Here is a 72,089-nt window from a genome sequence, read left to right on the forward strand (position 1 = left end):
AGATGTATCCTCAGGTAGTGTATATTCAAATTTGTTCAAATTTAGGGTGGGTAGGATGGGGCCACAGTGAGCGATCAGACTTTTACTTCGGAATACATGGGGACAAAATTCTCTAAAATTTTCCTGCTCAAGAACAGCAAAGTCATGATTAGTTTTTCAAGGCAGCATGTAAATAATGTACGCAAGTTGTTAATCTGTACTTTTTGAGAGAGAAAATAAAATAGTAAAAACCAGGAATTACCCAGGTCTGTAACAAAATTCCTTACATGTTGAAATTAATATTATGAAGAACGAACAGTAATCATACTGAAAACAATCCGAGCACATCAGAGGTGGAATCAGGTGCCATGTAGGAGACAGCATCTCCTGTCGACAACTCACACCCACTGTGTGCCCTTTGTTATGATCCGATAAATGGAGATGTCATGATCGGGTGAATGGAGAAATCCGCAGTCAATTCAGTTTGAAAATTTGTATTTAAGACGTCAATTAACAGTCGATCAAACGACAATATTTGCAAGTGAGGTCATTGTATCGACCGTAGAATTTGCAAAATGTTCACTTTAAACGAGATTATATATACCCTTGCATTATAAGTTAATTATAAGAAGTCTGCCTGCCTCGTTATAAAAATTGTTCGTACAAAGAACATGCTCTCGCGTATCGAATCAACCGGGAGAAATAAACCTCATATGCAGGTGATGATAGTATATTACTACATAAATAAGGGAAATTAAGGATTGAAAAGTTGAAGTCATCATAAAGTTAAAATTTAGGTCGCCTTTATAGTCAAATATGAAGCAGATGTATCAGACTCCTTGGTGTCTTTTTTTCGAGTTCAGTGAGATGCATTGAATCGACGTATGTATATGAGTAAAAATAAATATTGTTAATTGATTAAATCCCATCAATATACATATATCTAAATGTAGAATTGAAGGTCACAGCCTTAGAAGAAGTTTTTGAATAAATTCTGCTTCATAAGAACAAAAAATCAGATCAGCGAATGATAACTCATTGACAAGCGTTTATCAACTTCAGAGTACTTCTGTGGAGAATCAAAATTGTTTTAATACAGTAAGTTTGTAGATGGCCAATGACAAGGTATGGAAAAATTAAGAGTTCCATTCTTATCAAAGGTCTATGATGTAAAAAAGCTTGGTTGTAAGTTTACCATAGGTATCACTGTAGTTATCATCCTGGCTTCCTTACAATCAACTCCTACAATCTTTATCTGATATTTATGTCATAAGAAAAACATGTAAATGAAGTATATACCGTACCTCGTCTTTAGCATGACATCTACAATATATAGCGTTTCCCATGGACATTGAAAAATACCGATCATTCAAGTGCATGTAATCCAATAGGAATTGTAACGGCGGGTGTGAAATATGATATGCTCGAAAAGATTAGTGTTCCTCTTGGGAGGAAAGGAAAGCTGAAAAATGTTGTTGACAATCAAATCTGACATGAATTGTTCATTCTATCCTCCCATTTTTCAAAAATGAACGTGGCTTTGAGAGGAAAAACATTTAATATTTTAAGATATTATTAAAGGAATTAGATTTATCAAATTATCAGACATCGATGACTCTCAAGTTAAGTATGAAATATTCATGCTGTTAATAGGGTTTTTTTTTTTTTTTTAAATTTTTATGGACATTTAAATATCGTGCAATTATTAAAACATGGACAAATCCTACTGACAGTATAAATCTGTCAATTGCTACTTCATGCATATGTAATGATGAATTGCAATAATTTTAATGAAATCCCGTACAAGGTTTTCCAACAATTATGACAAACAAGGAGCATGACAACACGATGCTTGGAATAAACATAGCCTTAACAATCAAAGAAATGTTTCCAGCGACTATGAGCGCACAATATTTGTCCAATACTTCCAATTGTTTGACCTGTGCTGTTTGAACATGGGAGACTTTACTAAGGTATGGTTCGGACTACAGTTTGATAGATGAAAAATTTTCAATTACAAAGCAGATACGCACTAGTAATCCATTGTCAAGTTGGAGAACTTTTTTCAGGAAATTCAACGTAACATGTAGACTTTCGTTGGAGGTAGCGAGTTGGTTGGGAAGTCTCGCAATAATGGAATAAAAATCAGTTATCTTTAATTGAAACCTTATAAGAATTTACTTCCGTGACGAAGTGTAATTCTACAAGACAATGTTATTCGTTCATTAGAAACCTTTCTACAACATAACAATGCTCTACCGCATGTTTCTGCGCGTGTCGTTCGTGACTATATCCTGTTCAACAAAACTTTTATTTGTTATCATTGCTAACAGCTTCTCCTGACCTTCGCCCACAGAACGTCATATAGATCGTTGATTACATGACTGCCAAATCCCTCCATAACGTAAGCAGATCTTGGACTTAATATACCTTGTCCGTATCAGAACAACAATCATTAGCTCTTTTGAAATGCCTGGAACATCTTTGAGATAACGATATCAAGCTTGTATCAACTTCCAGGTAGTCATATCAGTTATTACTGTGCCTTAATATTTGACCCCAATAGTCCTAAGTCCCATTTCATTTTTAAAATATTACATAATCTGTGCACACTTTAATGAATAATGAATAAAATTATATAAATCAGAGGATTACTCACAAATTATGAAACTATAAATAATTACGTAATTATAAGATCTACAAAGTTTCCAGAATAACAAACATTATTAATATGCAATTCAGAAGAAAAGAAAAGAATTTATTTAACTTGCATGCTTTCATTATTGTCTTTGTAGTAACATTTATCTAGTATAATTTATTTTAAAATCTAAATAATTTTTTTTTTTCTTTAAAAATTGTGAATAAATTAGAAAGTGCTTTATTGTGAAAGTAGAAAAATTTATAAGTAAGGAGAAAGAGTACATCTCACACGTAAATTATTTTTGAGGATAAAAATTTCTTAAACATGTTTATGGTAAATTGATCAAGTAGGTATTCCTACGGTTGAATGTGTTTTATACCCATTGCTTTTTCTTAATATTCAACTATAGAAAATTTAAGCAGTAGATTTTTTTTTTTCAATATTTGTGTTTTCTATTGTTGTAATAGCCTTCATTATATCATTTAGTAAACAATAGCCATAGATATGAGTCGCTTTTTGCAAATTAGATCATACTGGTAGCAGTTAAATTTCGATATCAAGAAAAATTATTGCAATAATAAAGCACCTTCTAAATTTATTCAGAATTTTTTTTAAAAATACTAGAACTACCAGATAAAGAATATGTTAAAAAGTTAAATAAATTAATTTTCAATTTTGGATATAAATATGAACAAATAAAAAGGAATACTGTGATAGGGGAAATAACTGAGGGTGGCATAGGAATCAAAACTAAAGGCGTTAAAAGCAGCCTGGGTTCCTAGACTGCTGTTAACCAAGTATGTGATAAAGGATTTTGTAAACAGCTTTTGTAAAACTCTAGGTATTGATTTGCAGTATCTTTTAATTACATCAGAAACAGTTATAAAAAGATTCGATATTGTTCAACACATGCCACTTTTTTATAAAGAAGTTTTTTCATGCTTTAACCTTTGCAAAGAAAACACAAAACTAGATACAGCACTCACATTTTTGACACAACCTATTTGGTCCAATAAGATCTTTACCTACAAGGGAAAATCATTTTGCTTTCAAAACTTGGTGAAAAGTGGAATCTAATATACAAAGCACTTATTTAATGAAAATGGAAAATTAAAATCTTTAGACGATCTTTCACTTGTTATTAAATACAAAAGTAACTGGCTTTGTGAATATATGATAATTAAGACAGTTTTTATAAAATACGAACAAATATTTGATTATTCGAAGATAAACTTCATCAAAATAGAGAATCCTATCTTACCCTTAAAAAACAAAACACCAAATTTTTCTACTCTAAATTAAAAAAGGAAAAACTACAAACTCCATGCTCTCAAAATAAAAACTTAATATCGAATTCCAAATAACAAATAATTCGGACTGGGAAAATATTTATTTTCATAAAATAAAATTAATGGAGGACAAAAAGTTAGCCGAATTTAATTACAAGCTACTAAATAATACACTATGAAACAATTTGTTTTTAAGTAAATGGAATAAACAAATGAACAAATATTATAAAATTTGTCAAAATCTATTGGAGAATACTAGGCACTTAATTTTTGATTGTAAAAATGTTTCTCAAATATGGAGTACAGTCAGTGAATATGTTGGTTTTCCTGTTCATTTGAAACACATTGTTATCGGATTCTGTTTTGTTCAAAACAGCACAATAAGACTATACAATAAACTTTTCTCTTTTATTGCATATAAAATATATAAACACAAAATGTTTTGTCGAATTGATAATATTGAAGAAAGTGAAAATTCTCTGATACATGCTTTAAAAGATTCTGTTAGGTCCTATGCAAATGTTATGAAAATTATGAAAAATACTAATGATGGAATTTACTTTCAAAATTTGTCTTTGAGATTATAAATTGTTAAATTTGTTTAATTTTTATTTTAAATGAACACTCACTGCAGGGTGGGTCAGTCATCCTGTTATAAAATCAACCTGGAGGTAATGTGGATGTGATTTTACCTCCGTTTGAATGTGAGTGTTTCTCCAACTCTATGTATTTATAAAATCATTATTATAGCTATTTTTACTACATGTATTTACATTTGACGAATATTTTTTTTTTGTTTTGTTTTCTTCGCTTTCTGCGGAAGTATTGCCTCATAACATACGTTGTATGTTATTGAAAAATAAAATATTATATATTTTAAAAAAAACAGCAATAAATAGGATAATGATCCTTGGTTTAATCTGTTTTTGTGGCAAGATTTATTGTAATCAGAATAAAACTGTATAGGAGAAGTATCCTTTTAAAATAATTTTACAGAAATTTCGATTTAAGTAACCATGGCAACATCATTCAACAAAACCAAAAAGCAAAAATGACAATTATGTATCTCAGTGAATGCCAAGTTATACTGAAATCAGACAAAACATGTAGGAGGAGTAACATTTTGAAAGTATTTCAAAAAATTTCTATTTTTATTAACCATGGCAACACTGTTCATCAAAATCCAAAACTGCCACAGAGAATTATGTATCTTAGTGTAGTCTACTTGTGTGTCAAGTTATATTGAAAAGAGATCAAAACTGTAGGAAGAGTAGCGTTTTGAATGTATTTCACAGAAATTTCTATTTTAGTAACCATGGCAACACCGTTCATTGAAATCAAAATCCGATTCACAGAATTATGTATCTTAGTATAGTCTACTTGTGTGCCAAGTTATAATGAATTCAGATCAAATCTGTACGATGAGTAGCATTTTGAATGTATTTCCCAGAAATATCTATTTTTAGTAACCCTGGCAACACCGTTCATTGAAATCAAAAACCGATATACAGAATTATGTATCTTTGTGTAGTCTACTTGTGTGCCAAGTTATATTGAAATCAGACCAAAACTGTAGGAGGCGTAGCATTTTGACAAATTGTTTACAGACGTACGGACAGCTAGACAGACGGTCGGACGACGGACACCTTACTATCGCATAAGCTCTTCTGGTCTCTGACCAGTAGAGCTAAAAATTAGGATGTTTTCTAAATATATACAAATTTACTGTGAAAAAGACCCCCACCCCCTCTTCAGCACATACGTACTTATAAATAAATGTTTATTAGATGATAGAATTTGAAAATAAAAGTACCAGTAACAGCAAATTTTAAGCATGAAACCCTATTTAAAAAAATATAATTTTGTTTACTAAAGATAAATTATACAGTGTCCATAAAAGGACAATGGAACTTCTGGTAGGTCACACAATCACTAACATATATATATATATATATATATATATATATATATATATATATATATATATATATATATATATATATATATATATAGGCGTGTAGAATGCTTATATCTTCAGATACATAAAAATCATGCTAAATTTGTGAATTTAGTTTTAGTAAGGTTCTCATTATTAAAATTTTTGAAATTAACAAAACTTTTCCAAGGAAAAATTTTCTCGGCAAAAAATTTTCTGTTATTAAAAAAATGAAAAAAATAGTGTGGTACTTCCGGGCTTCGAACCCTTGCAATAAAAATCCTGAGTATCATTTTCATTTGTGAACGCTAACTACTACGCTACACAACTCTTGGTGAATATTGACATTTAAATCATGTTTGTGGTATGACCTTTGACTAAATGAACTTCAAATACATTGTAGTTCTCGGAAAGATACGAATATTGTGTCATGAAAGTGAATTTTTATGGTATAGTGGGTCTTTGCTCCATGTTATTGTACATTTTTACGCAAACTTAAAGGATAAACTTTAAAAAAAAAATGGATCAAACACCCACACATATCGAAAAATTGTGGTATAGTATGAGAACATGATCCTTTTGCCCTCTTTAGTGCTTGTATACTATTTCATAGGCAAATAATTCAAATCTTAGTGAGGTTTTTGTAAATTGTGGAGATTTTACATTAAGTATACTTTAATATTACATGAAATACCTAAGAAAATTTTGTTAAAATTAATATTTCATTTTTCACCTTCATCTTTGTCACACTATAAGCAGTTTAGAATCATAAAATAATATTTTGGTGGATCTATCGTTTATTTTTCAACATTACAAAAATACATGATTTCGATACACGTACGAAGTAAGCATGAATTAGGTTATATTAAAAATTTCATTTCAATTATCGTGAAGTGTGGAAAAATGTCTTGTCTCTTTTCATTCAAGTGTCCAGCGAGGTCTAGAAGAAAATTGCTTGTAAAAGGCAAACATTAACCCTGGAACTATATGGGTCAACTGATATATCATTCAGCATTTTTCTTTATGTTTCCTACTTTTTAAAAATTACATTTTGTTACTTTCATGACTGACCTTCTTCATACACAAACTTTCTGGCAAGAAATTCATTACTTATATTTACTTCAATACCAAACAAATTTAATTTTTTTTAAAAAAATTATCTATGCATCAAATCGCTAAAACATTTGGGTGAAAGTCGACATGCAATATGCACTGGTTTACCAGTGTTTACCCATAGGTAATGCAGAAAGATCAAGTTAATCAAGTCTTAAGGACTGAAATGTATTCACAATGATTACACAGTTTCTAGATTGTACAGTATCAACGTAGTTTTTCAAAAACTATTTACAAATTAAGACATTTTAATTTTGAACGATATCCGCCTTCAATAATTATTTTTAGAAATAAATTTTCTATTTGATATACCAAAATCTCATGTGTCGGCTGCCCAAGAATATCTGACAGTCGCCAGGTGAAACATTATTCTCATCTATTATGCATATCTCACCTATCGGCATCCGTAACTTATAGAAGCCTTCAATACATTAAAGATCTATTCTGTCAGTGAACCAAAAGTGGTTTACATCTTATTTCACTTTAAGATGTATTACTTTCAATTAATTTATCAATAAAATCAGGTAAACTTTTCTAATCACAAATTGACCTATATTTCTCCGTCCTCTATTGACAACTTTAAAGTTCCATAATGCTTAATTGTTCTCTTCTCTTGAACCAAGTTAGATTCAAGCATAATTGCCTCAAAATAGGGTCGGTTTAAATTCAATGAAAAGGATAAATTTTGGGAAAAAAAGCTTAAATGATATTGGATTATTGAAATATCTTCCTTTAATGTAATTGACCTTACATATATAAGAAAAATAGACGCATCAATTCATTAGTCAAATTTTGATTCATTCTCTGTATCATATACTAGTAGTGGAATAAGGTTATAATTACAATTTCCTTTATTTAGAAGACCCTTATGAAATAAATTCTTGAATAAAACGACACTTCTTTTTTTCCATTTTCTCTCTAATCTAGCATTTATTTTCCTTATGCCGAATGAGTGCAATTACCGGAACTGCTCAAGAGAGATAAATCTATGTGTAGCATTTCAACATTTGTCATTTGTCCATAGATACGTATTAGGATGATTTGATTCTGGTATATATCATTGCTTTGTCAACAGAGGCTAATAAAAGAGTCACTCTTAATATATATCAGAAACGGGAAATATCAGAAATACGGCTATCACTCCTCTCTACCGTTATTTCTTTATTACTTTAGAATCAATTCGGTTTTTTGTGGAGGTCAATGTTCATGGGTACCTAAAATTTTACTGGTTCGTGGGGACATAATTGGGTAACTCGTTAATATGGAAGCTTGAATCACTTGATATGTTGTCAAGGTTATCATTTGAGGATGTGAATTTGTGAGTAAGGGTGACCCACGAAATTCACGAACATTGGTCTTCCAGGAACAATGATGATTCCACGGTATTTGAGCTGAAAAACACATTTTCAAAAGACATATCAGCCGTATTGGTTAAGAAAAAACCCAAATGAATGAGACTCAAAACTTAACGAAGAACACATTTAATAGATACCAGGTAAAGAAGGGTTATATATATATTGTACATACCCGTACATGTTATACAAGTAATCATGCTTAGATCCTTTGTAACAAATAAAACAGTAAAACCATAATTATATTCAAAATAGATATAAACAAATTCTAAATAAAACAAATTCAAATTCTAAAACAAATAAAAAAGACTTTTGTTTAAGTTAGAGGTAGTCCTTAAAACATTTTACCACATATATCTTATGTATGTATAATTTTTGGCGAGTTAGACTATTGCCATAGTGAAAAATTAGGAAGTATTTGCATGACTTTACCGCTTACTTACCACATCCCAAAGATGACAAGTGTGTATAACTTAAATGCATTCGATAATTAGAGAGTATGAAGTAAGAAGAGCAAGGTTCTAGTAATCACATACAGAAAAAAAATTAATTGCTACAAATATACTTGAATTTGTAACCAATTCAGGGATCATTGGCCTCATATCTGCAGCAGGAATTTCTTTGACTTCCCTCCACCAACTATAATTATGTTGCCGTCACCATCCACAATTTTACAAATTTAATATTTATAATTAAGTATAAGTTATTTTCGTTATCGAACCTTTGGTGTATTAATCAGTTTGTTTTTCTCTCTATATATATCTTATCATCTTCTTGGTGCCTTTCATGGCTCTTGTTGTTGGCGTAATGACTTCTGAGGTTTTCATACATGGAATTTCATAACAAAGCTCCAGCATGAATGGTATAATATTACTTTACCCCCTGAGAACCTTTTGCAGAGAAGCATAGAAGGATGAAAAGAAGCAATTTGCAGTAGTTCAAAATCCAACCATACATAAGTGTTGCTGCATTAGCATTTAGTTGATTGATATTTGAAGCATCACTGGTATTTGTTTATACATACATGTATATCCTTTGATATTAAAGAACACAGGATCACCTTTATGACGGATTGAACCATTGATAAACTTCATGGTAATATTGAAAAACGTAAAGTAAAGACGTCAGTTAAAGTGTTTATCACCACTTAACGAAAACATCATCCTTCTGATGAGAAAAAAATTATTGAAACGAAATGCTTACTGGGATTCCGACATATTTTTCAACTTTGGAGCGTTCTACTCGCAAATACATGTATGTACAACTATTGAAAATAGAGAATGGAGTAACTTATTTTTACAGAAGAATTTTGATTGTTGAAATTAAAGTATTAAAAAGTATTCAAAATGAGTATGCTATCCCTTAGTCCTCAGGTTCGCGAGATTAAATTTTATAAGAGACAGATGGAAAATGCACAATTTCTTCCATTCAAACCTGAAAAAGAAACCATGTTGAACCTACACTAGCGACATAAGAACTAAATTATGTTTTCATCGGCGCTTGTTGTCTGTCTGTCTCCTTTCTGTAAAACATTTTTTTAAAAAGATGAAAACGGAAATAAATGAAATTTTCGGAAAAGATTTTGAGGAAGATCAAATAACTTCAGATGTTGAATCCCCCTTTTTGCTCTCAAACTATAACAATTATTTATTCAGATTTTTATTTAATTGAAATTATCAATTTTTTTTGGTTCAAGTGTATTCCAAGAGATGAATCCTTTTTTAAATTAGAATTAGATGGGATCTAAACCTACTATGTCGAAATACAATATTAAAACGGGATAGGACATATTATTCAAGGAGCTAATTTATAAAGCCAGATTTAATTTATTTGCTTTATCGAATGGTGGAATAAGGTTGTAATTACAATTTTATTAAGCAGTGCCTTCATGCATAAACTCTATAAAGATAGTTCTTTTATCAGTTTCTTGGGAATCTAGCATTGATATATCATGTGTCCGATGGATGCAATTACTAGAACTTCCCAAGAGCGTTTTCACATTTATCATTTTTCAGTAGGCACTTATTAGGGTAATTCAATTCTGGTATAAATGGTTTGTCTACAGAGGCTAATTAAGAAATCACTCAAAATATATTACGAGCAGGATGTTTCACAGTAAGTAAATGCTGCCTGTCACTCTATTTCCTCTCCACGTGTTTTTCATCATCAATTGAACTGGAAAAACACATTATCAGAGGACATTATTTATATCAGTGGTTTAGAAAAGAAACCAATTTGTCAAAAACTTTACGAAAACACACCAAATTTGATTTATAAAGATACATACATTATTCTTATATCACATACACATGTATATTACAAGCACAGTTTAGTTATCAACACTGAATATCATGCTTGAATTAAACTTGTTTCATTTTAAAAACATATGGGACAAGCTTTTGAATTAACTAAAATGAAACCAAGAAAATGAAGTACTATTGTTAAAGTTAAATTAGGTCTCTTATAAACTTTATGCCACACTTAGTTTTACCAGGTAATACTAGACAACTTCTGGTCAAACTGGTTTCTGCAGCAAAATTATTTTTAAAAATATTGTACAATGTAATCGGTTGGACAATTTTTTTCTCTCGCTTTTTTTCGCTTTGAAGAACTACGCGATTCAAATACTCACAAAATGGTTTGTTGAACCTATATATAAATTTTAGAATGTTCTCAAATACACTCTTTGTAAAAAGTACCAATCCATAGATATGGTTCTGTAGAGGGGAAACAAAGTACATCTCTAAAGGTGGCCTGATATATATTTTAAAATTCGTGAACAAACAGGTACCGCTGCACCAAGACAAGGCGTTGTGACATCGAGTCTTAAGTGTGACTTATTTTACTATATTTCTTTTAACTTAGAATTTTGGATTGAGTCTTCAGGATTTCAACTATATATTTTAAAATTTCATACTAAATTTAAACAATTCTTGACTATTTCCATTAAAAAATCAGTTGAGTTTCACAAATACTTTTAGCCAAATATTGTCAATATGATTTCAGCATGAGTAAAATAGGGAAAATCCTACTCATACAAGAGAGATGGGGAAAATATGGCTCTAGTATGGGATTTCCCCTCGAGGGGAAGTTCTACTCTGGAGCACAGATTCCGGGAGTGGGGAGGAAATCCTAATCTAAACCACAGGTAAGTTGATGGTACAAGGATATCGATAATCTCGTTTAAAGTCAACATTTGGCAAATTCTATTGTCGATACACAATGTCGTTGTTTGCAAATACAACCTGTCATTAAATCGAATGTTGATATCGTCTTCCATGAAATTGTTAAACCCTTATTTTCACACTGATTTGCTTCCAGATTTTTCCGTTATCCCTGTCATTTCAAGGAGCACACTTAGGGTGCCATCCGTCCACACGGGATGCTTACTTCTAAATGGCATATGATCTTATTTCTGTTTTCAGAGGTCAGTGTTGGTTTTTCTCATTATTTGTATTGCGTAATGGACTTTTGAGAATTATCAGTCATCATCAGTTATCTTCACATTTCATTTTCATAGTACTAGGGTCATCAGTATTTTTGTTAAAAAATCAGAATTGATAAGCTCAGAAAGGATTTGGCAAAATATAAACCTCACTAAAAATACGCGTAGAGTTTCGTTAAAATACATCATAAACTTAAAACTACCTTTTTGAAATTTGAAGATCACTCTAAAAATCTTAATAGAAAGCTCAAACCCGATGACTAAATCTCTCTTTCAAGCATATTAACTGTATAATTATTTTTTTTTATTTCAGCAATCAGGCAAATATTGTCTGTTACAGTCAGTTAACCTCATCTTACATTATAAAATGTTGTTCATATACAGTGTATGCGATAAGAAAAGTCGCAAAGCTTATAATTACCACGTCGTTCGTTTAAACACATCACAGTGTATTTCAAATATTTTTTTTCAAAGCATGGTTTTGTCCTTGAAGTGATAAAATGAATGTCATCTGATGTTTGTGCCTTAACTTTAAGTTTCCTTTAGGCATGACGATTTTCTCAATCTGTACCTAGAGAGTTCAGGCACTTTTTGTTATTTATCCCGAAAAGAGAGAAAGATTTTTGAGTTAAAATCAAACCATATACTATCATTCTGATTGAATGTTGAATTACTACATGAAGCTCATCATCCTATACTGATGGCATTGACTGCTATACGTGTATAGTGTACGTTTTTAGTGACGATAAAAAATTTTCTTACAAATGAAGACAGAGAATTTTGCTCCTATGATAATTTAAGCCCCAAATATAATCACATTAGCAACCAAGATAATTTCCAAACTTTTTAAACATTGTTATTTATTTCATAGTTCTAAATTCTGTCAGTATATGACACGTTCGTAATTCACATAATGTACTTTGATTCTTACACGTACGTTTGTGAGATGATTATTGAATGCAACTGAGTATAACTCATTTCAAACTCTTTAATAACCTTCTTTTACGAAGTTGGAAGGAGATTGTGCTTTAACCCATGCTTTTCAATTTCTATATCTGACCTCTTTTTCAAAAGAATTGAAAATTCAACTTAAAGCAGAATTCAATTAAAAGAATCCCCCAGTTTTTCCTCTAAAAGAAGGAAGATGTGCTTTTGTTGCGTGGTCAATGTTTTCAATTACTGTATGTGTACTTAAAAAAAGCGGGCTTCTTATTTTAGCGGCTTTGGCGCAGACAACGATGCGCTAATTCATGAATACCGCTAAGAAATCATTTATAAATACAATATACGGCACTGACATGTATAGCGCTAATTCATGATTTCGCCAACAATTCTATACTCAGTGATTGCGCTAAATTTTGCATACGCCAATTTATGTACACGTACAGTATATTATGAAGACCACACTTTAAGAGGAAAAGAGAGAAAACTTGCAGATGTATACTTTGATTATCAAGATTGGCGAAGGATATGTGATCTCTGAAGGTCCTCTTATTGCCTGTGAGTATTTTGCACATTAAATATCTCAATGTCAAAGAGTTTGACTGTGTTTTATGTAAATTAATAACAAGAACTTCCCTGGCATCTTAGCCTTGCAATACTTGTACAACTTCCATAATACTAGTACATTATGCATTAATCTTTATAACATGTATTTATGATCAGACTCTTGTCAAAAAGACAATAATTATATACTCTATTGATATTACATGCAGAATTTAACATTCTTTATTACTGATAATTTAACCGGTTTCGGAAACCTAGACTACTTTCTACATTGCTTATTATTCCAGGGCATACATGTTTGCTAAACTAATTGTGTCTAGTAGCATTAGGAAAGAAGATTATTCTGAAGAAATAATTATCAAAACGTGGAAGAGTTTGATGAAGTTAGTAGTAAGAAGACAAAATGTGTCTGGTTTTTGCCTAAACCTATAACAGTACAACGTGAGTATTTTATTCAGGTCCTACATATACAAGTATTTTTAGAGAGATATGTTTTAGGTAACGACAAAGGGGATATGATATGGCGTTTGATTCCTGGACTGTATACTGCACATGTACATAAATTGACGTATTCAAAATTTGGCGCAATCACCTGGAATTACGTGGTTGGCGTTATCATGAATTAGCGCTACACACTTCCGCACCGCGTATTGTATTTATAAATGATTTATTAACGGTATTCATGAATTAGCGTATTTTTTTCCGCGCCAAAGCCGCTAATATATGAAGCCCGCTTTCTTAAGTACACATACAGTATTTAATTGTGATTGGATAGCCCATAAGGCTCATTATTGTTGCATTTTAAAGGGACTTAGATTTTATTCTAAAAGTGGTAATTCAACTATACTTGTAGTTCCCCTTCTAAGGAAGAGATTCTTCAAAAATCACTTATTGGTTTTAGATATGTTTAATATTACAAAAAGCCATATTAATTTTGAATTACCATAGGTATATTCGATTTCAAAACTTCAACAAAAAAAATCCTTACAAAGATACACAACGGGATCTATCAAATGTTCTAGCAAGCTTCTTTCTTTACTCCTCACGAAAATTTTAAAAGCAAGAAGGAGAAACTTCAGCAATACACGAAACAAAATATTCAAGAGGTGTTGTAATCAAATGTGGATATTTTAAAACTTCAAAAAAAAAACTTTAAGAAAAATTTAAAATCACAAAATGTTATCAAAATCAATAGCATCAAAATGTACGACTTCTCAACATTTTATTCAACCACCCCAGGATAAATTAAAGACCAGGCTTATTGACATCAACGAAGACTAATTCTTTAATAAGAATGGGACTTTCAAATGTTCCTATCTTGTCACTGGTTTCCTTAAAACTTACTTTTTTATAAACTATTCTGGTTCTAAGCACAAGTACTCTGAAGTTGATATTAAAAAGATACTTGAGCTTCTTATTGACAATATCTATGCAATCTTTGGTAACCAGATTTTTTCTGAAAATATTATGGAATTCTCATGGGTATTAAATGTGCCCAATTACTAACAGACTTGTTCCTGTTATGTATTCTTATGAAACAGAATTTATTCAAAAACTTCTACACGAAAGGAAGTCTCTTATTTGAGCAGCAATATTTTATTAAATTATTAAATAATAAATTCTAAAATTTATGTCTCCCAGTTGATTCAATTCGCTAGAGCATGTTTTTCGTACAATTTCTAAAACGAGGCAGACTTCCAACATATAAGTTGATGATACATGTACATGTTATCTCCAATCTCATTTAAAGTCAACATTTTAAGGTCAACAAATTCTATGGTCGATACAATGACCCTGTTTGCAAATACAATCTGTTGGCAGAATGTTGACTGACGTCTTTCATACAAATTGTTTGGCAACTGATATTTTCATAACTGAATTTACTACGATTTAGTAGATGTTTTTATTTGGTATTTTCCTCGTTGATTTTCTCTTATTAATTTATTTATTATCTTTTATTAGCCTAGTGCAGTTTACTGAGGCTGAATGTCTCTCTTGATTTATCAATTAAATATGCACACTATCAAATATGCATCAATGACTGGCCGCCAGAAAAAAATCTATAAAAAAATTTTCATTGCCGACCTGAAATATAATATGCATGTTCATATATACATGTATAGATGGAAATTACGATGTATGATTGGTGTTGCATAGTTAGAATATGATCGCTCTCTGTTATCATTAAAAATTAATAACGACCTTGTATTTGATAGTTTTGATAAGTTTTGATAAAATTTCTGTACATAAAACCAGTTAAAATTCTCACATGAAAATGAGGTTACAACTCATAATGCATGCTACCATGCTTGTAAGAAAGTTATTTAATTCATTAATTATCACTGGGAGAGTCAGAAAAGTTGAAAAGAAACTACTGAACTTCGCATATATCGATTATAACTTGGAATGAAAATAGAGTTAAGCTTATAATCAACAAGCATTTAGTTTAATTTGTATCTATTGAAATTTTAACTTTGATATTTTTTTAAACAAATTTAATCAAATTAGCCATTTTTCACGGTTTTCATGATAGCAGTTTATAAATGTCTCTCGATGTGCCTATAAAATATGAAATGAAATGATATCTGAGCTGAAGAAAAAAAATCCTTTAAAATACGTATACATTTCATCAATCATGCGGAATAGAATATAGTGTTATATAAAATTACTAAAAAAATTATGGTGTTGCACTCTCTTAACATGAAAAATTTACCATTTACTTGTAATTGATAACGTATAATACCATTCCCATACAAAGAAATCTAGTAATTCGTAAATGAGAAATGATGTTTCCAGGAAAAATCCGATTTCGAACGGGTCATTATCAAAGTCTAATAGCTTGATTTTTAAATATATGTTTGGGTCTAGAAATGCCTGAAAATATACAAAGGAATTTTACAATGTTGTATCTTTGAAGTTGCCTGCCAGGCTATAATACATGTATATGCGCATTTATCTCCCTTTTTCCCTTGTTTTGTTTGTTTTAATCAACTTAATTAAACTAAACGTGGGAAAAATGATTTAACTTGTCATATACTAGTAAACGAGCATGAAGGTAATTTCTTGTTTTATTTACATTAAAAAAAATGATTTAACTTGACATATACTTAAACGAGCATGAAGGTAATTTCTTGTTTTATTTATGTATAGATCCGTTTAAGTTTGTATTTTTGGAGATCCTTATTTTAAAGACAATGGGCGTATTATATACTTTTTTCTCAAAACAAACTTAATTTCAAGTACTTTTACATAATATGGATCTTCAAAAGACAAATCAAGGACTAAATGTGTCAAATACTCGATTGTTATTTCCAATGCTGCTGCTGCATATTACCTTACTATATAACTATTGATGCATTCTTTTTGATGAATAAATTATGCATAACTATGATAAACGCCACATGTCCTTTTGAGTGAGTAGATGCAAAGATCTTTTTTTTTTATTAAAAAGATGTAAGTGCATCGCTAATGTTGACTATGTACACAGACAATACTTTATGCTTTGAATCTTTTTATCAGCTGCACATAATATTGTAATAAAATGGAAGTAGTGGCACACTTGGAAAAGGCGAATAAAATGGGGTGTGATTCCGACTGTCTAAATACATATTTCGATACTTTCCACTAACTGAACATTGCAAATTTATCAAGGTACACGACCTTTACACCCATTGGACACAAATGTCTTTCTACCAAACACGATGCTGTCCGTTACCCACTACCATATCAATCTGTATTGACAGTACAATACAATTCCTCCGTTCCATAAACACACACACACACTAAATCAAAACAAACACGGGCTCGAGCAGAAGAAAAATTTATGAATTCTTTACCTTCGTGTGCCTCTCTGAAGAAGACAAACAGGTTTATCAAAATCATTCTGAGATGAAGGCGGAAGGCGCTTTTTACCTTTGCATATTCCTTTTATTATCTAAGGAAACAACAGTGTATGCAAATGAAGGTTTGTATCTAGTTTTATGAGAATCTCATTTGTCATCGTTTTATATGCCGAGTTCTTTTCAAAAAATAATTGGTTGGTACAGTATATATATATATATATATAGTATTTGGATTTTTTTTATACATAATATGGATACCTATTAGCATCATAATTATTTGGTATTGACATTAACGCACAGCACTTAAAAGCCATATTTTCTAAATCAAAAGAGGAGTTAAGAAATGTATCATCATTTAAGAAAGAGAAGCACTTCATTTACTCCGACACGAAAGACAGATACATATATATATGTATATTGTTTTTGTCGTGGTAACAGGTTTAAATTTGGGTAAATAGCATTTCTGAAAATATGGCAAAACATTTAAAAGTAAGAGTTCTATTTATGAATAATAAACGATCACTAAAATATATAAAAAAGAAATGCAAATTTATATCCAGGTTGGTTTTTGCACGTAACCGATTTCCACTGGGATTATACCTACGGCACGCAGGATTGGTCATGCAATGATAACGTCAACAATCATGGTCTGTATGGTGATTACTGGTGCGACTCTCCGTGGACGCTTATAAAATCCGCTGTGGAAGCAATGAAAAATGCAACTAAAGAAGGACAAGCAGATTTTATACTATGGACTGGGTATTATTTCTTACTCGGTGTATAATTGGCAAATGTATCAATTCATTTTATTATCAGACATACTTTTAACATGAGATTAATAACACTATAATCAATATTTGAAGAAAAACTTGACAACGGTCCCTAGTGAGAACACTTGGAATTTTATTTCAAGCATGTTTTATATAAAATATTTTGTACCTTCATTTTCCTTATACATGTACAAAATGTAGTATCCTTTTTAACCAGTCAACTTTTAAATTAAACTTTTTTCAGCGATAATGTCTTGCATGTTGGGAATGACAAAGTAAATTTGGACATTCATGACCAGATCCTTGGAAACCTGACAGATTTACTGCAGAACTCCTTTCCGACAGTTCCGGTGTATGCAACGTATGGTAACCATGACTACTATCCACACAACCAATTTCCGCCACATAATAACGAACTCTATAATCGTACACTAGCACAATGGAAAAGTTGGATCAACGACGTACAACAGGAGGATAATTTCAGGAAAGGTAAACTGTTTCATGACTTTGAATTTAAGAGAGTTAAAGACATACAGGTAGGTATGTATTTTTTTTACCAGTAAAACCTTGTTAATTTTCATAGATAAGTGAGGTATTTTTTCATAACATGTATGATAAGTGAATTTGATCATCATTGCAATGATGACATCGGACGATATTTATCATCAGAAATATAAATTGTTTTTAAAGATGTCTTCATTTTAAGGTTTTGAAAACCATAATTTCTTTATCTTAATAAATACATAGAAGAATGATTTTTAGGTGCCTACTATACAGTTAAGGCTTCCTCGGGAATACGGATCCTGGCTCTAAACACGAATTTATACTACACCTCTGACAAAATCACAGCTGGTATTCCAGACCCTGCTGATCAGTTCGCCTGGATGGAAGAAGTTCTCAATACCTCCCGGGCAAACAATGAAAAGGTATACATGTACTTTGTAAGCTGTAGTTATAGAAAGTGTTTAGCCTTTAATTCAATATCCTTTGGAAATCAGACGGAAGTTAAAGTTCAAAATGATAAAGTATCATCATGGGAATATATTTTGAATGTGTTTAGGTTTTGAAATAATCGTGAAAAAAGACTTTCTTGAAAATATCCTCTTTTTGTAAGATTTTTAAAGTTTTGTGATGAAGATAAAAGGTTACTTGTAATACAGTAACATTTTAATGTATTTTAAATGAAGACTGCTCTAAATCAGCTTTACACATGTAAAATTATCTTTATAATCAGGTGTTAGTGACAGGTCATGTACCCCCAGGAATGGCCCCACCTCTTGGAACACGATGGATGTATGAGGAATTCCATAAAAAGTTTAATAATATCCTGCTCAAATACAGTGATGTTATCACAGGACTGCACTTTGGTCATGAACATAATGACAATTTACGGGTATTTTACGACGAGAAAGGTAAATATCATTGACTGTTGCGTGTGTTGATGGGCACTTGTTACTTACAGCTGTCTTTTTTTCCTTTTATTGTCTTTTATAAAAGTGTCAATATTCACATTTGTCATTACCTTCAGGTAAGTAAAATAAAATAGTTTTAACCCATAATGACGTGCACATATTTAAATGTTTGACAATTTTAAATTTTCAGATAAACCCGTACTTTCCCTTTTTATGGCACCTTCCGTTACACCATGGAGATTCAAGATACCAGGAGTAACTGGAAAAGCTCACAACCCTGGATTCCGCATGATTAAATACGACCAATCAACAGGCAGATATTTAGATCTGATTCAATACTACATGGATCTTCCGGAAAGCAATCGTTTGCAAAACCCCGTATGGAAAACGGAATACACAGCCACAACAGACATGTCTATTCCAGATATTACTCCTGGTTCTATTGATCGTTTTATCAAACGGATGGCAGATCCAGATGGAGAAGAATTTAAGAAGTTTTATAGGTGGCGCTTTTTGAGTGCGGATCATTCTTCTATAGGCGAATGTGATCGATCTTGTCATGCAATCATGCACTGTAATTTCGTACACTCATCCAAGTCAAAGTACGATTTTTGTGTTGCGGGACTGACAAGTGGGGGGAATAGTGTTCTCCAAGTCGTCAGCTTTCTCAATATTTTGTACATAATTCTGTATTTGGTTCCTTAGTGAACAGTTATATTTCAGTTTTAAGAATGTATGTAGCATTTTGCTAGATAAATTGAATAAAACTTTTCAATTTTGGTCTTTCAATTCGATATATCCGTTATTTGACACAAAACAGGATGTATGTACCATTGTGCTAGATAAATTGAATAAAACTTTTTCAATTTTTGTATTTCAATTGGATATATCCGTTAATTAAAACAAAACTGAAAAAAAAAAACGTACGAGTTAGCGAGCATATTTTTTAGGTATACATTAAAAAAATCACTGCTTGAGAATTTTCGTAGACATGAATAAAAATTTTTCACGTTTTAGTCATCAAAACTACAAAGAATTAAAACATGAACAGAAAATAGGCGGTTTAATGGGCAAAAATGGTTTGATTTCAACATACATGTATTTTATTGTTCAGATGTTAAAATAAAAGGATCAATCGCAAGTTCTTAAAACTTAGAAAGTCTTTTCCTTTACAACAATTAATTACTCAAAATGATGTTCAAAACATTAACTGACTGGAACAAACTGTGGTTCCTGACATGGTCACGAATACTCTTTCAAAACAACACAAATGATTACTAGGATGAGGAGATCTTGATTCTTCTTTTTTTCAGAAATGAATTAAAAATGGTTTCGTTGTCATTGCTCCTTTGTAGAAATGTAAGCATCAGGTTTTCACAAAAAATGATTAAATCATGCATGTTTGATATAATGGTCTTCCTTTTTTAATTTTATATACATATATAGAAATGTAACCATGAAGAATGTATTATCAAAGAAACATACCCACAAAGTGTTTGGAAATAGCCTAGAAATGCCCACAAAATGTTTGAAAATAGCCCAGTCAAAGCAAAATTGAATGATTTGCTTGTAATGCAATGAATTGAACAAGTAAATGTCGAGAAAAAAATCGAGTGGACCAAATTTTGGAATTCCGTTCTTCTTCTAAAAGTTAGCATAAGTTATATATCCAGTCTGATGATCGAAAGATACTACGGATTTAGATTGTGTAAAATAAGTTGCTTTCCATAATGTAGTTTATTTTCTTTAATGAATAACGAAATGAATATTTACTTTCTGTTAAAAAAGACTCAGTGTACTGTTATAGAGAAAATTAGGATTATAGACAGAGTTTATTTAATGAAAAGCTAATAAGTATGGTGTTTGTTTGTTTGTTTTGAACATATTTTATTGAATTATGTTAAATATTAATTATGTTATGTTATATTAAAGTATGGTGTATTATCTCAATTTGTCGGCTCAGTATAGACACTTACTTTATCCGTAGGATCTTTGACAAGGAAATTGTGTAATTATGTAAGTCATAAAATACGATTAACAGTCAAAATAATTAGTTTTGCGGTTTCACATTGCAGCTCATGCCTTTAAGACCAAAGTACTGTAAAATATTTATTTCTTTTGAATATTTTCTTTATCGGTTATCAAAAAAAGAAAGATTGTCAAGGATGTAGGTGAGGTTATTTTTTTTGTTTTTGATTTTTTTAAACACAAGCCTACCTACAAAGATTTTAACTTAATTACAAGAGATGCATTGCGTCACAACAAATGAAAATCAATTATATTTGAAAAATTGATGTCTTTTATTTAAGTGGAGAGGGATTGTAGGCCATGGAATGTACTTCAAAGGTTCTTTTAACATCTTAGTTTTTTTCCCTTCGCATTGAAAGAATTTTCCAGTAACGATCCGTTTGTACGTTTGAGACTAGATTTTTGAAATTCATAGCAGCAATGTATGTTTTCTAGAACAAGGTATGCAAAACTCTGAAATTAGAAATAAGAATGAATTCAAAATAAATGTTTCCTGACCGGTATGCATCGAATCATCTATAAATATTGGTTTTAAAAAGCGGTGCTAATAACATAAATTGAATAGTAATCAGCACAAATAAGCATTGCCCCAAGTGTACATGACTTGTACAATTTTGTAGTTCTCATTAACTGTTATACAAAGCGTGCAATAGAACCTTAATGGCACTTAAAAGCAAAAATTGGATTCATGAATTAGTACACATTTTTGGAAAAACGATTGAACAATCCTATATCTTTTTTTTAGTTTTAACGTTAAATCTGAAAGATTTTTTCAAATTATGTTTACTCGATCTTTAAGCACAGTTCTAATTAGAATTTTAAAAATTCTGTCAGTGTATTTTTCCAGAAACGAGTTTGCAGCACTTTGAAAATGATAATTTTATGAGACATATATTTAATTATAATTATATATACTAATGCATAGAAATCAATTCAAAATAAAGAATCCACTTTGTTGAAACATATACATATATGTATGTGTACCACTTTAGATTATTTATTTATTTACTGGAAGTTTATTCAATATAGGCATTCATGTTTACAACATTTTATAGCCTATCTTTGTAAACGTCTCAAAAGGATCTGTGCAAGACAAACACGGGACAGTTCGAACTCCGGGGGCCCAGGGTTTCAAAAGAAGGCGTGTAGCATCATCACCGGAATGGAAATAGGGGCACGCAGGGGACCCTGTTGACACTTGTGAGAACTATCCGCCTGGTGGCAAACTAAAGATCCTATCTTTGAACTGTTGCGGCATCAAACAAAAACTAAAATATCCAGAATTCCAAAACTTTATTGAAAATTATGACATACTATGTTTTCAGGAAACTAAAACTGACGATTTAGACACACTTTATTTAGATGGTTATGAAATTTATTTGAAAAACAGAAGTAAACAAGGCAAAAAGTGTTCTGGGGGAATTGCATTGGCATACAGGAAAGAAATCAGTAAAAATATTGTAATTCACAAAAATGATAACGATTTTGTTCTTTGGTTTGAACTATCAACAAAAATTTCAAAAACAAATAAAAATATTTTAATTGGAAATGTGTATATTCCCCCAGAAAACTCCAAATATAGCAGTAAAGATGCATTTAGTTTATTAGAAATTGAACTACAAAACATGGTAAAAAATGACAAACACTTAATTTTAACAGGTGATTTTAATGCCAGGACCGGAACAGGATCTGAAATCCATCCTGTTGTATACGAAACCACAGACAAATTTAATGATATTTTTGAAGAATCACAAAGTGAATTTAATTTAACATCAGAACATGTAGAGCGTAATAATGTTGATAAAATACAAAACTACTATGGCAAATTGTTATTAGAATTTTGTAAGACAAACAATTTATTAATAGTAAATGGTCGAATTGGAGATAATATAAATGGAAAACCAACATGTAAAAGTACAAGTACTGTAGATTATTTTATATGTAACTACGGCTTTTGGAATTATATAGAAAACATGCAAGTTTTGGAGCATAGTTCACTGTACTCCGACGTACATAACCCCCTTGTTTTAAGTATAAATAAACACGAATTAATAAACGAAATGAAAACAAATGTTTCTACAACTGATCTAGAAATGATAAAGCCATGGGATCCGGAGAAAGAAAATACTTTTATTCAAGCTATCAACAAAAATCGCGTCGAAGAAAAGATATCAGACATAGACCAAGCAATAAATTCCAGTGAAAACCCAGAGAAAATTGTCAACAATATTGTAAATGAACTAAATAAAAATTATATTAATGCAGCTAAACAAGCTTTAGGAGTAATTAAAGTGAACAAAAATAAAACGACTAAAAGCATTCAAAAAAATAATAAGCCATGGTTTTCTACAGCTTGTCACAAAGCGAGAAAAAAATACCGAAATAGCAAAGTTTATTATTTCAGGAAACGTTCGCAAAATGCTAAAGAAAATTATAAAAACAAAGAAAAGGCTTATAAAAAAGTGTTGGACAGAGAAATAAATAAGTATAGTGAAGAAATGAGTAAAAAGTTACAAAATATGCGACTCAAAACTCCCAGACAATATTGGAAGATATTGAATAAAAACAATAAACAAAAAAATACAGATCAAATCGATATTGAAAAATTATTTAACTATTTCAAAGAGTTAAATAAGGTACCTGAAATACCAGAGAATATAGAAAAGATGCTAGATAATGAAATTAAAATACTAGAAATAGAAGAATTGAATCATAATCTAAACAAATACATTTCGCAAGATGAAATACTTAGTGCTGTAAAAAAATTAAAAAACAACAAAGCTTCAGGCGAGGATAAAATAAGAAATGAATATATAAAATCATCAATACAAATTATGCTCCCACTTTACGAAAAATTGTTTAATTTAGCTTTTTCAACAGGTAAATTACCCGAATGTTGGCTTGAAGGAAATATCCTTCCAATATATAAAAACAAGGGAGAGAAAAACAATCCGCAAAATTATAGACCTATAACAAATTTAAGCTGTATTGGAAAACTTTTTACATCCATATTAAATGATAGATTAAACGATTTTTCAAACGAATATGAAATATTGCAGGAAAATCAAACTGGTTTTAGAAAACAATATTCAACTGTTGATCATATATTTTCCATACATATTATATCAGAATTATTGAAACTAAATAAGAAAAAACTTTGCTTTCATAGACTTCGAGAAAGCATTTGATAATGTATGGCGAAAAGCTCTTTGGTTTAAATTGTGTGCAAACAATATTAATGGAAATATGTACAATGTTATTACGAATATGTATAATCAAATCAAATCAAGGATAGTCTATGATAATAACGTTACTGATTTTTTTAATTGGTTTGAACATATTTTATTGTATAAATAATATACAAATGGTTTGAACACAAGTTCTAACAACTTACGAGGTTCTCACCATAAATGGATACAACTGTCAAGGTCTATATATAGAGAAAAAAAAAATATTGATATATACAAACATATTTGTTTTAAACATACATTCATTACATGATAAATATATAACTAACTAGAGTTTTAGTGTAAGGCTGTAATAATTAATTGAATCTTCCAGAATCTCTTATAAATTTTTGTACAGATTGAAAAATATATTTATTGATTTCAACATTTTGTGACTCATCTCCCCACAGAAGTAGGTGACAATCAATAATATTCAATTTAGTGTTTGGTTTAATAAGACACAGTAGGTTTCTAAATAGTTCCTCTCTAGCATGTTGATATTTGTTACATACAAAGAAGAAATGATATGGGTCTTCTGGTGTACCACATGAACAATTAGGACTCTCAATAATGTTTCTTTTATAAAGATCATAATTCAAAATACAGTTGTGTCGTAGTTTAGTATGTATGATACTAAGTCGTCTGTTACCATAATAGAAATAAGGAGGGGGGTCTGCTGGTTTTTTATGTATTTTGTTTTTGAAACTACTAAAAGTTGAGCTGTTTCCTGTGGTAATACTTAAACTATTCCATTGGTTTACTGTATCAGGAACAAAGGATTTCTTAAATATTTCGAGTCTGCATCTAGGAATAGTGTAGTCATCTCGATTACGTGTGTTGTAATTTGATTCAACACTCCTTACTGAGGGAAAAATACTTTTTAAATAATCAGGTACCAAACTGTGATGTACTTTAAACATGGTATTTAGTTTTCCTACTTTACGCCTCTCTGCGAGAGGTTCCCATCCTGTTTCTAAATATAATGCATCTCTTGAGGCTATAATGGGTAACCCTGTAATTATTCTCGCAGCATAAAGCTGCACCTTTTCTAATTTTTCAACATCTTGTTGAGAGCATCCATCCCAAACTACAGAACAATATTCAAGTAGTGGTCTAATAAAAGTTATGTACATTTTAGCTAGTGTGTTTCTACCAATGTTGTATTTTAGCTTTTTTAGGAGGCCTAATCTTTGGTAAGCCTGTTTAACTATATTGTCTATATGTTCAGACCAATTGAGATTTTGGCTCAATAGTAGTCCTAGATGTTTATGAGAGGTTATGTATTCTAATTTACATCGTTGAAATTGTAGTTTAGGAAGATAGTAATTAGATCTTAATGTAAAGAATAATGCTTTTGTTTTGGATGGGTTGAATTTCATAAGCCATTTGGAAGACCACCTATCAAGAATTTCTAAATCATGGTTCAAGATATATTCAATAGTTGCAACATTATATGAGGAACATTGCAACGAGTTGTCATCTGCAAACAATCTACATAATGAAATCATGTTTTCTGACACATCATTCACATAAATCAAAAAAAGTAAAGGACCAAGAACTGATCCTTGTGGTACACCAGCATTAATGTTTCTACTAGACGAAAAAATATCTTTATACATAACTTTCTGCCTTCTATTACATAAGTAACTCTCAAGCCAGGTAAGAATGTTACCACATAAACCGTATGTCTTTAATTTAAAAAGTAAACCTTTATGCCAAACTCTGTCGAACGCTTTGGACAGATCGCAAAATACCATGCAACAAAATTTTCCTTCATCGATATTCTTAACAATGCTGTGATAAGTTTCAAGTAATTGGTAAACAGTTGAGTGACCTGGCAAAAAACCTGCTTGAAATTTGTAAAATAAGTTATTTTGATGAAAGTAATTGTACACATGTTTAAATATAATTCTTTCCATAATTTTGCTAACGCAACTCAACAATGATACCGGTCTATAATTAGTTGCTACAGAAGGATCATCTTTTTTAAACAATGGTAATACATGAGCGAGTTTCCATTTATCTGGGAATGCATTTTCTGCCAGCGACTTATTAAACAACAAACATAGCGGTTTAGAAACAGAATACATAGTAGATTTTAACATTTTGTGGCTTATTGCATCAGGACCTATTGCTTTATTAACAGGAAGTATTGATATTATATCAATGATTTCTTGCTCAGTAATTAATATATCACTCAGTGTATCATTGCATAAGTAATACAGTTCAGGTAATTGGTTTTGTGAGTCTTCCACATTAGATATAGAAGAAAAATACTTATTTAACACATTAATCTTATCTTCATCTGAGAAAGCTATATTTTCATCTCCGCTATCAGAAATGTATTGTATAGGTGGGATATCTTTATTTGGTTTTACATGAAAAGCATCTCTCAGCAGCCTCCAGTATAATTTAGTATTGTTAACACTCGCATCAGACAGCTGAAGGTCAATATTGTCATAATAATTCGATAACGCGTATTTTTTCATGTTGTTAACTTGATTTCTGAGTTTTCGATATTTAGCCCTATCAGCTTCATTTTTCGTTTTTCTTGCTATTTTATGTAGTCTGTTGCGTATTATTATATGTTTTCTAAGAACCGAGTCAAACCACGGTTTGTCCTTAGGACGAATAGTGACCGACTTTTCTGGAACACATTTTCGTACAGACGATAAGAAATGAGTAGTAAAGTTTTCCGTTGCAGTGTCGACATCTTGGGCGTTGTTTATTAAATTGTCCCAATCGCAGTCGTTAATTAAGGAATTAAGTTTCTCGAAATCCGCTTCTTTATACAGCCATACATTGCGCTTGTACGCATGATTAATTTTGTAGTTCAACAGGTTGGGAACAATTCCCCTGTAGAGAGATCATCTCGCTACAGCGCGATTATCCCTCTCTAGCGGGAGAAAATACATCTCGGAAACCCGAGATTTATATTCCGATTCCATCTGTAAACGTGTTAACTACCGTAAAAGGAAAATCCGGAAGCATGACAACCCATTTGTTAAATATTTATTGTCTCATCTCAATATATTTGGTTTAAAATATTGCCTCTACTGCTGCATACCTTGGAAATTTGAATAAGATCTTGCACAATTGTATCTAGACTTTCTACGGAGGACCACAAGTGATAAATATCAGTACGAGTAAACTTGCTTATTGCAGATGTACGTATATCTTTTGCCTTATTTTTTTAATAACCCCGTTTGAAAAGCGGGGGGTATATAGTGATCAGGTGTCCGTCAGTTAGTCTGTCTATAAAGCTGTCCGTCCGTCCATTACGATTTGGGGTACCCATCTCTTATCAGCAACTCCTCATACCACTAAATAAAATGTAATGATACTTTTACAGATTCTCTTTTAAATTGTGACCTCCTAATTTATCTTTTTATCGGACAGATATTTGGACTTTCCCATAGCAACAAATGGACTTAATCATTATACACATGTGGGAGCAGGAGTTTCATTTCATGAGCTCATTGTTACACTCGTCAGTGTTTGCAGGATCTTCTATATATCTATTCTTTTGTATATTTTACCCGTGAATGAAAAAAAAAACCATCAGTGTAATTTTCAGTTTTTCGTCCTACATTAATAACTCAATTTAAAAAAAAAAACGAAAATTTTCGGCGGCGGGGGGGGGGGGGGGGGGGGGGGGGATAACAATTGCAAGGAACAAATACAGTAGGTAGGTTATGTGACTAGATTTCTTTAGATTTATACCGAAGTTCAAAAACAGATGCATGGTAAAAGCTATCAACATTAACCATTTTCAATTCACAGCCAATTTAATTTAAATAGTCTTATGGGTGACCTTCAAGTATGACTCGACTTACAGGAAGCCATATAACCTGCAAATCATCGCTTATACGTGACCCCCCCCCCCCCCCTTGTTAACTCAATAAAAATATAATAATTTTCATTGTAGGAATAATAAAATGTTAATTACAAAGTATTTCACATAGTGTTAGTAAATTTTCTTTCTAAATAAATGCGTACCTTTAAAAGCATTTATTCCCTTAAGCTTGGGCACTTTTTATTTATTATTTTGGTCAAATTTTTTGGAAGTCCCCCCCCCCCCTTCCTTTTTGAAAAAAAAATCTACGGGCCTGGGTTCTCCTATGCAATCTCTGTATTGGAAAGTATCTGATGCACTATTAAAATTTACATTTGTTATGCAGGATCCCAACATGATTCCAGCGCAAGTGTCCTCAAACGTGGAACTGTTCATTGCCACCGGAAAAAAACGTTAAGAATTTGTCATTGAAGTACATGTACGAACACTTAGGGCCTATACTTCTTCAAACTAACACAACACGTGGAAAGCAGTGATCACTCAACAATTTCGCATTTTTGTTTTCTCTGTGTTATCAAAAAATAATTCATACTAAACTGTTTTGTGCCGTTTATCAGTTATGCTTGACTATGTTCCTATGAATATTGATGAGCTAAGACAACCAATGAAAATCTAGATCACCATTTGACGTTTATTATACCATCGTCTTCAACTTCCCTCGATATAATTTATTTTCTCCATCCATGAGTCTACTCTGCTCTGTTTTTTGCAAATATAACAACAAATTATTTGTCGTAAATGGGCATTTATTAGCATGCCAAACAAATTAACCAAATATGTACAAAAATTACACATGCCCATATATGAATATATCCCTTATAAGGATATTAATATACATAACGAAAAAATACAAATATGACTAGAAGAATTGGCAAAAAAGATGGGAGAACAAACACGCCCAAACACATGGGCATTTCTTAAAATGCCCAACAAATTAACCAAATATGGACAAAAGTTATTCATGCCAAACACGCCAATCTTAAAAGCATGTGAAACACACACGACAAAATAAGTACACTGTACGATGTATTATAACATCGTTAATATAGCAAATCTGAGAACAAGTAACATAACATTACTTCAATGTAAATACATATATATTATTGACAGAATCAAATACAATTAATTATATATTGTGTGGTTGCAGGGGAGGAGGTGGGTCAAAAATTTGTTTCCATCAGAATGCATGGTCTAGAGATAAACAAGATCAAGTTACAAATCTATAGAAGCAAGAATTAACTGCGGCACTGAAAATTCCGGAAAAATTCTCTATTAACAGTAGAATAACAGAGATGGTATAAATTACTTTATGTTGCACATAAATACAATTATACCATCGTCTTCAACTTCCCTCGATATAATTTATTTTCTCCATCCATGAGTCTACTCTGCTCTGTTTTTTGCAAATATAACAACAAATTATTTGTCGTAAATGGGCATTTATTAGCATGCCAAACAAATTAACCAAATATGTACAAAAATTACACATGCCCATATATGAATATATCCCTTATAAGGATATTAATATACATAACGAAAAAATACAAATATGACTAGAAGAATTATGCGTCGAGAATATCTCGCTTACTGCAAGTCCAAGAGTTACTATATATCAACATTTTGTACTATGTCAATATTGGTTAGACTTAATTTAATCTTTTTTAAATTGATTTGTTTTCAGTTATATTTAATTATTTAATGGGGTATCTAGCTTGTATATATGTCATTGATAGTTGTTTTTTTTTAATCATGACTTTTAAACAAATGTTACAACCCTGTTGCGCTTCCGTACTTCTTGTAGTCCACCAAAGATCAAATATTTAAGCAATGGTCATGGGTTTCTGGAGAACGTAATTATTACCTTCTGTGCACGAAGGGAAAGCTAAAACCTTAACGAATATAATTTGGAAATCTATTCATATTTTATATTGCTTCATAAACATATATAACTGTAAATTTTAAAACCGTTGCAAAAAAATGCACGATTTACACTTGATTTTCACCTCCTATTCTCACATGCAGCAGTGATTGTCTTAAATTTCTAGCCCAGGTTGTCAGTTTTATGTAGGAAATTCAAGCTTCAATGCAGTCTTGTCCCGGATTTTTAAAAAGCACGAGATTTTGAATTATCTTGTAATCAAAACAACAAAACACCTGTTTATGGTAATGTTTATTCTTCCGCTATAGAGTGATTATCGCGCTCTAGCGAGATGATCTCTCTACAGGGGAATTGTTCCCAACCTGTTCAAGGTAAGACACACATAAGTTGCTCTATGGTCGCTAAGATTCGCGCTTACATTTAAAGTTCCCGACTCTGTTACGTCTACGCTTTGCGTAGTAAATATTGGGTCAATAAGTGTTCGAGAAGAATTCGTGATTCTCGTTGGCTCGCTGATTCTGTTGATAAGATTACAATTGGATATTATATCATATATGATGTGTGTGTGAGGAGTGCTTAGAAGATCAACATTTATATCGCCAACAATTATGATTTTGTCTGAAAGCTCACCTATTTTGTCTAAAGACCACGAAAAGTTTCTCCAAAAAGTGGAATCTGCGTTCGGAGGACGGTAAACACAACATAAGAAAAGTTGAGAGGTAGGATTATCAATTTCTAACAAGATAGCTTCAATATTGACAGGTTCAAGATCCATTCGTCTGTGAGCTCGAATATTGTTACTTGTGTAAATAACGACTCCGCCTCCGAAAGAGTTTCGATCTTTGCGAAAAATACAATTAAAACCGTCTAAATAAATATCACTATTCAAAATGTTGTCGTCGAGATGCGTTTCAGTAAAGCACACAATATCAAATTCATTTACTATGGCTTTAAGTGGGTCAATTTTGTTCCTGAGACTTCTAATATTTAGGTGTAAAATGTCAAGGACATTGTCATAAATAGGGCCTGGATTTGTTTCTATATCACCAGATATTAACAAAATAAAAGCAAAAAATTGCATGAAAAAAGTTATGTGTATAGGCAGAATTTTACCAACATAAAAACTTTTCAAAAGACATTTTCGAGTCACTTGTTGGAATAAGTTCAAAATATCACGCAGTGTAAGAAAAACAAACATTGACGAGCAAGTTACACACCTACACACAAAGTAAAAAGTTCCAATTGCGGCTCTATATTGCTCTATGCTGTTACCCATTGTCTATAATGTCAGGTCTAAGGACATTGAATTTGCCGCAAAACGGAAAATTATGTAAAAAATGTACACGATATGCGTAAGGTCTAAGAGTTGGTTTTGTTTGTTTGTAATAACTGTGTTGACAGTTGTAGATACTATATAAAACTGTGGATGTTTTAAAAACAGAAAATTGGAAACAAATAAACAGCATTTCACATACAAACAGAAAAAATATGAACAAAAACAAAAGAAAATCTACAATACAAATTTGTTTGGGAAGCGACTCATTTTTTTAATTGTGAAAATGGTGTCAGACAAGGTGAAAACTTGTCATCTTTTTTATTTTCAATTTATCTAAATGACCTGCAGAATTTTTTCCAACAAAATATGTCAATTGGTTTACCTACTATATCTGTTATGTTTGAACAACATTTAAATGTGTATTTGACATTATTTGCACTATTATATGCCGATGACACCGTATTGATAGCTGAATCTGCCGAGCACTTACAAGCAAAAATTAATTGTTTTGAAAAATATTGCAGAAAATGGAATTTGAAGATTAATATTAACAAAACAAAAGTTTTGATAATAAGTAAAGGAAAGAAAAAAGAAAAGCCCGAGTTTAAATACGGCGAACAGCTGATTGAAGTTGTAAATGAAATTAATTATTTGGGTATTTTATTTAGTACGTCAGGTTCTTTCAAGGAAGCAAAGCAGAAACAAGTTGACAAAGCAAATAAAGCAATATTTGAAATTCTTAAGAAAGGCCGCTTACATAATCTATCAATACGATGTCAGTTAGACCTGTTCGATAAAATTATTCAGCCTTTATTGTTGTACGGATGTGAAGTTTGGGGATTTTCGAACAATGCAATTGTAGACAGAGTACATCTAAAATTTTTTAAATTACTTCTTAACCTTAAACAATCTACTCCGGACTGTATGGTGTATGGTGAACTCGGTCGACATCCCATGTCCATTGAAATACAAACGCGTATTATTTCCTATTGGTGTAAACTTAAACTTGGAAAAGAAACAAAAATATCAAGTCTGCTGTTCAAATTAAGTGATACCGTAAATCAAAAGACTAAGAAGATTGCTTGGATAAATAATGTCTTAAATATCTTAAACGATTGTGGACTTTCAAATATTTGGAACAGTCAAGCCTTCAATCCAAATTGGTTAAGAGCGAAAGTAAAACTAACTTTAACAGATCAATTTAAACAAAAATGGAATTCGGATGTTCAAAATTTATCAAAGACCCTAAATTATAGAATATACAAAGAAGAACTAAAATTTGAAAAATATTTAGAAATTCTATCACGAAAAGAAGCCATAAATTTCTGCAAATTCCGTACTTGTAATCATTATTTGCCAATTGAAACTGGACGTTGGTTAAATGAACCAAGAGAGATTAGACTAATATGTAAGAAATGTCAATTAAATGAAATAGGAGATGAATTCCATTACATATTAAGTTGTACGGCAATGACACGTGAAAGAAATAAATGTTTAACACAAAAACAATTACTATTCAAAAATACAATTACATTTAGAGAAATAATGAATTCAGATAAACAGTCATTTTTAAGAAAACTGTGTATATTTATTTAAAAAATTACTAAAACGTGCTCCCCAAACTAGTAAAGACCTAAACCTATAATTGTACTATTTGTCTATCCTCATACTCACGCATGCCATATATGTGTTTCTATTTTCCATCATTGTAGTTTACATATATATCTCGCTATACAATTGTAAAATTGTGAAGAGATCAATAAATTCAGTATTCAGTATTCAAAATGTCTTTTTTTTTGTTTTATCCAGGCTCTATTCTATTGCAATTCTTTCGTATACCGGTAATTTGGCAGCTGCTAATGATGGGGCCCTCGATCACTAAGCTCCATTTTAATATTATTGTACCATAGGACTGGCGGTAAATTTAGATTTTGCTTTGATGTTGCTGTGGTGTATTTGCCAGAAGAATCACAGTTTTTTAAGTCACACCCACTTTTTGGCATCAAGCCATACTGTGACAAAACCTTGACTGATGAATGAATGATGTTAATTTCAAGACCTTGGCAATGGCTGATGAATGAATAAAGTCAACATTTTTAATTTAAAAAATACTAACATTAAGTTGCCAAAATTCGCCTCGTAATTTTTTCCCGTATTTTTTCTATGCGTTTCCTTATTCAGTAAATGATACGTTTTATCTCGAATTCTCGTCTTTCTATTTTCTTTCTCCAAGTACATGTAGCAATTTAATATCAGAAGTCGCTGCGTTTTTTTTAAATTCATAAAGCATTTCAAACTTTCATTAAAATGTCAAAAATCATTCTATAGTGTCTACCAGGGACCCATATACTAGAAAGTATATATGTCCCTGTTCATACGTCGCTTGCCATATATATATAGAAATTTCAACGGCGATGTTTTCCATTGACACCCCCCCCCCTCCTCTTTAAAAATAACGATCTCGAAATATGAATTTTCTTTCAGAGTTGACGGCGTCAATATAATACATGTAGTTTACAATCCTTACCCCTGTACCTAACCAAAAAATCATGTCTTCTGTGTCTTCAACATTTCGAAAGTACAACATCATCACAAGCACCCATTCCGAATTTTTTATCAGTGATTTGCAGCACCAGCGCCGTAGCAAAATATGATCCTTGCAGATGGAGACGGCTATTTATACAACAGACTCCGGACCGTGGCTTGACACCATGTAGTAGGCGGCGCTAATTATCAATTTGCTTTTCTCTCATTGGTCCTCTGGTATAAGTAACTTACACAATAGATATTAATTGGTTAGCGGTAAATACACTCACAGTTTTTATTCACTCGGGGCTCCGCCCCTCGTGAATAAAAAACGGTGAGTGTATTTACCGCTAACCAATTAATATCTATAGTGTAACTATAACTAAGAACATGTATATAGTGTTACGGGGTTCGTTTGTTTTCTTAATTCTTAGAAATAAAAGATTTATGATTTCATATAATTTATTTGAAGTCTATCATTTAAACAAAAAAAAAAACAAAAAAAAAAGCGCCAACACTCCACAGTCTTACATATTTGTAACCTTATTATGGCATGTCAAACGTTGCAATATTCTATATTTTTTTCATTTGTATTGTAAATTTTTATTTGTATTCAATAATTCTCCATTTGTATTGTATATTTTTTTATTTGAATTGTATAATTTTTTATTTGTATAATTTTTATTTGTATTTGTATAGTTTTCCATATGTATTGTATGATTTCTCATTTGTAGTGTAAAATTATACAATACAAATGAAAATTTATAGAATACAAATGGAAAATTATAGAAAACAAATAAACATTATACAATACAAATGGAAAATTATACAATACAAATGGAAAAGTATAGAATATAAATGGAAATTTATACAATACAAATGGAAAAAATCGAATATTGCAACGTTTGACATGCCATACCTTATTCAGGTTGAGAACTATTTCCTTTACTTATTCAGGAACTATGGTTCTTATCAGAACCAAGAGAACCAATAGACTGACAAATACAACAGGAATCAAGTGTAATGATCGCATGATAATAATAAAATTCAAGCGACATCTATAATAAAGAAAGACAATCATACCATTAAAAAAACAAACATTGTACATGTCACTTTTTAAAAAGTCCATAAAATAGTATTTATTAAAATTGCATTTTGTAGAATACTTCAGATAATGTGTAATATTCTAAACTAAGCTTATATCTGAATAATACTGATGATAATGGGAAAAGAAACTTGGAAAAAAGATACTTGAAATAAATATATTTGAATACAATACATCGTGCAAATTTATGTCTATATCTATTCATACGTGTAAATACATAAACAGAATTCTAGTGAAGAGATATATCCATCACTCTCACAGTATCGTTACAATAATATTTCATACAAACAATACTACAAATGACATTTTACTCGGGAGGCATCTTCGCTAGCCAAGGGTTTCTGATACACTACACTCCTCATAAGCCCTTGGCATACGGTGTTAAAAAAAGTTGGGATTTTTTTCTCAAGTTGTGATTGGAGTTGATCGACATCGTTCGACCAATCAGCAATTGTTTTTTGTAAATGACAATATTTGCGTTCGGGATATATCTTGACTCTTTAATATTGGGAATGAAAAAAGCAAGTAAGCAATGATCCGTAAGATAACATGCCATTCTATATGGTGTCATCCAATATCTTAAGCTACGTACAAAATATGTGATTAAGAATCAATACTGAAGATGTAGATTTGCATTTTAACATGTTTGAATAACAAATTAAAAATAACTCAATATACCTTCTTGTTTATTATTCTTTAAAAACATTATTTTTTTAAAATACGCTTTTTTATTTCTGTCGATGACGCAATCTGTGCGTACCTGGTAAGAATCGTGATCACGTGATGAAAACAATCCCGTCTTTTGTCAGCACCGTATGCCAAGGGTTTATGAGGAGAGTAGCGTATCGGAAACCCTTGGCTAGCGAAGATGCTCGGGAGGTATCACTATCACCAACTTTGGGTCTTTATTTTTTACCTCCCTTTCTATGTTCGTGCCGCGGGCCAGGTACCCCTCAAAAGACCAAACATCTAAAGTTTGTTTAGAAATTTTTATTTTAAAAAAAATGATTTATATTTCCTGTGACATGCAAAATTTAAAAATACTTTAAAATACAGGATTGTAAACTAAAATTAAAAAACACTAAAATTCGGAGAATAATTCCCAAAAGTTATAATGTCACGCCCACCATTTGCATTCATTCAAGCTTTTGGGTTACTTAGATATTGGGGGGGGGGACAGAAATCTTCTTTCTATGATGTTTCTCTCAAAAAAAATAATCCTTAGAAAAAATGACAAATATACCTTTGAACTGTATGGAGAAAAGGAACCTTGAGCTTAAAAAAATTCATTCATTTTAAATAAAAAATATTTATATATAGTATGGCCTCAGGTTCTAACCTTTACAAGAGTATTGCTCCTAGTAGTGTTTGTACAAAGTTTGATACAGGTATTAAACAGCATTTATGCAAAAAATGAATAAATCTTATTTATACATATCTGATTCATGATTGTTTATTATAATGCAGAGCTCTACGTTAATGTGCTGACCTAAAGATTATAGGTTATTGTTAAGGAAAGAAAAATCAATTATCATCAAATATTACATGAAAAAATCATTAATAGAATTTTTAAGGTGCTGTATTTGTTTGTTCCGCATGCCTAAGAACCCATGTAAAAATTTTAATTAATATCCTTAGTGTCTGGTGATACATGTAGGTAAAGAAAAAAGCGTCAAGTAAAATCAATGTGATTTGATATTTGATACAAAGAAAGACCAGAGTCTAATCCTAATGGCAAATCCTTAATTAAAATATCCCTATGTTCATTGTTCATCGTTTGAAAGAATTCTAACTTCTTTCCTCTGATACGCGCCTTATCTTAATATTGAAATTGACTTAAAAATGTGATATTAGCATGAAGCAGTGATGTGATTGGATCAGTTGGGCAGAGGGAAGCTTAACTAAAGTCCAAATAACATTACTTTTAATATTGAGAACACTTAATGAAACAAACCTATAAAATAACAATGAAATGCAGTGGTTTCATAATTAACATTATTTTATTCAATATCATTTCGTTGGTTCACGGATGGGATTATCTATATTCCATGTTTGATTACCTTGGTGATGTACCCATGCCTTCTTCTGATGAGCGATATAGTCAGGATGGAACTAAAATGAGATGCTTTTCAACTTGTTTGCAAACTAATACTTGTTATTTAATTGATTACTGTAGAAACAATCATTCAAAAACGTGTTACCTGTACGATAAAAATACAACTGCCAGCGATACATTTAATGGAGGACCTTGCAGACGGTACAGACTAGTAAGTGTATATTCCAAGATGTTGAATTTAATATTCCAGGCTTCAAAAACACAAAAATGATTTTACTTACTGCTTAGTGACAAAAAACCTACCTCTTCAACATGCTAGTATACTTGTCCATAATGTTTTGATTCTTTAGGATTTTGTCTCCATCTCCCTTCAAAATACTAGTGTCATGCTAGCTTGTAACTCCTTTGCTCGAATCAAGCACCGATAAAATATCACTGGCTTCTCATCATGGAAAACCATATGGAAGACTACATCGTCTTTTCCTGTGGTTTCCATTTGGTATCAAAAGTTGGAAACTGTGGAATCCTGATGTTTCCCTAAATTCCATATGGTTTCTGTGAATGTGAAACCTGGAAATTCTGTGTGCCGTGAGTGTGAAACCTGTAGGAATCGAATTTTCCCACTGGGAACTTGTCATTAATCTAGAAGATTCCTTGGATTGAAAATAAGACCGTGGAACATTGACTGGCATTTGATTGGAAATATGCAACTTACGTCATTTGACTCATTTTCATTCTTACAGTCAAAACATTGATAGACAATGAAATGGGCGGGTACAATGTGACATGGACGTTTGAGAAAACTTTGGATTGAAATTCTAGTTTGAATTCATTTTCAATGCACCTCAGCTAAGCTCGAAGGCAACAAGTTAATGATTGATCCAGAAGACAAATAATTTTAGTTTTGGAATAGTTTTTTTTTTAAATTAAATCAGAATTTTCTGTCCAGTGCTTTTTTTTTCTAAGAAATAAAAAGGGGAAGACCATTTGATTCCTGTTTGGGGGAGGGGGCTGAAAGATCTTGGAAATAAATCAGAAAGGTTTTGAGTTTGGACACCCCCTCCTCCCCCATTTGTTTGTCAACATTTTCGGTGAAGAAAAAATAAATAATATATCTTGTCATCCTAGAAATAAATATATTCTGTAACGTGAAGTCATGAACATAAATTACTTGACTCGACAAAATGTGCTTCCCCCCCCCCCTTCCGAATCAAATGCCCTTCCCCTGAAAGAATATATCTACATATTGTATAACGTTTGTGTGTCCTTAAAATATTTGAAAGAAAATTCTTATATACATTAATTGATAAGTATTTGGGAAATGAAAGTATTTGTCCTTTGGATCATACATTAACAGTTTGCGTATGAAAATAGCTCAGTTGGATTGAAAATGAATTTCGAACTAGAATTTCAATCCAATTGTATTGAATTGTACCCGCCCATTATATTGTTTCATTGTCTATCATCAAATATTTTGACTGTAAGAGATGAAAATGATGTAAGCTGCATATTTCTAATCTTCCGTAGTCTTAATAGCATGCGCTGTGGAAATCTCAAGTTTCTGTATGGGAAACCTTTCTTAATTCAATCATAGTATATTCAGTAGCAGGAAAACTTTACAGAAATCTTGAAGTTCTTTTAAGTTTCTCTTGTTGGAAAGCACATGGAATATAAGCGGAAATCCGAAGTCTCCCCATGTTATCCTTAGAACGGAAAGCTTGGGGAATCAGAGTGTAGTAGTTTCTGTTGCATAGAAACTTGGCAGGAATCCTGAAAATTCCCACAATGTAAATTATTTGGATGCTTTAGGGAATCATAAGTTTGCTAATGTTTCCTTGTGTGGGTTAAAGGCGGAACTTTGAGGATCCTATGATCAAAAAATATGTAGAAACTTCTTAGGATGAGATCATCTGACCTTCCTCGGATCAGCAGCCCGTATACAGGATAAATCTTGTATATTTTACGTGCCTGTCGAAATTTTGCAAAATTTGCGCCAGATTCTTTCTTAAGAAACTTGCTGAAATGTTTCATTCACAAAATCAGACAGAAAATAAATACTAAGAAAAAAATCCACATGATATCAAAATTTCATTTATATTTTCAGAAATATACACATGTACATGTAATTGATTATTTAAGTTACGACATGAAATAAAGTTACATTAACAAGTTGCTTTATACGAACTCAATGAATCTATGAATAAAACAAATAAAACATAGAGAATATTAAATATGAATGTATCAACACTGCGGCTGGAATAAATCAAGCAAAAAAATGGCTATTATATAAAAATACTTTATGATGAGTACAGCATAAATGGAAAGCACATTTAGAGAATATTCATAAATAGAAGATAGTGAAGCGAATATCTCGAAACTCAAAAATTTAAAGTATAGATGAAGTGCAGAAATAAACATTCATTTTCACAATGTTTGATTCTGAGAAATCAGGAACATAAATCGAAAAGATCCGAAATCCGAATGCATGTAATAATAATTTATATAAAAAATCAAGTGCCACACTTGTTTAAAGAATAACAGTATAAGTTTAGATTTTAAAATTTCATGAAAACTTAAGGACAAACAATATGCACAACTGAAAAAATGGTACAAAAAAGATTTAAATAGAATATGTTCATTGAAGTTCCCTTTTGAATGTTAAAAATACCCTGTTCCTAGATCAGACCTAGAACTGTACACAAGCAAGCAAAAAAAGTAAAAAATGCAGGAATTTATGTGAATGTGATAAGCTGCATGTAATTAAACAATGAAACTGTACAATGCCGAAATAAATATTGACAGATGTTCAAACATATAGACATTAAAAAAAGCTGATAGCTCCTAGTTGGGTTGTATTTCTTTACTTTCAAATAAAAATTCTTAATTTCTTGCCTAGGAAAGTTTCATTTGGTCGAGCTCGGAGACAGATGTCCTGTAATTTCTACTTGATTTATGATGATATTGCCTGTTCATACTAGTATATCATTTTATCTATACTGCTTTTAGAGACAACTTTGTGAGAAAGGATTTACAAATCCTTGTAGATGCCCTGATAATGTTGGTGAAGAGCGATGCAGATACAAATATGGTAAGGTTCTCCCTCGATAAGACTTTAATGACATTGAAATATTTACTCATAAACCTTTATAACACTATTTCAAATTGCTCGTTTTTCCAGATTGCAACGGGAATCTTGTTCCTATGAACACACTTTCATATACATATTCCAGAACATTTTCGGACGGAAATAACCGTGACATTCTCTGTAACATGACTACAGATAATGGTGGATGGATAGTTTGTATACATTTCAGACTTCTGATAAACAACATAAAGCCATTTAAACAAATGCACAATGCTATAGAAAATATATGCACTTGCTATCACTTTGTGTTTACACTTTTAAAAGGTCTTTCAACGTCGTTTTGATGGAAGTACAAACTTTTATCGGAACTGGACGGAATATGCAGTGGGTTTTGGTAATTCTACCAGTGAATTCTACTTAGGTAACCGTGACAACAAGACTCGTTTACTCCCATTTTTTCTCAGCAAAACCTTTGCTGAAAGTTAAGTATAAAATATTTAATGCCCAGAACCTGTTTTCCTAGTTCTGTTTTCCTATTATTGTTGACTTTCAACTTAATTTCCTCTGCAAAACTATTCATTAATAATCTATTAACAGATACTTCAAAAATGCTCAACGATATGATTGTCAATTTGAACGATAATTTTTTTTAAAAAGGGAAGATTTTGAATTGAAAAGCAGCTTTGAGACATATAGAGTCTTTAAAATAATCATGTTCATTTTTAGTACCACAAAATGATTCTCTTGAAGCACAAAAAACTGTCATTTTAAAATTTCCCTTTCTTGAAAAAATGTGTCGATATACTGAGCATTTTTTGTTTTGGTTGTTTTAGTGTGAGGAGTATCATGAATCTAAAGATAGAGAAAGTGTTCAATTCATTTTTTCTCTTATGGTTAAACATGAAATTTGTTCAATGGTATATGCATATTAAGCGTCTGAGAAGATAGATAACTCTTTTTCAGATAAATGACTATTATTTCTTTAAAAAAATTGTCAGGTAAAAAGGCATTTCTGTCAATTTTTGCCCCGAAAGGTAACCTTAAAGGCGATTGTTTGTTGATTTCAAATTTAATATTTGACAAACGACCAGCATTAGCATTGATTCAGTAGTTGAAAATCCATGTGCATTATAACATGCAATTATAAACTTTATTTTTCTTAGGAAATCAGATTATCCATGAAATTGTGAGAGATGGGATTTTTGAACTCAGAATTGATCTGGAAGACAAAACAGGTGAATGGAGATATGCCAAATACGGACAGTTTTCTGTCTATGGTCCTGATTCTATGTATCAATTGCATGCGACTGATTACAGTGGAAATGCTGGTAGGTTTCTCTTCAAAAGTTGTGAAACATAAAAAAAATTATTAGGAATAGCAACTTTTTTTGCTAAAGTTAAATATCTTTTTTATGTAGAAATTTATTGTTTTACTAAACTTAAATATCTTTTTTGAGTTTGCTTTGTGCAACATTTAAAGTATGAAAAAATGTCTTAATTATTTGTAATCCGATTTATTTTATGTTTGAAATGTTAATGTGTACCATATGAGGTTTAATTGGCCATATCTTACTTCTCCTAAAGCAATCGACTCAAAAAGAATAAAATGCGGATGAGATGAAAAATAAACAAAAGTCTTTTGAAAGATAGATGCAAAAATTGCCTTTTTTTAAATCTATGATAACAATAATAAATGTCATAAGTCGTTGGCCATTTAGTTGAGATGAAAACTTCCAAATAATGAACATGGTGTATACATACAGAAACTTGAAGAGTAAATAAATTTTCTACACTACCTTTCCTTGTTACTTTTATAATTGAAGGCAACAGCCTGAAATATCACCATGGTCGAAACTTTACAACATTTGACATGGATAATGATATTTGGCCTGAAAACTGTGCCGTTCGTTGCCATGGAGCTTGGTGGTATGGAGGCTGTCAACAAAGCAACCTGAATGGTGACCATGGAAACGATGAGCACGCAAAAGGAATAAACTGGCTGCATTGGCATGGTTGGTCTTACTCAATGGTATCCACACAAATGATGGTCAGAGTTACCAAACATTAACTGCTGAATCTCTGTTTAAAATTATAGTAGAAGTGTACTGTAAAAGATATAAACTAGACAGCACTTTTCAAACATAAGTGCTCTTTCCTCGAATTTTTGGTTATTCTTATACCACGTGAGATTTTATTGAGCCAATAAAATATTGGAAGGCCGGTCTCCCTACTTTTGGAAAGTTACATTCACGCCTTTCCCCCGTATTGGTCGGAGGGGTGTTCTGGGGTTTTTCTTTGGTTTTTTGTTTGTTTTTTTTTAAATGCGAAATCATATCATAGTATAGTAATTGATATAAACTGCACTTTATTTTATTGTAATCATTTTGTTCTGTTCATATAAGGTATTCAGAAGAAAGAAATGTTTCGAGTTTTGAAATTTTTCTTTTTAGATTGTAAGGAATAATTATGTTGTCTTGGATGTAATCAATGGATATTCACTGTAATAAATCATATGGAAATATATGCTGATCTTGTGGGTTTTTTTTTAAACATTTCATTTGTTTATATATCTGAAATAACTTTGTAGATGGACTCTTTCACAATTATATATATATATATATATATATATATATATATATATATATATATATATATATATATATATATATATATATATATATATATATATATATATATATATATATATAAATACGTAATCAATTAAGAGAACATCAAATTAGTAACAGGCTAGGCCTAACAAACTTTAACTGCTTGCTTCTATGGTCGTTAAGTGACATTGTTTGTATACACAACCTATCTAGGATCGTATTTTGTCTGACGTTTCATATAATTTGTAAGGTCATTGCTTTTATACTTAATTTGACCACGGAGTACTCCGTCTACCGGATCAATACATAGAATTGACTCAATGCGGGTGTGGCAGGTCGATAGGGATGCTTACTCCATCTAGGCATCTGATCCCACCTCTGGTGTTTCCAGAGGTCTGTTTTTTTGCTCTGTTTACGATTAGTTTTGTTACTGGATTTAAGAATTGGTCACTGTTCATTATCTTCATTTCTTATATTCCTATGAATGTTAATATTTCATTTTATGTATCTTATTTTCTTCACCTGTCACAAATGATGATAGTATACTTTCATGTGAATTACTTGAATTTAATTTGTCTAAAAACACTTGTTAAAAATCACTGTTACACTTTGATTGATGAAATAACGCCCTCCAGCTTGATAGAACTTAGCAACAGTCAACATTGCTTGAAGACGAGTGATATTCCAAAAAATATTGACTGCGCGAAATCTATGCACACTTGCTTCACCTTTATTTATGTTTGTATAAAACAATCAGTATAATATAATAAATACTGCATGTGGTTGAAGGTAACATTGGCTGCGCCTGAGGAGACAATGATTTTTTCTTTTGGTGAAAATTTTCAATATTACCCTCAACTACATGCAGTATTATTATAATGATGATATAAGCAACATGATTCGAAGGCAATATTTACATAGTATACATCAGTGAAATATATGGAGATAACGAACAGTATTCAAGCTCAGAGTACATTCAAACAATACAAATCAGGAGCAGAGCAAACACGGACCTCCAAAACATCAGAAGCGGGATCAGGTGCCATAGAGGGTTGAGCATCCCCTGCCGACCGGTCACACCCGCCTTGTGATCCTTGTCATGATTGGGAAATAATGGGAAAATCCGTCGACAATTTAGTGGGTAAATAATGGCCTAACAATAAGTAGGAAAAACGTCAGTCAGCAATTGACTTAATGATAGATTGTATTTGCTGAGAAGGTCGTAGTATCGACCACAGAACTTACAAAATGACGACTTAAAACGAGACTGTTGATATCCTTGTTTCACCAACTTATTTGTCAATAACTTACCACGTTTTAAATATTGTTCATACATAGAGCATGCTTTTGCGTATCGAATCAACTGAGAGATATAAACTCCATATGCAGGTGATGAGGGCATATTGCTGTATAAGTAAGAGAAGTCGACGATTGAAAAGTAAAAATCACGTTTATCATCAAGCTTGGTTGTTAGATTACCATTAACGTCTTTTTTCTAGTAAAATACTGTAGATTCCTAAATATACGCGAGGAAGAAATTATCGCGTAATTACGCGAGAAACACCGCTCGCGAATAAAATTACTCGCTTTTATTTTTATGGTGCTTTAATGTATGTAAAATCTCTAGATAAATCAACCATTCGCGAATTATTATTCTCGCGATTTGACGCCCTTGGGTCATTTCGCGATAATAAGTACTCGCGTAAAATAAGGAATCTACAGTATCCAAATATGAAATCGATATAAAGAAAGTATAGGTCCAACATTGAAAAGATACCTATTGATATGAAAGTTGTAACTTTGTTGACCTATTGGAGAGGAAAAATACTGTTTTTTAAATACAGATATAGTTTGGTTAGTCTTGAATCTGCACAACTTTGCATACTTTTAAATCAATTAATGAGTTGTGTATATATATATATATATATATATATATATATATATATATATATATATATATATATATATATATATATATATATATATATATATATATATATATATATATATATATATATATATATATATCTTTTTCGTTGTAATGAAGATATTGAAAAAATTAATAAATCATAATTATATTTGCATCATAATGAAAGAAGCTTAAGAAAATTGTAAAAGATGCTACTATAAAGAACATCGGCATTGATTAAATACTCTGTACTTTATCAAAGAGGTCGTTGATTTTCAAATATAAATTTATTTAGAATAATGTGATATAATTACCAATGTTAAAAAATCTGGGAAAAAGTTGGATTTGTCATGTTTGGCATAATCATCTGACAGAGATTTACAACAAACTTCTAAAATAAATTTTTAACTATTGTATTTTTAAAAAAAAATATGCATTGAAAATTGGGGGAGGGGGCAAAAAAATTAATGTCTGAACAGATACGATTTTACTAAAATATCTTCAAAAGAGTAATTTCTCTAATTTTTAAAAAGTTCAAATTTAAAGGATTTAAAACTTCACTTCTAAAACAGACATTTTTTTATGAAGCATGTGCAAGATGTTTCTCTTAAAATGTTGGCAAATCTTTTATATTAATGCAATAAGTATCCTAATAGACCTGTAACCCATTAAATTGAACATTTCTTTTCAAAATCGTCTCATCACTAAATACACCATGTCTTATTCTACTTCAATGAATAAAAAGCCTGTAAAACAGTGTTTCGTATGTTTCTACCTTTCATACGTACTTCTATTCCACCCATGCAAATATGAACTTTATGAAAAAAAAAGTATTCCCATAGGTGACAAGTATTTGGTGATACCTTCTAAAACATCTAGAATGAGTTATACCTTACTTAAACATTTACATTCCAACTTCTCGCTTCAAACACAGAGATATTGACATACTGTATATAGGGGTTATTTCTGAAAGTTATGCCTTTTTTGAGTGATATCAAGGGAATAAAAGACCAAAACAAAAATCAAAATAATTTTTTTTTATTAAAAATTACACCTCATTAATTTAATTTCCAGCCTGAAAAACACGACGTTTGCCATTTGTCGCTTAATATAATACCATGAGGATCGTAATCAGGATGTGTTCGGATTATCACGGCGTCGTTCACTGCCACCGAAATAATCACCAATCCGGTGGCAGAATCGTCGTTGGCATTTGATCGTGAATGAGACCTCCCCTTTACAACTCCGTTGACAAGAAGTCCAAGGGGAACATTACCATGATATGTGCATGTAGCCCAAGTAAACACATAGTAACCTTCAGATGGAACTCGATATGTTCCACTTAACCTTTCATAAGCAGCGTGGGTGTCTTCGAGAACTTGATCGTATGCAAGCTCATGGACACGACCAAGATTTTCTACATTGTGCGAAAAACAGTCGTGGAAGGCAACGGTTGTAGGAATGCTTCTTTCTGAAAATTATGAGCAGCAACATTAAGGCCCAGAGGGAGGTTTTTTCCTTTTATACTTTTGGCTATCAATTTCAAAATTTTAAGAAGCTAACAATTCCTAATCAAATTTGGGGGCAATTAATTTTGAACCAAATCAAATTAGAACCAGAAGTCTCTGATGAGACTGAAGCTCTACTGGTCTGTACGTATAACAAGGGAAAAGTAGGACTTGGTTTTGAAACTTTGCCACATGCAGCAGTAAATAGAATTATGTATCTTAATGTAGTCTACTTGTGTGCCAAGTTATATTGAAATCAAACGAAATCTGTAGGAGGAGTAGCGTTTTGAAAGTATTTCACAGAAATTTCTATTTTTAGTAACCATGGCAACACCATTCATTGAAATAGTGTTATGTATTGAAAGTAGTCTAATTGTGTGCCAAATTAGATTGAAATCAGACAAAAACTGTAGCAATCGTAATGTTTTCAAGGAATTTTATATAGAAATTTCTATTTTTAGTAACCATGGCAAAACCGTTCATCAATATCAAAAATCAATCCATCAAATTAGATATCTAAGTGCAATCTATTTGTACGCCAAGTTATATTAAAACAAACTAAAATTATATGTGGAATTGCGTTTTCAAAGAATTTCACAGATATTTCTCTTTCTAGTAACCATGGCAACACTGTTCATCGAAATCGAATATTAATGTACTAAATTATGTAACGAAGTGTAATCTACTTTTATGCCAAATTATATTGAATTAAACTAAAACTGAAGTATGCTAGGAGTAACATTTAAAGTAATTTCACAGAAATTTCTATTTTTAGTAACCATGCAAACCACTCATTGAAATCAAAAAACCGATGCACTAGATTATGTATCTTAGTATAGTCTATTTGTATGACAAATAATATTGAAATCAGATTAAAACTGTAGCAGGAGTAGCGTTTTAAAATAATTTCACAGATAGCTCTGTTTTTAGTAACCATGGCAACACCGTTCATCGAAATCAAAAACCGATGCACTAAATTATGAATTTTGCCAATTTTTGGTGTAGTCTACTTGTGTACTAAATTATATTGAATTCAGACCAAAACTGTAGCCAGAGAAGTGTTTTAAAGGAATTTTACAGAAATTTCTATTTTTAGTAACCATGGCAACACCTTCATAAAAATCAAAAACTGATGACTAAATTATGTATCTTAGTGTAGCCTACATGTATGCCAAATTATATTGAAATCAGACTAAAAACTGCAGCAGGAATAGGTTTTAAAGTAATTTCACATAAATTTTTAGTTTTAGTAACCATGGCAACACCGTCCATCGAAATCAAAAACCGATGCACAAAATTATGTATCTTAGTGTAGTCTACTTGTGTGCCAAGATATATTGAAATCAAAGCAAAATTGTCGAAGGAGTAGCGTTTTGAAAATTTGTTTACAGACAGCCGGACAGACAGACGGACGGACGGACGACGGACACCTTACTATCGCATAAGCTCTTCTGGTCTCTGACCAGTAGAGCTAAAAATGGCATTATGCCAAATGATAATTTGCTTTTTACTAATATTGCAAGCATTACTTAATTGCTTCATGTGTCATTCTTGCATATAATTCAGAAAACATCCGTTTATATATTAACTGGCATATGTTATTGCCAGCTAGTCCAATGGCTTCAAAATAATTCTATTCTATGGAATGTTAAAGTAACGAAATTTTGAACTAATTAAAGATTTTTTAATTCACAATCGAAATGTAAATCAAATAACAAAGCTTTTACTCAGTTACAGACATTTTATCTTCTTTTTATTGATGATAAAAATTGTAGTCAATTATTTTCAACGGAGAAATATTTTTCTTTTCTTATTTAATAAAGGTGATATTTTGTTAAGTTACAGTGTGAAAGAATATCAGAAGCGAGGCAAAAGTCTTCGATTTTGCTTCCCCTCACGAAGAGTTAAAGTGTTAGAATAACAAATTTTCCCTGGTCCGTTATAAGATAGAGTAAATATAAACCATCCTGAGAGACTAAATCTGCCAAAGTTTCTCAAAACATCCATGTTTACAATGTTTTCAATCTTATAATAGTTTACATGTAGCTATGACGTCTTACAATGTAAGTCTCAACCACTCACCTATGAAATCACAGCCTATAACACTATGTTATGAAAAGACAGACGCAAAGGAAAAATTTAAAAATATGAAATAAACAGAAAATTCTATATTTTGTAGTTGAATATGGAATTCATTTCACTCATGAGACAGGATTATTTTTATATTTTCACTCGTTCTTCGCACTCATGAAAATTAAAAAAAAATCCTTCCCCATTCGTGAAATAAATTCCATGTCCATTCAAAAACATTGAAAATTCTCTATTTATCATAGATTTAAGTAAGAAATAACACATATTTAATGAGGTTATATTTAGTGTAAAGATAGAAAATATTTGAACTGGGAGGAAGAGGTAAGCTGTATATAACACATATTCTACTAGCAATGTTAATTACTGTAAGATACACATCTCGCTTTCTAATTAATTTCAAGATGATGGTCATATTGAGGTTACAATGACATTTAGCAAATTTCTCATATCGATCAAATTTGAACCAAAAAACCATTAATAACAACATTACTTCGTGAAATAAGCGGCAGCCTAATTCAGTTATGCTTTGAAACTAAAACTTGAATTATGACATGACTTCAGTATAGGTCAGCTTCATTTAAAGACACATAGACAACCTTTATTTAGCAGTATTTGCCATGTCTTGCTCTACCCAAAACTTACCTACATGTCTCTTAGTCTCTTGCCAATTTAGTACGCTGAAGTTCTGTTTGTCAAAAGTCCATTTATTCTGGTCAAGAACCATTTTTTCCAAAGTTAAGATTCGAGAGTCGAGCTTGCTTTTTTCTATAATGAATTGAATGATACATGTAGGTTTTTCTAAAATAAAAAAAATTGATAATACATTTATTCAATAAGATACGTAATTATTTCGGGGGAAAAGAGTACTTGAAATGTTTGTATGAATAATCAAGAACATCTTTTTACGTAATCGTATATAAGCTTTATCAATGAGCTAAAATGGTAAATATCTACTTAAAGATTGACAGCCAGTATACATAATTTTGAAGAGTTCTAGAGAACGAATTTAAAATAGCAAAAAATACACAGAAATTCTGTTTATCTTCTATTTAAAGTTCTGCATTGCATGCTTGTGTGTGTGTGTGTGTGTGAGGGTGTGTGTGTGTGTGTGTGTGGCATTATTTATTATGAATAAAATGTAATAATTGCGATTTAGGTATGTTTCTAGTCATCCTTTTAGAAAAGTATGGTCAGGACCTCTAACTTCAAAATTATTTATTATAACTTAACATTTATAACATATTTGAATTATCATTTAAATTATTCAATTTAAAAATGCACACAGAATTGTAGAGAAACACTATTTCTTGTGGTGGAGGGATATTAGGAAGAAAATCTTTCAAATCTTCATATTTCTTAAATTTAATATCTTGGAACTTTAGCCGAACATATTTTTACTTAGAGAACTTCTTTCGTTATTAAAATGTATATGCTAGGATTATTAAATAAAGACTTCAATTATTATTTTAAAACAAATTTTACACATTCACTCAACAGACTTAGCCAAAAAAAATTAAGATATATTGAAGAAGTCACGATAAAATATACAGTTTTTTGGGGGGTGGGGGGTGGGGGGTGAGGGGGTCTGAAAATTGCATATTTTGACCAATAACTCAAAATTTCCATCACTGATCCAAACCTTTTCTTTTATTTTTTTAAACTAAACAATGCTCTCAACCAATCAGCACTAATCGGCACCAAAGTCATAAAAAGCTTGAGCCCCCCCCCCCAAAAATCATTTTATTTTTATAGATTTTTAATACCCCAAATATGATATTTAAGTGCAAAAAGGTCACACAATAATTTGCATGCATTAATTTGTCGGATTTTATCAATAATAAATATAATTCAAACTTTTTTCACATAAATAAGATTTTATTTATCTGGTAAAATATGATAAAGGTTAAAGTAACAATTTAAGTGCCCAAAAAGGCAAGTTAATTGTACCGTTGTTCAGTCATACGCACACTGACCCCAGAATTTCTTTGCGATTTTGAGTCTTGCTATATGAGTAGTTATCTAAAATACTCTTCTCAAAAATCTTTGATATACCTCATGTAAGGAATGACATACCTTAAAAAGCCAATTTAGAACCATAGCATCACCGGTCAGTTTTATTGAATGTGTGGTTAAAGCATGGCAAAAAGATGCTTTCATACACAAACATAACATGATAATTATGCTAAATATAGATTTTAACAAATCAACAAATGAATACCACCACCGGCTCCTGGTTCCTAAAATGGGTTACTACTATGATTTTGTCGTTACCATCTGTCAATTTGGTAATAAAATTCAGCTGATATTGTAGTTGGTTGTGGTTATGCTGCAGCTGATTATTTTGATGCTTGACGATTTCTTTCAATTCCAAAAGTTCATTCCTCCAAGGTTCTTCCTTTAAGGCGGCTCCTAAAACACAAAAACAAGAACACACAATGAAATGGCCATTTTGTCGGAGATCCTTATCTATTCTCTTATCCCTTTCTATCACTCAGGAACATTGTATTGTTTAAACACTATAGGTTTTTATTTTCAAAGTTTGTCAAAGATAAAAAAAAAATGGGTAGGCAATAGCGAACTTATTGTTTACAGATTAAAAGCCATCGTTTACGATAAAATTCTTGTTGCCAGCCAATGCCATTGCACCAGAAGAGGCAGGTGGATTCTGTGTCCCTATCTGACGATGGATAATATATTTAATCCATAAGTATGGTAGAAGCACTCTTCCAATAACTCCTAACCAGTTCGCTTTGTGATCGGAAGGCCCGGGTTCGATTCTCGTTCGCCTTGCTGTGTCAAACCTAAGACGTAAACACAAGTAGTTACTGTTCCTTCACCATGGGCCCGGCATCACAAATGAAAGTCACTTGTCTTTAAAAACAGAGGTCCTGTGTCACGGTAGGCGTTTGCACGAAAAAAGAACCCTCACTGTTCAATGGCCTGGGTGCCGAGTAGGGGTCTAAATTTGAAGCTATTCACCGGTACATGGTGACGTCTCTATATGAGTGAAAAATTCTCGAATGGGACGTAAAACAACATACAATCAATCAATCAATCCAATAACTCCTGGATACATAATAAATGTTTAATTAGGACATGAAAAGCTTTTCTATATGTACGTGCCAAAATGTGGGTGTGATGTTTTATTAAAGCTTGATTTTTTTCCCGAACAGCAAAATAGTAACACACACGCGCCCTTTATATGTACACAAACTGTCCATAATTTGGAGACGAATATACATTATATGTGTGTTAAATATTTCTTGGAACAATACATTTTGCAGGAAAAAATACAGGAAATGAAACTTCACTAATTTGACAAAATCAAAATAATCTTTGACAATGGTGCCCAATATATTCTGTTGTGCTGTATATTGTATGTTTTTAGCTACACAAATAAGGATGAGATGTGGGGAAAAAAAATAAATGACAAAGACTTGATGATATAATTTTTTTGAAATATACAACTAAAGTACGCGTATTTTAAATAGAGGTTTTGGAGCAAATTTTGTTCTCTCCTAGAAAATGGACGTTTTAATTACAACCCCAACATTGAAGTTCACTAAAATATTAATGTTTTATCACAGACTAAATCAAGGATTGTATTTTCAGCCCATTCAAGCTTGAATTTATGATTTTTATGCTACATGCTATTTTTTGGTACATAGTAGTAAAAGATAAAAGGTAAAATTTTGGTTATTTTCAAGAGTTGATATCTTTCTTCTCTGGAGTTAGAGTAATGCCTCAATAATTTCCGAATAACCTCGTATACACCTTATAGAAAAGTTTTCTACTGTTCATTATTAAGGATTGTTTTGCAATTCTTGTAAACTTAAGTTTATTTTTCAGATACTAGTATTTCCATACTGAATTTACATGATAATCTAATTATGTGCAATGTATTTGATCTATGTGAACATCTAGGAGTGTTTCATTTTAAAGCTTCTGTACATCTGAAACAGAAGCCTATTTTGTTCTTAGGTCCTTTAATTTGTTGAAACGAGATTAGATCGATTAAAGGAGTAAAGATAAAGAGTCACTTAATGATGATTTCGATAGGAAACATATGCTGATCGAATGGAATGCAAAACCGAGTTCACATCATTTTTTATTGAAGTGCTTTTATAAATATACTCCATGTTGTGTGAACAGAAAAAAATTGATCTTATTTCATACTTGTAATATGCTTGTTTTATAGTAACTCAAACAAAATAAATCAATTACATAGGTTAGATTTTGATATTTTTTCCCACTTTCATTCAGTTAAATTGAACTTACAATTTAGTTAACGACATGTATCATACATTTTGAGAAAGTGCAAAATGCATAATTGTTACTATTGTATTACGATTTCCTTTGTACTTTATTTGGAATTAATTTCTGGGCAAAAACAGTTGCAGAGTAGATTTCAATTCTTTGGTTTCGTGAACAACTCACAATTTACATCATCAATTAAAATGAAAATTTCAGTGAGGCAATGTGCTGCTGAATGTGTAAGGAATGAGAATTGTTATTCGTTTGATTTTTGTAGAGAAGATGATTTTAAGACATGTCACATTCACAATCAAGACGAAAACAGCGACTTTATATATGAGAATGGACTATGCAGACGTTTTAAGCTGGTGAGTAGATTCGGTCTCATTTCTGTTTCGATCTATACTTAACATTTTATCCAAAAGGATTTCTTTCAAAGTGTCAACACACTGAAAAAATAATAAGAATATTAATACAAAAGGATTTTAGTTTATAGATAGCTTTTATCTAAATTATTAGTTGATAGAAATTTTGTAATATTTCAAAATAATTCAGAGTAGTTTTTTTTTCCTTTTTGTTTGGCATATAAATTCATCCAACGGAGAGTCCGAATGAGTTACCTGGATTCTTTAAAGCTCAAAATTCTTGTGATTGATCGTCTACAAAATTAATTTGTCTCTAAAGTCAACATTAAAGAATGCTGGGACTCATCATGGACAATATTTATATAAGTTCAGGACACAATGGAGGGCTTTCAACAATCTGTTTAAATTCCCATGGGTATTAATTCATTTATTTTGCTTATTTATTAGCAAATTTATTTTTGTATTCTTATGGAGCAGAATTCATTAAAAAAGACACATGCAAGAGCATGCTCTACGTGTGAACAATTTTTTAAACGAGGTAAGTTACTGACAAAGAAGTTGATGAAACAAGAATATCAACAGTCTCGTTTAAAGTCATCATCTTGTAAGTTCTACGAGCGATACAATGACGTTGTCAGCAAATACAATCTATCATTAAGTCATATGCTGACTGACGTTTTTCATACTAATTGTTAGGCAATTATTTACACACTGAATTGTCGACGGATTTTTCCGTTTTTGTATATTGCTGTTGCCTTAAATTCGACTTTAAGCTATATCGAGGACGTGTAATTAATTAATAATCTTCATTTTCATTCATACATGGATTCGATATACATCGTCGGGACCCACATATTTTCTCTCCGTTACAATGCATTCAACGAGAGAAAACTTTTGGGTTTCGACGATGGTACACATATTTCCCAATGAACTCAAATATAAGACACCACAGTCTCTGATATAATCTATTTCATATTTGGATTTTTACTAAAGAAAAAAGAAATTGATGCAAGGCTAACAATTAAACTTTTTAATATAAAAACAATGTGTTTACTTTTTCTGTCGTAAGCTTTCCTTATTTTTGGGGCAATATGCCATTGTCGTTAGCATATGGTGTTTATGCCTCCCAGTTTTGCGATACGCAAGATCATGTTCTGAGTACGATCAATGTTTAAACCTTGGAATACTTCTGACAAATAATTTGATGTTACAAGGGTATCAACAATCTCGTTTAAAGTCATCATTTTGCTAATTCTATGGTTGATACAATGACCTCGTTTGCAACCTTTTGTAAGGTCGAATGTTGACTAACGTTTTCGATACAAATTGTTAGACTATTATTTTCATACTGAGCTGAATACGACTCTACTCCGTTAACTCGAACAAGATAAAGAAATCAAGCTCGGATGTGACTGCTCACTCTTCCACGACACCTGATTCCATCTCTGATGTTTTCAGGGGGTCTGTGTTTGCTGTGCACTCTATTTTTAAAGATTAACTGAAGTTTTAAGCATGAATACTGTTTGTCATCTTTACATTCCAATATGAATGTTTCGAAAAGTACTTGCAGAAGCCAATTGATATTTTTAAATTCAGATTTGACATAAATTTTAGTTTGATTAGTGTATAAAAAAGGGAAGCAAAGACAGATAAATTCTAGATTTATTAGTATCTTTTACAGATTTGCAAGCCTGGTTTTACGAAGCCTTGTCGGTGTCCCTCTAATTTGGGAAAACAACGCTGCGAATACAGATATGGTAAATATTTACTTATCTTATGTAATATTACTCACAATTATGATAAGTTTTGAAAACTAATAATTATATTTCTTCTTCGAGATTGTCAAGGGAAGTTGGTGGAGCAAAATACAGCTACTTACCGCTTTTGGCGACTGTTTTCCTCTAATGATTGGCGTGAACTTCTGTGTGAAATGACCATAGATAATGGCGGATGGATCGTAAGTCAAATATTTTTTGTTTGAAATTTAGAAATAATACATACTCCATCTTAATATTCCATATTTTTAAAGTATATACATGTATAATTCGTCAGTTTCATGTTTAATACTCTTTAGAAAGTATATTATAAAAAAGAACTTTCTGCTTGAGTCCCGATAGAATATTAATTCATGTATAAGAAACTTTCCAATTAAATTGCAAGTTTAACTTTAAAAAAAAATTTTGAATGTTGCTGTGAAATATACTTTGATTTTTTGCATTTATTATGGTAGATTTAATAATTTATTATGGAACATGAATTTACCACATGAACTATAGCTTCTTTTTTTCAATTTACAACCTATTTTCTTTTCAACGCTTTTTAAATCAAGAATTAACTTGTTTAACGATTTTTTTTTATTGCTTATACTTCTATTCTGATATCAAAGATTTTTCAACGACGAGTGGATGGCAGCACAGATTTTTACAGGAACTGGACCGAATATGAGAATGGATTTGGTGACCTCACTGCTAGTTTCTATATGGGTACTGATATATTTAAACTTTTGAATTGAATTAAAATTAATCCTTTGTTAAAATACTTTATGTTATTTCTTTTTTAATTTAAAGTCTTTAAATTTAAACAGTGGCATACTAGTAATAAGATAAGTGAAGTTAAATAACAATTAGACCTTTGGGTTAACGGACTTTTTTATTTCTTTTATTCAATAAAATATTGCTAAACAATTCTAAAGATAATTAAGATCACATAATAAGAGATTTTTAAAAGTTTGTTTCCCTATCCAAAATTGTTGAAAAAGATATTAATCCAATTTATTGCCTAAAGGTTTGGTTTTCATGATTAAATAATTAAAATACTAGTATAACCATGTATTTTGAAGAAAAGTGCTTAATTTCTTCCAATTTATTTCATAAAGTTATTTAGTAATAAAATATTCTTTTATTTGGATGATAGGAACTTAGGATTTTTAGAGGAAAAAGGCTCCTCTCTTTTGGGTGGTCACATATGTAAAGTGTTAACTTCTGCTTAACCCTTGCATTTATGTGCATATTTACTTGGACAGAATGTAATATGTATTTTCTTTAGAAATGAAGCTTTTTATTCCTTACAATTTTCAGGAAACAGTCCTCTCTATGAAATTGTAAAAACTGGAGACTACGAGCTTAGAATTGAATTAGAAGATCAAGCTGGGCAGAGGAGATTTGCTGCTTACACTGACTTCTTTCTGGGAGGGCCCAATACTTCCTATACACTTCATGTGTCAGGATATCATGGAAACGCAGGTCGGTAAAGACTGGAAATTAAATTTACTTGGTTTGAGTATGTTACTTTAATGTTATGTTGTAAACTCAATAAATGGAAAATGTGAAGATGACGATTTGTGATCTACTAAACTACATATACATACAGTGTATACAATATGTACATTGTAATCGATCTAAGAAAAAAATTACTAACAATACAAATATAGGGACAGAGACTTCCTTAACGATACAAATGTTACTTAATTATACTCTGATATGGGATGGTAGAATATAAGATTTTAAAGCTCACTCTCTCAGATCATATTTGCTTTCATAAATTAAAAGACATTCTATGAAATATAACGTCACCCATGTCTTCGATTTCAAAACTTTATGTATGAATAAAGGGTCATATTATTCTTATTCTGCAACAGCAAGATATTTTAATGAGTTATTTGTCTTGTGGCATACAAATTGAGGCCAACAATGAGCTCAATGCAACTCACCAGCTTTATGTTCAGTGTCCCTTTTTGAGAATTTTTCATCATATTTAGACGTCACCACAGCCTGTTGGAGAGCTGTAAACTTTAGACCTATACTCGACACTTAGGGCCATTGAGCAGTGAGGGATCTTTTTCGTGCCAGCACCTACTGTGACACGGGACCTCGGTTTATACGAACTTATCCTAAGGACTAGTCTCCTTGTCCCGCAGTGGGATTCGAACCCGAGACGTAAGGATCAACTCCTTACTCCGCGACTAAGTTTGAACATCTAACTTAGAGAGTCGTCAAGACTGATCCTGTAAAACAAAAATTTTCCTTTCAAATGGAGGAGAGAGACGCAACGTTTCTGTTTCTTATATATGTAGTTTGAAAGTATAAATATTTTGAATATAATTCCACCTCTGGAATTTCCAGAGGTCCGTGTTTTATACCCTCTTCATATATTTGTATTGTTTATAGATTTTTTTTTTTTAGATCGATCACAGTTCGTTGTCTTCACCTTTTACTTTGTATAATTCTTCGATTTAATACTTTTAAATAATTAAAGATATTTTTCACACTCTAGATGACGGTCTTAAATATCATAATGGCATGAAGTTTTCTACTTTCGACAATGATAATGATATCCATGAATCAGGGAATTGTGCTGTCGACTTTCGAGCTGCTTGGTGGTACCTTAATTGCTACCACAGCAACTTAAATGGAGTCTATGGGAGACACGATGGTGGAATGTATTGGTTTCCTTGGCAAGGATTTCATCAGTCTTTAAAATCAACTATGATGATGGTTAGAAAGAAGATTCTTTGACGTGTAACTGATCAAACATGGAAAACCAATATAAAAGAATACAAATCCAGTATATTGTTTGATTTTAAGTCCATTCCACATATGTATATATTTACAACTATTAGTTACTGAACAAATAAATACATTATAAATGGCACCATTTCTTGGTTATGAATTTAAAGGACAATCCATGTAATCACTCATCATTGTATATTTATACTCAACATTAAATATTCTTCTTTCACCACTTATTTTGGATTTAAAATATCCAACATTTTCATTATTTCCCTTAAAATATTTATTTAGCTGTAATATGTATCATAATTATTTATTTATTTTTTCACAAAGATGGAATGTTTTCTGACTTTGACAATGGCAATGATAATTCATTATGGGAGATTGTAATAGAAATATTCATTAATCAGAGATATACTGCAGAATTGTGCAATGCTATGAATTTTATTTATTATATATTTGTCAAATAACAAACCACAAATTAAAGTTTCCAAAGGCGGATCCAGGGCCGGCGCGCCGGGCGTGCGCCCCCCCCCCAAAAGTATCCAAATTAAGGTCTTTTCACAAGGATATCATATGTGAAGTATAAAAGCCGAGCACCAAAAGTAAACTTATTCAAAAGTAATGGCCAAGGTTAAAGTTTTCCAAAAGTAGGTCAAACTCCAAGGTCAAGATCAAAGGGTCAAAGTTGTTGGTATCCAAAGGAAGGTCTTGTCACAATGATTACATATGTGAAGTATGAAAGCCCTAGCACCAACCTTTCAAAAGTTATAGCCGAGGTTAAAGTTTTCCAAAAGTACGTCAAACTCCAAGGTCAAAGGTTCAAAGCTGTTCGTATCCAAAGAAAAGTCTTGTCACAAGGATTACATACGTGAAGTATGAAAGTCCTAGCACCAACCGTTCGAAAATTATGGCCAAGGTTAAAGTTTTGCAAAAGTAGGTCAAACTCCAAGGTCAAGGTCAAAGGGTCAATTTTGTTGATATCCAAAGGAAGGCATTGTCCCAAGGATTACATATGTGAAGTTTGAAAGCCCTAGCTCTAACCGTTCAAAAGTTATGGCCAATGTTAAAGTTTTTCAAAAGTAGGTCAAACTCCAAGGTCAAAATGTCAAAAATTTTTGGTATCCAAAGAAAGGTCTTGTCACAAGGATTACACATGTGAAGTATGAAAGCCCTAGCACCAACTGTTCAAAAATTATCCCAAGGTTAACGTTTTTTTCAAAAGTAGGTCAAACTCTAAGGTCAAGGTCAAAAGGTTAAAGTTGTTGGTATCCGAAGAAAGGACTTGTCAGTAGGTATACACATATGAAGTTTGAAAGCCATAGCACCAACCATTCAAAGTTTTGACCAAGGTTAAAGTCTGAAAAATTTTTGCAAAAAGTGGGTCAAACTCCAAGGTCAAAAGGTCAATTTTTTTGGTACCCAAAGAAAGGTCTTGTCACAAGGAATACACATGTGAAATATAAATGCCATAGCTCAAACCAATCAAAAGTTATGGGCAAGGTTAAAGTTTTTGCGGACAAACAGACAGACAGACAGGGCAAAAACTATATGCCCCCGAATCTTCGATTACGGGGGCATAAAAAAAGTGTACATCAACGTTGAATATTTATAGTAAAACTATGTGTTTTATAATTAAATAATGTGATTGTTACATGTATGTGTTAGATGTCAATAAATTAACAGGTGCTTCGGTCTTTTACAAAATAAGTCTGCAGAAACATTGTTTAAATAAAGTTTGTTTGTTTCTTCGTCCATTAGAGAAATTTCACTCATATTGAGACGCCACCACTTGTCGATGGAGGGCTGTAAATTTAATGCTGTACTCGGCACTTACTGCCTTTGAGCAGTGAGGGATCTTTTTCGTGCCAGCATCTACCGCGACACGGGACTTCGGTTTATACGGTCTCATCCCGTCTCCAAGTTATACAGTTGATTCGAACCCGCGACGTAAGGATCAACTTCTTACTCAGCGACTCTAGCTAGAGCAAACGTTCTAACCACTGCTCCATGTGGGCAACATTTAAAATGAGTTGATTGACTCTAGATTATTGACATTTATTCATAATGCTTAAGATACGTTTAAATGTAATTCTTATCTTTTCTAACCTCAAATTGCAATAATATTTCACTCATTATTATTAATTATCATAAAATTTAGAAAGAGAAAAAATACACTTGACTAGACTATACGAATCTATTTATACTGAATAAAATATATATAACCTAGTAAACTTTAAAAGTAAATTAATTCAAATATAACATAAAATACATTCAAAAGCTTTAAAACAGAATATGTTTTGCTCTTCAATCGTGAAATAATCAAGATAGGAATTAAGCACTGTAATTTTTACACACCGTGACAGCTTTGTACACAATCTCACATGCTTGTTTATTTCCCAGGAGACTGAAATCTGTTGATTAAAGGCCGGGGAATCCTTTATTTATCTCCTTAATGGTTAGCTCATTTCAGAGAATAAATTGTTTATTCGTCTACTTAAGAGTATCAAAAATGTTTATGAGTTTACTTTAATTAGCATTTGGGAGATTTTGCTTCAAATTCTTGAATTTCACTGTGCAAGCATTGGAATTTTGTGTATAACCAATTTTTTAAAGTTTTTATGTCGAGGAAACGATAATCATTCAAAATTTATCTAATTCTTATACTGGTTATGATTTTATTTTTCGAGGAAAAACATCATATGAATTGAAGCATTTTTCTTTTTTTCCGGGAAGGGGGGGGGGTGAAAACTTGATCTGATGCAAAATATTCTACTGGTTGCAAACGCGAATATTTGACGTGTGGAATCTTTCGAATGCAATAGCTTGTTTCACTAAAAATTTACAAAAAAGTAATAATAATAATAAAAAAGATAAAAGATAAAAAAAAAAAATAAAATTCCGTGTTATATCGAGATCATATATCCTGCATGTATTTAAGAAGCATTTAATTTAAATTAATTTAGTTTAATTTAATTTAAGCAAATGCAAACAAACAACTTTTTAAATTTAGACATTGCATAATACTGAAATGTTAAATTAATTAATGATATATCTAAGGAATGTTTTTAAGTTTTGTGTGAGTTATTGGTGTGTAAATCACACAGACATGTCACGTAGGCATATTTCATGAAACGCGCTAGCGCTTCATGAAAAGTATGCCCATGTGCACGTCTGTGTGATTTACACACTAATAATTCACACTAAACTTAAAAACAATCCTTATATTTACATTTTAAGTGTTCAAAAGCAGCAAAAATATACTCAGTGGTTGAATTATTCGCTGTCTTGTATCGTTACGTTTTTATTAACCTCTCTGTAGCCCATTGTGACGTCACTTTAGCGCGAGTTTCTCCGTGCATATTTCTACGCGTGAGTATACACGAAAATGGCATTCAAATGAATTTCACGGTTGGCTTAGTAGAAAAACACAGCAAATGTAAATATTAAGAAGTGAATGAAAATTAATTTGAAATCTCTCGATGGCAGAAACTTGCACGGTTTATGTACAACCGATAAAAGTCAAATATCTGTGTATATATGTTCATCATATCCATGAAAAGCAAACTCCTTTCTATTTGCAGGCGAATTTCCACTGAGGATTTGTCAGGATTACAAAGACTATCCCAAATCTTACTTCTTCACTTTCCAAGAAAAAAAAATCGAGGATATGACTGCGATATACAAGCATGCTTACTGTCCTTCAATGCTGAAGTGAAGTACAAGTATACGGCGACAATGGAGTAGTTCTGGTTATTTGTCACTTAGGGTGTATTTTGAATTTACTGGCGGGTGAGGTTAATGCAAAGTTTATATCATATTGAAAATTTTATTTACCTCAAGTCAGATATATGTAGCTCAAAATTTACAACATGATATGTATATACGTGCATTTTAAAATATTATAAATGCTACATTATGAATTTAAAAAATTGAATAAAAAAAATTAAAGTTAATTATCTCGTACATAAAAGTATCTCTTGATGCTTCTCTTTGAAATTAAATATAATTCAAAGAATTTTGATTCGATTTCAAATCTTTGTTCAAACATTATTAATACAGGTGTTTTAATTTTCTCGAAAAGCTTCAGAATTCTGATGATCAAGTGGAAATAACTTCAATGACAGGTCATTCCTTTGGTTGTTCAGCTTTGGCACGAATTATATTGAATGAATAGTAATTTAAGGCTCCTCTAAACGATTCTATCTAAATCAATCAATGCTGGACTTGGATGCCACAATCGTGACCCTATTATAAATTACACTTCCATAATTATTATAAAACCGACTGTCTGCCATGCAGAAACTTCAGAAGATGTTTCTGAAGGTTAAATAGGTTTTGTTATTGACATATCACCCTTCATTTTAAAATAAAGGAACAATGAAATTCCTCTGAACCAATAAACGAAGAGGCACCGATAAAGCAAGTTTATGATGTAAATTACAATGAAAGAATGCCGCATTCAAACTAGAAATTTTTTTTTTTTAAATATGTTAAGAACATGCATGCATGAACTTCAGACAAAAATCAGTAAGAGGGCTTGAATATTGAATTTGATGTACTTATTTAATACCCACAATAGAGTTTCCACTTTGTTAAAGTTAAAAACTTTGAGGGAAGCTTTGCTATGCGGAAAGTTTACTATACGACGTCAGCTCCGGATAGTTTGCCTATTCTACTAGTATGCTTTTGAATGATATGAATAAAAAGCTGGAATGTTAATACATGTATAATGTCAATCTTATACGGTACCAATTTTGATGCACCAGATGTCAGTGATGCTCATGCCGAAACGTTGGAAATCCGAAATATTAAAATAAAAAAAAAAACTTTGAAGAGCTGAAAAAGGGGGTGCCAAAGACTTGAGCCTAATACGTCGAAGGATCAGAGCCATGCATGATGGATATAATCCTCAATTTTGAAATAAATTTCTGAATTTTACCACTTCTTGAATAAGCATCTACCATCGACCGGTTTCTAAAGCTTGTAAGAAACATATGTATTTATGCTGTCATAAATGTCGCTAATGTATATTCACCGTGATAAATGATATGAAAATTAGTCTTTAACATGTTTTCCCAAGCAGTATTCTCATGTGTATTTCTGAAAAAAAAGGACATGATTTATTCAACATAAAGTATTTTAAAATGCATATACCAAGGATATCATAAAAACAAATAGATACAAATGAATTGATGAATTGTATATGCAAATGAATTAATAAATTGTATATTTACTTTTGACACTCATATGAAGTTGTTAAAAAAAAACTTATTTGTTCTTGCATGATTGTAAAATATTGGACCAAAAATAATTCTAAATAGTTCTTGAAAAAAGTTCGAGTCGTGTCTCAATAAATTATCATAATACTATTTTGTCAATTTCTTCATGCTTGATGAGGATATATCGGAAAAAATTTTGAAACTACATACTTGAATTATGATAAAAGGAGTTTAATAACACTGTAAAAGGGTGGGAAAATAGAACTCATTGAATTATTTAAGGTAAAAAATTAAATTCTCTGTTTAAAAAAAAAAAGAAAAAAAAAAGATAGTTGACTTTCAGATATTGACTTATTCAGCATAAGACCCTAACCCCATCACTTGGTGATGTCACTATACATTAACATTCACCTAAATGTGTTCCTTTTCCTCCTACATTAATAGATATAGAGCATTAATCATGAAGTGAACTTTGATAGCAATAGGATTTCTTTGTCATTTCACGGTAGCTCAGTCGGTAGAGCGCTCGCTCCGTGATCGGGAGGTCGTGAGTTCGAATCTCGGCCGCGAATGACCTAAGTCGATAAAAATGGGTAGCAATTGTTCTTTCGCCATGCGCTCGGCACTTTGAAGTGAATTTTGCAGGTCCTTCGGATGAGACCTTAAAAACCGAAGCCCCGTGTCATGGCAGACGTTGGCACGATAAAGATCCCTCACTGCTCAATGGCCCTGGGTGCCGAGTAAAGGTCAAAATTTGAAGCCCTTCACCGGTATATGGTGACGTCTCTATATAAGTGAAAAATTCTCGAATGGGACGTAAAACAACATACAATCAATCAATCAATCTTTGTCATTTAAAGTATGGAAGCATGTAAAGATTCATACGTTTAAGTACAAACTTTGGACAAATTTTGCATGTGGGGTGTCAAAAATTGGTTTTCGAGATCTGAAAAGTACTCTGAAGTGTCAAGGGGCTTCTGAGGTTAATAATTTCACTTAAACAATGAAATGCTTTCTGTATTTGTTAATGTAGAGATAACGGTTGTGACATTGCAGAAAGAATGCATTATTCATGTATACCATATAAGCGAACTATTTAATTTTTTTCTGCAATATTTGCAGCATTATTCCTGCATTAACAAAGAAAGACATTTTATTGTTTATAATTATATCTGAATAAATGATTTTTATAAAGTGGGTGAAAGTGGGTAAAATACTGTATTATTGGTCCAAACGTTACATTGACGGAAGAGCCAATATCTTCTGAAATTTTCAAACAGATGGTTTTAAAATCGGTTTGAACTAGTTTAAAGTAATGGATAGATAACAGCAACGGGTTTTCATAAGTTGTAAAGTAGAAAATATTCAGTGGATGTAAATATATGCCCTTTAGACTCGATAAGACCTTTGCGTTACTACATGAAAGACAATAAGCATCAATATGTGCAAAACTTTCATATTTTTTGTTTTTCATATAACCCGTCTATATGGAGGTCAAGTGTAAGATTTTTATTCTGCGAAATTAGGGGAAAACATAACTATATTACCATTAAAAGTTTTGTTTTCAGTAGTCATTCTCAGCTAAAATGGGTGTGGAAACTTCTTTTAACTGATGGGTGTGGAAACTTCTTTTAACAGATGAAGGCCGGTAACACGGTTGAAATATTTCAAAAAGTGTTTTAAAGTTTTTTTTTTATTCTATTACAAAGAAGAGACTTTGGAGATATATATATATATATATATATATATATATATATATATATATATATATATATATATATATATATATATATATATATATATATATATATATATTTATTTATTTATTTATTTATTTATCCCATGTTTACCCCTTTATCCCGTGGATATGACTCATTGGATAATTTTTTCATATTCCACAGTTAAGTGCAGTTGTGACGTCACAATGGTTTTAGCGTTAGCGTGATGAAGTAAAATAAAGTGGAGTCCTACATATAAAACAGTGTAAAACATTGGTTGTGAAGTATTGAACATGGGATAAAAAGAATCTCCCATGATTTGTAGTTGGATATGACTTTTATCCAACTCGTTGTGTGTTTTTTATCCCCTCGCCAAGGCGAGGGGATAAAAAACACACAACGAGTTGGATAAAAATCATATCCAACTACAAATCATGGGAGATCCTATATATATACAGGTATATGACAATGAAAAAAGAGAATATTGATGTCCATTATTCATGGCGCTTTGGGATACTATACTACACGTATTTAATCTGGAAAAGTGACGAACTAAGTTTGTCTATTTCAATATCGGAAGAAGTTCAATTGTAGAAGCTTCGAATTCTTCTATTATGTACATTATACAAGTGTTTCTTTAATATAAAATAATTGATATGTTTTTTTTTTTCAAAAATGAAGGTGGAAGCAGATCGTTGCCACTATCCCAGTATTTTTATCCCTGGTAACTTGAGGTATAGTTCATAGGCTGGATTATCCTTTCCCTGAATTAGGTCAATACAATAAGAATTGTCGCACTTTGCTTGGTACGGAATTTTGATCATGGCGCAAGAGACGAGCGTTCTTTTGTAAGGTAAGAAAAACCTGAGTAATTGATTGCCATTCAAAATATTTCCCCTGTATATGGGTTATATTCGGGATAGATACATGATCCAGATCTTACCTTATCCTGACGTATATTTAAAGGGGGTTCTTCCTACATGTATGAAACGATAAGTTTCATGAAAATAATTTTACTAAAATGGTTTCAATAAGCTGTTCTTCGAATGAAAAATAACGTTTCTTCTATGTATATACAAATATACATGTAGCAAAATTATTTATGATATTATTACATGTACATTAAGCGCTCGTCAATAACTTGACGATTGAGTGCAATGAATTCTTACAAAAAATAAGTTTACAAAAAGAGTCTTTGAAAGGAAAGGTCTAGGGTATTTTTATGTAATTTTAATATAATTCTTATCCTTTCTAATATTCATGTACTGAACAAAACACCACATTGCAATAACATTTCACTCATTATCAATTATTATGACACTTTAGAAAAAAAAATTATGAATCTATTTTTATTCAGTAAAAATAAACATAACCTAGTAAACTCAAAACAAAAATTAATTCAGACATAACACAAAATACATTTAAAAGCTTTAAAACAGAATACGTTTTGTTCTTTAATCGTAAAATAATCAACGTTGCGGATTAACCGCTGTAATTTCACACATCGTGACAGGCTTTACGCAATCTTATGAGCTTGTTTATTTCCCAGAAGACTGGAATCTGTTGATCAAAGCTGGGGGATCCTTTATTCAACTCCTAATCAGTTTGCTCATTTCAAGACATAAACTGTTTATGTGTCTATCAAAAGTTTACTTTAAGAGCACTTGGGGGATTTTGATTTGAATTATTAGATTTAAGTGTGCGAGCATAAGAATTGTCTGTGATTTTAAGCTCATCCATAGTAAAACAGTATATGTGGTCAAAAAATATCTGGTTATGTATCATATGCATGACATATATATCCTTGCAAGGTTTATCTGTGTATGCTGTCACTAAAAAGTGTTTGAAATACAACAGAGTATCGGTAGGCAAAACAGCTAAATATTCATCAGAATATATACTACAGTGTCTTTCACTTGTTTGCAATTTTCAATTATTAATGAGCGCAATACTAATTTAGAGATTAGTCATGTCCTCATTAACAATTGAAAATTATAAATTAGTGAAGGACAACAGTTTAGTTCATGTAATTCTAACTTAGAGATGGAAATATACTCGGATTTAATACTCTACACCTTTCCTTTCAAAGACTTTTTTTGTAAACTTATTTTTGTAAGAATTCAATGCACTCGTCAAGTTAATGACGAGCGCTTAATGTACTTGTAATAATATGAATAATTTTGCTACATGTATATTTGCATATACGTAGAAGGATGTTATTTTTCCTTCGACGAACAGCTTATTGAAACCATACTAGTAAAATCATTCATGCTCTTTCTAATGCCAAAGAAGGGAATTTTTTCAGGCACTATCTAATAAGTATCATGAAATATTTTGGACTAATTTCATGATTAAGCCTACATTATTTGTTGTTTCATTTGGGGAGGGGGTAACAAAAATTTGTTTTGATATAAAATATTCTTCTGTTTGCTCAGCCTGAATATTGGGCGTCTGGAATCTTACGAATGCGATTTTTTTCATTTCATTTTTAGATTTTTTTTTTTTTTTGAAAAATCAACAAAAATATAGAGTTTTACGTCTGAATATCGCATTTATGTGTCTACATTACGAGCAACATAGTTTGTCATACAGTTTAAATTTAGACATTACATGACCCCTTTTTCTGTAAATAAACAAATTAAATAAATATATAAACAAAAAAAAAATCAGATATCTCTTTTAAGACGTCAAATTTTTAAGCAATGTATTTGTATAGATAAAACAGATTTCTTTTCTGAACTGTTAATGATGAATGACTAAACATAAGAAATATTAAGAAATAAAACAAATTGATCTGAAACTGGTATCTCTAGACACGCGAAACTTGTACGGTTTATAGAATCGATAAGAATTAAATATCTCTGTACGTACGCACGTCAAAAGCATAAAAAAGCAAACCCCTTTCTCTTTGCACGTGAATCTCATTTCAACCGACATGCATCAATACTGTCGATCACAGCATTAATCGTTTTTATCGCTTCAATTTTATCTTATCAAAACTGATCATTACTGATAACAGTGCAGTTGATTACGTCATATTTACGACCGTTATAATTATATCGTTTCTTCCAGATATAATTGTTCTGTCATAGCGTAATGTGGGAAACACGCATTGCTTGAAGCCGAGCAGTGCAGGTTCCTTACGGTGCAATCATGAATGAGGATTTGCAAGGATTACAAAGTTAATTCCAAATCATAGTTCTCAACTTTCAAAGTGCAGAACTTTCATTGAAGCAACAAATCCAGCATATGAATGTGACATATCTTGTGTATATATACTGTACTCAAGCACTAGTCATATACAGTGAAAGTTAGCGACAGGGTCATTCTGGCTATATATGTCATGTACGGGACAAGGTATAGTAAAAGCCACATTATTTCACATAGAAATCAAATCACAGTTAATACTGGAATACTTTGTAAAAAGATCCTTGAACAATGCTTGTTTGAGTCAAAGCCCACACGGAGGCCAAAAGAGGGTAATAACTTCCATTCCTATGTCGAATCGATAGATCCCAGTGAGCTTGAAATAAAAAAATGCCACAGAGTCTGACACACCTGTTTCATATTTGGATATTTTACTAGAAAAAGACGTCAATGGTAACCTAACAGCTAAGCTTTATGATAAACGTGACGACTTCATCTTTTCATTCGTCAACTTCCCTTACTTATGTAGTAATATACCCTTATCACCTGCATATGAGGTTTATGTCTCAGTTGATTCAATAGGCAAGAGCATGCTCTACGTATGAACAATTTCTTAATCGAGACAAGCTACTGACAAACAAGTTGATGAAACAAGAATATCAACAGTCTCGTTTAAAGTAACCATTTTGCAAGTTCCATGGTCGATGCAATGACCTTGTCAGCAAATACAATCTAAATGCTGACTGACGTTTTTCATACTTTCTTTCATGCGTTTAATTAACAATTTTCAATTGCCAATGAGTACATGACTAATTGATTAAAAATTGTTAATTAGTGAAAGACAATACAAACTGTTAGGCCATTATTTACACACTGAATTGTCTACGGATTTTTCCGTTTTTCCCGATCATGACAAGGAGCACACGACGGGTGTGATCGGTCGGCAGGGGATGCTCACTCCTCCATGGCAACTGATCCCACCTCTGATGTTTTAGAGGTCCGTATTTTCTCTGCTCCTGAATTGTATTGTTTGAGCTTGAATACTGTTCGTTGTCTTTAATTATTATTAAAACATTTCTCCTAATTTCTTCATTTCTTATAAAATTTCGTCAAATTTTAGATACTATTTACTTTGAAAAACACAGAGCACAAGCTAGCCTTCTATAGTACCTGAAAGTTTTATACAAAAGATTTATCTGATACCAATGTATGAAATATGTAAATTTCAAAGGTACATGTATGCCAGGTTGCGCTCTGTATTTTCTGCGACAAAATTTGCCATATAAATTGATTATCTAAATAAAGATTTTTTAAAAAAAAAAAAAAAAGAAAATTGGCAAAATTCGTGCTCTTCCAAAACCCTAGTGTATGTTTCTGCTTTTTAAAATATCAATACTCATTTTGAAACAGGGATTATAACAGGGATTTTATTATAAACTATTGCATTCTAAGAGATTCCCTTAAGCAAGGGCAAGACTAAAGGCCCCTTAATTTGTCTTGGTCAATTTAACTTACTGAGTAATAGTAGATATTAAATATGAATCATGTTGTTAATTTTATCTCTACAAAAGAAATTTACATCATATGAATATTACAATGGTATTAACATTACATAATGAAATAAAGAACAACTAGTACTTGTGGCGCAAATTGGTGTAAAATGTGTGATCAATCACTTATATTAAGTGTCTCTTAATGCTTCTCTTTAAATTTATAAATTTTAAATCTATGATTCTATTTCAAATCTTTGCTTAAAAAATGCAGATCCACAATGTTTTGATTCCCTCGAGAAGCTTCAGAATTCCTCCTGATCAAGTGGAAATGATTAGAATGACACGACATTTCTTTTACGTGCCACTTTTGGCACTGATTGTTGAATGCATAGCAATTTAAGGCTCCTCTTAACATATTATAATTTCATCAGAATCAATCAATGCTGGACTTTGATGCCACTAGTCGTGACCCTATCAAAACGTACAGTTTTATTATTTTTTCCGAAGCCGACTGCCTCCCAGAAACGAGAGAAAAGGTTTCTCAGGGTCAAAAGAGTCCTAGTTTTGACATATGACCCACCATTTTAAAATGAAGGAACAATACATGTAAAATTCCTCTGAACTATCAAAGATGCACCGATAAAGTAAGTCCCTGATGGATTTGAGGTAATGATAGCAATGAAAGAATGTGCTAAGATCAAACTAGTTACTGTATGTTTTTTAAAACTATGGATTATGCTAAGAACTTGCATGCACTTTAAGAAAAAACCGGTAAGAGGGCTTGAACATCCATGTACTATACCGTATATTGATTTTCATATTTAATGCCCACAATACAGTTTCCTCTTTGTTAAAGTTGCAGACTCTTAATACAAATAAGTTTGAACTTCCTCAATTATACAGCGCCGAATTTGATATCTAAATTTCATGCGACAAAACGTTTTTCTTGGTGGAATTGTCAGTTTGAATTTAATGAAGTCATGCTGTACCTGAACTATATACTGAAATAACATACACCATACACACCTCTTATATCCTTGTGTCAATTTCTCAATTGCACTCAGTAACATGCCTGAATAACAACAAATTATCAATGTATATGATATTTCAATTACCTGGTAACCGCACCGTGTAGGTGAAATTTATTGTTATGACAATTGGGTTGGTTTCAGCGTAAGTTTGTTTCCGGTTTTATGGCTAAATAAAGTTTAACTTAGAAAATATATGCTTAATAATATCATTTGTTCTCGTTTATACTTTCTTTAAATGTTTATTTGAAATAAGTTGAAATACAACACTTGATTTACAGTTTGAACACAATGTTTACACAGATTAACAATGACAGTCCATTCCCTTTTTATAACTATGTGTCACCAAAAATCATGTCACTTGTCAAAATCAGCAGGTTTTGTTTATTTCATTTTTATAACAGAAACCAATGACAGCTCATCCACGTCAATTATTTTCTTTGTCAAATAATAAAGTATAATTAAATCCTACACAACTTTTTCAAACTTCGACGTGCATATCTAACTGTAAAAAAAAAGTTTTAGGAATACGGAATAAATTGCTCTTCGCAGGTGAGCGTTACTTAATATTTATTCTGGTTATCAAGTTTTCTCTCTACAAGTCGACAGAAACAGGTGCAATATTTGCATTAAGGAAACTTTTTGACCTCAGTATTTCTCTGGGATAAGTAGTTTTTAGATTTACATACAGAATATCTAGCTTCTCTTTCATTATAAATTACAAACTCATAGATATATACACGAGCACCTGTTTTCAGATCCGATAGTTGTTATGAATAAGCAAACAGCTTTTCCATGCCAGCAAAATAAAAAAAAATAGAAACAGAGATTTTTTTGCAGCTTTTATTTTTAAAATTTATCAATTATACATAAATTTACGAGTTTTAGATGAGCATGACTTAAATAAATGAATCTACACGTGAAATCAGGAATTAATTTATGAATTTTTTTTCGGTTTCTAAAAAATTAAGCGATTCTACTTCGACATCAATCTACACATAGATAATCAAACATTACATCACATCTTTTAAAATGACTGTGTTAACCAAACTTCATTTATTTTGTTTATATTAATGTTCAAACAGCTTGAAAATCTATCAAGAAGCTGATGCACGCAAGGTTATTCTCGGTTCCCTGTATCAAAGTTGAATTATTTTCATCCACTTTTAAACAGAATATATATAACTTTGCGAATAAGACCATCGTTTGTTTTACATTAACATCAATGGCTTAATCTATTAAATTAACAAAGAGCCAACAAAAAGGGGAAAAGGTGATACTTGAGAAATATACATAGATAAGAATTCGCAGACATTCTGATTTATCTAACTCTCCTGGCGCTAAAGGTGTAAATTTTCAACTTGCTTATCGTTCTAGGTTATCGGAAAAATCTGGCGTAAACAGTATAATAATCAATTAATACAGCCTTTTGTTTCCTCTCTTTTATAATGCTATTTTTTTAAGTGGTTTCACTTTTGTTTTAATTATACTTCTGAGCCATTGTGATGAAAAATCACACTACATGTATGATTGTAGTACATTGTATTATATTTCTCCTTAAACAACGGAATTAAATTCATCCTCTAACCACGAAAATTTGACTCTATGAAAATAAGTGATTTTACAGTGTTTGCTTCTCTTCTATCCTCAGCAAAAATCCTCAAATTTTTTTTAAAAATATTGTTTGTTGATATTACTTGATTCACATCACTTCCATGTTGTTAGCATACATGTAAGATCTGATTGCCAAATAGATTATAGAATAGATTAGAAAATGTTACGGATCGGAAATACTACTTTCTGACCTCAATTGTTTTTGGCAAAAATCTTCAAAAAGTTCTTAAAAAATAGTCTTCAGTATTCGATCATGAAGACAGAAAAGGAATTCCATTTGGCAGGATTTATGAATCAAAG

At 31.4% G+C, this 72,089-nt stretch overlaps 4 protein-coding genes across 4 annotated transcripts; 3 read left to right on the forward strand and 1 right to left on the reverse strand.

Moving 5' to 3' along the window:
• Positions 1 to 17,127: 17,127 nt before the first annotated feature.
• On the forward strand, positions 17,128 to 20,074 carry LOC133184648 (acid sphingomyelinase-like phosphodiesterase 3b). Its single transcript, XM_061319731.1, has 6 exons — positions 17,128 to 17,225; positions 17,664 to 17,862; positions 18,118 to 18,362; positions 18,636 to 18,799; positions 19,108 to 19,285; positions 19,476 to 20,074. Exons 1-6 carry the CDS (start codon positions 17,150 to 17,152, stop codon positions 19,988 to 19,990), a joined length of 1,377 nt encoding a protein of 458 aa, XP_061175715.1. The 5' UTR covers positions 17,128 to 17,149; the 3' UTR covers positions 19,991 to 20,074.
• Positions 20,075 to 40,415: 20,341 nt separating this feature from the next.
• On the forward strand, positions 40,416 to 42,391 carry LOC133184518 (ficolin-2-like). Its single transcript, XM_061319608.1, has 4 exons — positions 40,416 to 40,535; positions 40,648 to 40,744; positions 41,487 to 41,651; positions 42,147 to 42,391. Exons 1-4 carry the CDS (start codon positions 40,440 to 40,442, stop codon positions 42,389 to 42,391), a joined length of 603 nt encoding a protein of 200 aa, XP_061175592.1. The 5' UTR covers positions 40,416 to 40,439.
• A 3,508-nt stretch (positions 42,392 to 45,899) lies between these two features.
• LOC133184519 (uncharacterized) lies at positions 45,900 to 47,891 on the reverse strand. Its single transcript, XM_061319609.1, has 2 exons — positions 47,813 to 47,891; positions 45,900 to 46,312 (listed from the first exon to the last, which is right to left on the reverse strand). The coding sequence occupies exons 1-2, from the start codon at positions 47,889 to 47,891 to the stop codon at positions 45,900 to 45,902; spliced, it is 492 nt and encodes a 163-aa protein (XP_061175593.1).
• Positions 47,892 to 52,897: 5,006 nt separating this feature from the next.
• On the forward strand, positions 52,898 to 57,573 carry LOC133184520 (fibrinogen-like protein A). Its single transcript, XM_061319610.1, has 6 exons — positions 52,898 to 53,062; positions 54,741 to 54,816; positions 54,898 to 55,016; positions 55,446 to 55,542; positions 56,137 to 56,301; positions 57,332 to 57,573. Exons 1-6 carry the CDS (start codon positions 52,898 to 52,900, stop codon positions 57,571 to 57,573), a joined length of 864 nt encoding a protein of 287 aa, XP_061175594.1.
• The last annotated feature ends 14,516 nt before the right edge of the window (positions 57,574 to 72,089 follow it).

The sequence above is a fragment of the Saccostrea echinata genome, unplaced genomic scaffold, assembly GCF_033153115.1.
Source record: "Saccostrea echinata isolate AGI-Se365-2 ecotype Australia unplaced genomic scaffold, CSIRO_AGI_Sech_v1 ptg000010l, whole genome shotgun sequence".
NCBI classification, from domain to species: Eukaryota; Metazoa; Mollusca; class Bivalvia; order Ostreida; family Ostreidae; genus Saccostrea; species Saccostrea echinata.

Excerpts from the sequence above, each read along its gene's own strand:
- LOC133184648 (XM_061319731.1), top strand. The coding sequence starts at position 17,150 with ATGAAGGCGGAAGGCGCTTTTTACCTTTGCATATTCCTTTTATTATCT. Across the intron at positions 18,363-18,635 it reads GGAGGATAATTTCAGGAAAG|GTGCCTACTATACAGTTAAG; the intron begins GTAAACTGTTTC and ends AATGATTTTTAG. Across the intron at positions 19,286-19,475 it reads GGTATTTTACGACGAGAAAG|ATAAACCCGTACTTTCCCTT; the intron begins GTAAATATCATT and ends TTAAATTTTCAG.
- LOC133184518 (XM_061319608.1), top strand. The coding sequence starts at position 40,440 with ATGAACACACTTTCATATACATATTCCAGAACATTTTCGGACGGAAAT. Across the intron at positions 40,536-40,647 it reads CAGATAATGGTGGATGGATA|GTCTTTCAACGTCGTTTTGA; the intron begins GTTTGTATACAT and ends CACTTTTAAAAG. Across the intron at positions 40,745-41,486 it reads TACCAGTGAATTCTACTTAG|GAAATCAGATTATCCATGAA; the intron begins GTAACCGTGACA and ends TATTTTTCTTAG.
- LOC133184519 (XM_061319609.1), bottom strand. The coding sequence starts at position 47,891 with ATGAAGCAATTAAGTAATGCTTGCAATATTAGTAAAAAGCAAATTATC. Across the intron at positions 46,313-47,812 it reads TGCCATTTTTAGCTCTACTG|AAAGAAGCATTCCTACAACC; the intron begins GTCAGAGACCAG and ends CATAATTTTCAG.
- LOC133184520 (XM_061319610.1), top strand. The coding sequence starts at position 52,898 with ATGAAAATTTCAGTGAGGCAATGTGCTGCTGAATGTGTAAGGAATGAG. Across the intron at positions 53,063-54,740 it reads TATGCAGACGTTTTAAGCTG|ATTTGCAAGCCTGGTTTTAC; the intron begins GTGAGTAGATTC and ends TATCTTTTACAG. Across the intron at positions 55,017-55,445 it reads TAGATAATGGCGGATGGATC|ATTTTTCAACGACGAGTGGA; the intron begins GTAAGTCAAATA and ends CTGATATCAAAG.